Source organism: Pelodiscus sinensis, chromosome 19 (genome assembly GCF_049634645.1).
Source record: "Pelodiscus sinensis isolate JC-2024 chromosome 19, ASM4963464v1, whole genome shotgun sequence".
NCBI lineage: Eukaryota > Metazoa > Chordata > Testudines > Trionychidae > Pelodiscus > Pelodiscus sinensis.
Window position 1 is genome coordinate 1,499,331 of NC_134729.1, and position 57,488 is coordinate 1,556,818.

The 57,488-nt window shown below is 54.0% G+C and overlaps 3 protein-coding genes across 3 annotated transcripts in view; all 3 read left to right on the forward strand.

Moving 5' to 3' along the window:
* Positions 1 to 2,009: 2,009 nt before the first annotated feature.
* LOC106731992 (keratin, type II cytoskeletal 5-like) lies at positions 2,010 to 12,741 on the forward strand. The gene is made up of 9 exons (XM_075901667.1): positions 2,010 to 2,709; positions 3,306 to 3,520; positions 7,190 to 7,250; positions 7,941 to 8,036; positions 8,825 to 8,989; positions 9,390 to 9,515; positions 10,355 to 10,575; positions 11,158 to 11,192; positions 11,553 to 12,741. Exons 1-9 carry the CDS (start codon positions 2,116 to 2,118, stop codon positions 11,939 to 11,941), a joined length of 1,902 nt encoding a protein of 633 aa, XP_075757782.1. The 5' UTR covers positions 2,010 to 2,115; the 3' UTR covers positions 11,942 to 12,741.
* Positions 12,742 to 33,617: 20,876 nt separating this feature from the next.
* On the forward strand, positions 33,618 to 43,275 carry LOC102462751 (keratin, type II cytoskeletal 75-like). The gene is made up of 9 exons (XM_006122699.4): positions 33,618 to 34,256; positions 36,790 to 37,001; positions 38,613 to 38,673; positions 39,185 to 39,280; positions 39,411 to 39,575; positions 40,241 to 40,366; positions 40,993 to 41,213; positions 41,717 to 41,751; positions 41,862 to 43,275. The coding sequence occupies exons 1-9, from the start codon at positions 33,729 to 33,731 to the stop codon at positions 42,185 to 42,187; spliced, it is 1,770 nt and encodes a 589-aa protein (XP_006122761.2). The 5' UTR covers positions 33,618 to 33,728; the 3' UTR covers positions 42,188 to 43,275.
* A 6,170-nt stretch (positions 43,276 to 49,445) lies between these two features.
* The window catches only part of LOC102459866 (keratin, type II cytoskeletal cochleal), a 15,062-nt gene continuing 7,019 nt past the window's right edge, over positions 49,446 to 57,488 (forward strand). The window contains exons 1-7 of the mRNA XM_006122688.4: positions 49,446 to 50,508; positions 52,521 to 52,729; positions 53,700 to 53,760; positions 54,097 to 54,192; positions 54,454 to 54,618; positions 56,111 to 56,236; positions 56,991 to 57,211. Coding sequence (XP_006122750.2) covers positions 50,044 to 50,508; positions 52,521 to 52,729; positions 53,700 to 53,760; positions 54,097 to 54,192; positions 54,454 to 54,618; positions 56,111 to 56,236; positions 56,991 to 57,211 — 1,343 coding nt within the window. The 5' untranslated portion in view covers positions 49,446 to 50,043. The remainder of the gene's footprint in view (positions 50,509 to 52,520; positions 52,730 to 53,699; positions 53,761 to 54,096; positions 54,193 to 54,453; positions 54,619 to 56,110; positions 56,237 to 56,990; positions 57,212 to 57,488) is intronic.

Consider the following 57,488-nt stretch of genomic DNA (forward strand, 5'->3'; position numbering starts at 1 on the left):
TACTTCGACTTAGAGCACCACGAAGCACTGGGGAGTAGTTAGTTTGAATGACTCCGGGGAATAGCTCTTTTGAAACAGCAGCGGCAGAGCGTCCACACGACCGCTAGTTCGAAATAACTATAGCAGAATTCACGTTATTCCCTGTGGGTATGTCTGCACTGTGGCGCTATTTCAGGATACTTCGGGTATCCCGAAATAGCGATTCCGTGTCTTTGAAACAAGCCCGTTGTTTCGAAAGAGGCCAGGCTTGCTATTCCGACATCCCTGTGAACCTCATTCCACAAGGAGCAAGGGACGTTTCAGAATTGTGCTTTATTTTGAAATTTGACGCTGTGTCGAGTGCGCCGAATGACGCAATACGCTGTTTCGAAATGAACTCGAACTGAGCGACGCAATTTGCATCGCTCAAATCGCGTAGCTTATTTCGAGCTAAGGGGGCTGTGTAGACGCGCCCTGAGGAGAGCAGGAGTACAGACTTCGAACTAACCAGCCCGTTATTTCAAAATAGCAGGCTTGGTAGCAGGGATGCTCCGCGTGTTATTTCAAAATAACTCCCCGGTGTAGACCAGGGCAACAGTGCCGCAGAACCACGTGCTGTTTTCATCGTTGGACGCTGGTTCAACTTTCCTCTGCTGCTCCGTTTGCCCAAACCCAGATGCATTAAAAATAAATGTAAAAAAAGTGTTCGGCTGAGATTTTCAAAGTTGCCTAGAGGATTTGTGCACCTGGCTCCACGAACATGGTCAAGAGTGGGCCAGCAAAACTCCCAAGGAGACTTGGAAAATCTCCACACACAGACACAGACTGTTCACACCCACCCACACACCAATGCTGTTCACACACACACACACACACACACACACACACACACAGATACACACCAGTGCTGTTCACACACACACAGGCTACACACCAGTGTTGTTCACACACCCACCACTGCTGTTCACAAAAACACACACACCAGTGCTGTTCACACCCACACCCACCAGTGTTGTTCTCACACACACACACACACACACACACTGGTGTTCACACATACGTACACACACAGTGCTGTTCACACACACACACGTCCCAGTGCTGTTCACACACACACAGGATACACACCAGTGTTGTTCACACACCCACCACTGCTGTTCACAAAAACTCACATACCGGTGCTGTTCACACCCACACCCACCAGTGTTGTTCACACACACACACACACACACACACACACACACACACACAGTGCTGTTCTCTCTCTCTCTCTCTCTCACACACACACACACACACACACACACGCACACACGCACACACAGTGCTGTTCTCACACACACAGATACACACCAGTGTTGTTCACACACCTATCACTGCTGTTCACAAAAACACACATACCGGTGCTGTTCAGACCCACACCCACCAGTGTTGTACACACACACACACAACCAGTGCTGTTATGGCTCTAACGGGCGTTAGTGGTGTCTTTGAGAGGCCGATTTCTCGGCAGGCTGTGCGCAGCGTGCTTTGCACGACGGACTTGCTGCCTCTTTGCAACGTCCCAAACGGGCTCTCAGGCCTGCAAAGACTTGAGCGGGGGAATCTCTCCTAACGCCAGCTGCATTGCTCAGCCCCGCGGAGCAGCTGGTGTGGTCTCCTCCCGCGGCTCGCCCTGCGATAGGGCTGTCTCCAGCGACGAGCCCTGACAGACCCGAATCGCCGCCGCCTGCCAAATCTCATGAGTCAGGGGTTCAGAATCAGGCCCACCATCAGGCGTAATTAAAAAAAACAACAACCCAACACCCCTCCGTCAGGCTTAATTAAAAAAAAAAAAAAAGCCGCCCGGCTGCGAAAGGGCGAGTGAGCTCACCCCGTTACTTTCTTGCCTACAAACAATGCATTTTTTTCCCCCGCTCCGGGCGGCTGCCGAGGTGTGTTTGACGAGACAAGTCGCTGCAAGGTACGTCAAGCCCGGCACTGCGCCTGCATCCCGTGCCAAGGACGGCAGGCCCATAAAAGAGGAGGCGCCCAGATCTCCCCTCAGAGGGGTCTCATCTCCTTCGCTGCCTGCTCGTTCTCCCGCTCCGCCTGCCTTTTGCTCCCCCGTCTTCTCGGGCGCCGTCGAACGAGGCCGCCATGAGTCAACTCTCCATGAGGAAATCCACCTCCGGTGGCATCAGGAACTTTAGCTCCGGTTCCGCGGGGGTCGGAGGCTTCGGCGGCGGCGGCAGGAGCAGCTTCAGCTCCGTGTCGGTCTCTCGTGTCGGCGGAGGACGGGCCGGCGGTTATGGAGGTGGCGGCGGTGGCGGCGGCGGCGGCTTCGGCAGCAGGAGCCTCTATAGTCTAGGCGGGAGCAAAAGAGTTTCCTACGGCGTGGGCGGCGGAGGTTTCCGGAGCGGCTATGGTGGCGGCGGCGGCGGCGGCAGCGGCTACAGTTTCGGTGGCGGAGCGGGCAGCGGCTTTGGTCTCGGTGGAGGCGGGTACGGGATGGGTGCTGGTGGTGGTGGTGGTGGTGCTGGCTTTGGCTGGGGTGCCGGCCCCGGGTTCGGCGGACGGGGCGGTCCCGGCTTTCCCGTGTGTCCACCCGGCGGCATCCACGAAGTGACCATCAACCCGAGCCTCCTGGCGCCCCTCAACCTGGAGATCGACCCGGAGGTCCAGAAAGTGAAAGTGCACGAGAGGGAGCAGATCAAGACCCTCAACAACAAATTTGCCTCCTTCATCGACAAGGTGAGTTGCCACGACGGTCAAACCACGTGGACCGGGACCGTTCCGTAAGCACGTGTCGCGTGGGCGATTTCGGTATTCACCCAGATTTACCCCCAGGTGGCGGATTCCTTGTCTTAGGAGAAACCGCTAAGAACGAGGATTCCCCCCCTAAATTTCCACTTCTTAGAGACACGCCGGGGGATAATAAACGACTTTGTAAAGGCCTTCCCCCCCTTTCACTTGATAAGAAACCCTCCACCCGTGTCAGTCCGAGGGCTCCGTGGACTCGACAGGAGTCACGTGGAATTAAAGCCGTGGTGGATCTGAGGCCGGATTTTCAATGCTAAGGGGGCACCTAAAGTCAGGGAGTTGCAAGTCTCCAAAGAAGAGGGGTGCCTAACTTCCTTAGGTTCTTTGGCAAATTGCCACTGGGCATTCGGTGCTTAAATGCTACTGCAAATCTAGCCCCTGGTTTTCTAGTACCCACCACATCCTCCTTACTGGCATCTCTCTCTTTCTCTCTCTCTGTGCCAACTGATCGCTCTTCTTCTCACCAGTGCTTTTGTGTCTACTTGGAAGGAGTTTCACCATGTTTCTCTGGGTTGTTCCCTCCCCAGGTCCGATTCTTGGAGCAACAGAACAAAGTCTTGGAGACCAAGTGGTCTCTGCTTCAAGAGCAGGGCCAGATAACTGTCCAGAAGAAACTGGACCCTCTTTTTGAGGCCTACATTAACAACCTCAGGAAGCAGCTTGACGGCCTGCTGGGAGAGAAAGGACGGCTGGACTCCGAGCTGCGGAACATGCAGGACCTCGTGGAGGACTTCAAGAACAAGTAAGGAGCAAGGCTTCGAAATCCAGGCTCGTGCGAGGCGGGAAAAGCCCAGGCACAGACATGCGCAGAGCTAGGGTCAGGCCTCGGCGCATCTGGCGCTAACTCCCTTGAACGCTGCGGAATTACCCGCGCATAACCGAGCACGGCATCCGACCCGCCCAAGTGGCTTAGGCACATCAGGCCCACTTGCAAAATGCAACCTGGCACGCCGCGTTTCGTCGCGGTGACGTTTGATGTTGCAAACGAGACCCTGACGTAGGCGCCTAAATCCAATCGGCTTCCAGTGGGACTTAGGCACCTTGGAAGATTTCGGCCAATATCTAAATTGCCGTCGCTCTTATTTACAAGACGGCCCTCGCTCCTGCACCCTGCGGGGCAGGGGAGGGACCCAGACGTGCCGAGTGCAGAGCGGAGATAAATTACACTGGAGGATCTGAAATGTTAAGCTGGGTGTGTGGTTAGGGATCTGCACAGAACGTTGCAATGGGGGTATGGCATGAAGGGGCATCTGGTATGCCTTTGCGTTTCTTATATTTGTATATTTCAGTCACTTTTTAAGTGCCTTATAGAGTCATATACATTCCAAAACATGCACTGTATCATTCAACCCACTGTCCTTCTTGTTGGATAGAAATACTGGATAGGAAACAGATCTTGTCCTCTTTCTAATCTATCTATGGCTTCCTCCCATGTCATCCACTCCCAGCTTCTGACAAACAGAGGCCAGGAACACCATTCCTACCCATCCTGACTAACAGCCATTCATGGATCTATCTTCCATGAATGTATCTAGCTCTTTTTGGAACCCTGTGAAAGTCCTGGTTTTTGCAACATCCTGTGGTAAGGAGTTCCACAGGTTGTCTGTGCATTGCATGAAGAAATACTCCCTTTGGTTTGTTTTAAACCTGCATCCTATTCATTTCATTTGGTGACCCTTAGGGTATGTCTACACTAGCCACCCTAGTTCGGACTAGGATGGCTAATGTAGTCATTCGAACTTGCAAATGAAGCCCGGGATTTAAATATCCCGGGCTTCATTTGCATGTTCCCGGGCACCTGGATAACGCTTCCTTTCTCGCTCTCGCCATGACCCACTATGCCTATTGGATTTACCCCCCAACCATGAATTTTCATACAAGCCTTGTTGTAGCAGGCTGGGCTGCTTAAAAGAAACTCCAGCTAAAAGCTCTTGGAATAAACTGTGCAGTGGGTCCATCAGGCTACTTGATGATATAATCACTGCCTCTAGCGTAATTAGTGCTGCTTGATAACGGGCCCTGATCCTGCAAAGAACTTATCCACACGCTTAACTTGATAGCTCTATTGGACAAGGACCAATGCGCTTACATTGCAACAAAGTAGTGTGGAGAAAGTGCATAAGGAAAAGTTATTTACTTGTTCCCATAATATAAGAACTAGGGGACACCAAATGAAATGAATGGGCAGCAGGTTTAAAACAAAATAAGAACATAAGAACATAAGAACGGCCGTACTGGGTCAGACCAAAGGTCCATCTAGCCCAGTATCCTGTCTGCCCACAGTGGCCAGCACCAGGTGCCCCAGAGAGGGTGGACCGAAGACAATGATCAAGCGATTTGTCTCCTGCCATCCCTCTCCAGCCTCTGACAAACAGAGGCCAAGGACACCATTTCTATCCCCTGGCTAATAGCCTTTTATGGACCTAACCTCCATGAATTTATCCAGCTTCTCTTTAAACTCTGTTATAGTCCTAGCCTTCACAGCCTCCTCTGGCAAGGAGTTCCACAGGTTGACTACACGCTGTGTGAAGAACTTTCTTTTATTAGTTTTAAACCTGCTACCCATTAATTTCATTTGGGCTGTGTCCAGACTCCATGCCTCCGTCGACGGAGGCATGTAGATTAGCCAGCTCGGAAGAGGGAAATGAAGCCGCGATTAAAATAATCGCGGCTTCATTTAAATTTAAATGGCCGCCCCGATCTGCCGATCAGCTGTTTGTCGGCAGATCGGGAGAGTCTGGACGCGATGCCCCGACAAAGAAGCCTTTCTTCATCGACACAGGTAAACCTGGTTTCACGAGGCTTACCTGTGTCGATGAAGAAAGGCTTCTTTGTCGGGGCATCGCGTCCAGACTCTCCCGATCTGCCGACAAACAGCTGATCGGCAGATCGGGGCGGCCATTTAAATTTAAATGAAGCCGCGATTATTTTAATCGCGGCTTCATTTCCCTCTTCCGAGCTGGCTAATCTACATGCCTCCGTCGACGGAGGCATGGAGTCTGGACACAGCCTTGGTGTCCTCTAGTTGTTCTATTATGGGAACTAATAAATAACTTTTCTTTATCAGCCCTCTCCACACCACTCATGATTTTATAGACCTCTATCATATCCCCCCTTAAGGGAAGTTCTTCACACAGCGCATAGTCAACCTGTGGAACTCCTTGCCTGAGGAGGTTGTGAAGGCTAGGACTATAACAGGGTTTAAAAAAGAGCTAGATAGATTGATGGAGGTTAAGTCCATTAATGGCTATTAGCCAGGATGGGTAAGGAATGGTGTCCCTAGTCTGTTTGTCAGAGGGTGGAGATGGATGGCAGGAAGAGAGATGGCTTGATCGTTGCCTGTTCAATTCACTCCCTCTGGGGCACCTGGTGCTGGCCACTGTGGGCAGACAGGCTACTGGGCTGGATGGACCTTTGGTCTGACCCCGTGTGGCCGTTCTTATGTTCTAAAGGAGGTTGAGGTTGGACATTGGGAAAAACTTCTTCACTGGCAGGGTAATTAAATTGCCCAGGGAGGTTGTGGAATCTCCATCCCTGGAGATATCTAAGAGCAGGTCGGACAGACGCCTGCCAGGGATGGTGTAGATGGTGCTGGGTCCGGCCATGAGGATGGGGGACTGGACTCGGTGACCTTTCAAGGTCCCTTCCAGTTCTAGTGTGCTAGGATTCTAGGGTTCAGCTGGGGCTAGTAAGAGTGTCTAAGGCTAACCCGGTGTTGGGTGGGTAACCTGTTGTCCGTATAGCTGGGGCTAGCGTTTAAGGACGCGAGAGCTCCCAACTCTGCCCTGGTTCTCGCAGGCAGACCCCTTCTCTCCGCAAGGAAATCACTGGTACCGCGACAGCGCCGTGTCGAGCAGGCACAGTTGTGACGGTGTCTATAACACTCCTACGAAGTGGGGGATGGGGGGCAGTGTGCGAACCCCTTGGTAAAGACGGGGAACGGAGGTCACATTTTGCACCGCTCCCAAGGGGGCTAGGAGCGCACGCCACTTGGAAAGGTAGATCGTAGGCGATTCCATCCCAGTCCGGCAGGAAGTTTGCAGCCTCGCCAGGTGCCCCGATTCACGTAGGGCCTCCTGCGCGCCGGAGCGTTTGCCTCGTGGGCGGAGGGGGAACGCGCCGGTGAGTCACTCTGCTCGCTGGATTCTGCGACCACGAGACCCGTTAGCGGAGCTGGGAGATCGGTTGCCAGATTTTCAAAGGTGCAGGTTGGATCTAGGGGCTCTGACTTTTAGTGGCAGTCGGGATCTTTGGGTTTCACCCCCTCCCCACGGTCCCTGAAGTTTAGGAATACACGTGGCCTGTGTCACTGATTGAGGAGGGACCTCGAGAGGTCACCTCGCCCCCTCCTCTGCCCCCTCCCGCAGGGTTTCTGCCCGCCCCTCCAACCTGCCCCCCTCTCTCCCCACAGATATGAAGACGAAATCAACCGGCGCACGGCCGCGGAGAACGACTTTGTGGTGCTCAAGAAGGTGAGTGGCCCCGCTTCCGAGAGGCGCCCCGCAACCCGCCGGGCCCCACCAACGCTGCGGGGAGCCGTGGGCCCCCAACCCCGGGGCCTGCCGGGAATTACAGCTCCCGCCGGCATCGGCAGCTGGAGCAATCGCTCGTGGGCGAGAGGAAGTTGGCGCGGCGCCGCTCGCCTTTGACATGAAACCCCTGCGGGCGGAGGGAGACAGGGCGGAGGGGCGTGCTTGTGCTAGGGGAGTACAGCGGCGGGTGGAGGTGCCTCGTGGGGAATCCAGTAGCCCCGCCCTCGTGCGCCCTAAACGGAGCCCACCCTCTGAGATCCAGAAGGGGCAGAACCCGGGGTACAGAGAGGATTCGAAGCAAGGGAAATATCGGAGGGAGAGAGTTTCTTTCTGCCCCCACCCCGGACCTGGCTGCTTTCCTGACATGCGTGTTTTGGGGCAGAGACAAGTGGGGGGCTGTCTGCCAGGGAGCTGGGTGAATTCCCCAGCCTGGCCAAGTCTTGCTTTCCAGCCACTGCGGGCCCTGCTGGAGACCCTCTTGCCTGCCAGCCGCCAGGCACTTGGGTGGGGAGCATCGGGGCACAGGGCTGGCACCAGCTGCCCAGAACTACCCAGATGCCCCTCCCCATCCCTGCTGCCCCTCTGCCCCCTGCCTCACTGCCCCGCCTGGCTTTCCTGCCTCCCCTTTAGGACGTGGACGGCTCCTACATGAACAAGGTCGAGCTGCAGGCCAAAGCGGACGCTCTGATGGACGAAATCAATTTCCTGAAAATGATCTATAACGCGGTAAGCAGCCCCCCTTCCGCCCCCCCGCCCGTGTTCGAAGCTTAGAGAGGGGTCAAGGAAGGGGGCGGATTATGCTCCCCTTTCACAGGGTTCAAACTCTTCAGCGTCAGGATCCTCCACACCCCCCGGTGGGCAGAGAACTGCTAACCCCCCTGGTTTCGCAGCCAGGAAACTGGCAAACCGAGAAATGAAGCATTCGCCTCAGGGCACACAGAGCAGAGAATGAAACCCAGGTCGGGGTGGGGAGCAGGGAACAATTTTTATAATGGGGGATACAACCGTAAATCCTGCATAGAGTGGAAATCTCTTCAAGCCTGGGGGTGCCACGACACTCCCTGCACATCGAGTTCCAATGCCTCAGGTGTCCTAGGCTAGCGCTTTAACCACTGCACCATACTGCCTCTGAAGTACAGACTACTGTAGCAATCCCCTCAGCCAGCATTGGAGGCAGGGGTTGAAGTCTGGGCCTACCACACAGATTGCTACTCGTCACACTGCAGGCCTGCAGGAGCTGCAAGTCACAGACCAGAATCAACGTGGTGCTGGTGCTTATTTATTAGGTGTATTACGGTAGCACGACCCTGCTCCAAGCACAGACCAGCACACTACTGTGCATTTATTAGGTGTATTACGGTAGCACCCAGATGCCACAGTCATGCAAGGACCCCAGTGTGCCAGGTGCGGTACATTATGTATTAGGTGCATTACGGTAGCAGTCAGGACCGTAATACACCTAATAAAGCGGCTACTGTACAGTGCCGATGACTGAGGCTTTGCGATCCATGCAGGAACTGAACCAGATGCAGCAGCAGGTCTCCGATACCTCCGTCGTCCTGTCCATGGACAACAACCGAAGCCTGGACCTGGACAGCATCATCCGGGAGGTCAAGGCGCAGTACGAGGACATCGCCAACAGGAGCCGCACTGAGGCTGAGTCGTGGTACCAGAGCAAGGTGAGTCCCCAGGGTCGCAGCTGGGATGAGGGCCAGTGACCACCTGGGCTTTTTTCACTCCTTGGACCCACGGCAGGCAGCTACACAGCAAGATTTTCATCAGCAGCTCTCAAACTACTTCCCAGGGAGGGATAAATATCAGTCTTAATGTGGGGAAACTGAGGCACACAATATTAAGAAGATGTGAAAGCGCAGTTGGGGTCCAAACTGTGTGATGGCTAACGCTAGGCGGACCCCCACGGCCTGGTTGCACACACGTGCTGTGGGTGCGTGACGCCGCGGTGGCTTCTGCCGTAGAAGAGGTCGGACTCCGTCCCCGTCTCAACGGCTATTCCCCAATTCCCCACCGCGGCAGCGAGTAACGGGCGGCGCGTTCTCCCCCTTCTGTCCGAACATTTAGTACGAGGAGCTGCAGCTCACGGCCGGCCGGCACGGGGACGACCTGCGCAACACGAAGGTGGAAATTTCTGAGATCAACCGGATGATCCAGAGGCTGCGGAATGAAATCGACAACGTGAAGAAGCAGGTAGATGGGGAGCTTTTTTGGGGGGAATGAGGACACTTTTCCTCTGACTTCCCTTCCCTCGTCACATGAGGGGTGCAGGACTCGGAGTACAGAGCCCCGTTATGTTGATTCCGAAATAACGGGCTCACTGAGTAGACGGGCTCTTTATTCCGCGCTATCGCGGCTGTGTAGACATGGCCTTAGACACCAACAAATATGTCCTGAGCTCGCATGGGTGAAACCCACTTCATCAGCTGTCCTGCGGTGTGGTGCTGAGGCCCTCGCGGAGAGAGGAGGAGTTGGGTCTACTGCAGGGGTGGGCAAATCCGGCCTCCCATCCTTCCTCTCGGCTCCTCTGGCGCGGCTCTTGTTTAGGATTTGGCCAGATCTCTTCCCGCGGCCCAGGATGCAATGCACAACCGCGGCGATGCGTCAGCCACGCGGCGATTGAGTCAGGATCTGGGGGCCCCTCGTGCGACTCCCTCCAACGGAGCAGCGGCTGGTTGACACCACTGCCCGCGAAGGGAGTGTCACGCCCATTCTGAGTCCGGGTTTACACGACAGTAAGCACCAGGGGGAACGACTCCCATTCGCTTGGAGGAAGTTACTCCCCATTGCCCCTGGTGCATGCAAAAGAGGAGCATGCCCATTGACGTCCAGCGGGTGAGGCCTGATTTGCACCCGCGCAGGAGACAGGGACTCATCCCCGTTGCCTTTCAGTGAAGTGACTTCAGATTTGCCCTCAGTGATCTCACGATCACGCGGGATTTGCATGGTCTGGAGCTGGCAGCCGGGCCCAGTGTGAGTTTTTGCTGCTTGGGCCACCCGTTGAATAACACGATGATTTTTCTGTGTTGCAGTGCGCCAACCTGCAAACGGCCATCTCTGAGGCAGAGGAGCGGGGTGAAATGGCCCTGAAGGATGCCCGAGCGAAACTGGCCGATCTGGAAGACGCCCTGCAGAAGGCCAAGGCGGACTTGGCCCGCCAGCTGCGGGAGTACCAGGAGCTGATGAACGTCAAGCTGGCCCTGGATATCGAGATCGCCACCTACCGCAAGCTGCTGGAAGGAGAGGAGAGCAGGTGGGGGCAACCTTACATAGTATTATTCGGGTTACGTCCACACAGCAACGGTGCAATGCAATGTACACAGGAGTCAGACAGCTAGCCTGTATGCCGGGATTTTGCTGCTCGGTTTGGTGAGCTGGTTGATCGAAGCTGCCTTGGTTATGCCTACATGCACTGCAGAAGCACCTCCTGATTGCAGTGTAGACGTACACACAAAGAGGGGCAGAGTAAAGGGTACCTTCCAGCAGGCGCTCTCGAGAGCAAAGAAAAGTGGTTTCTTTCATGTTGGAAGAGTTTCTTGCATGGGGTGGGATTTCCCGGAAATTAGTAGACACTAAAAAGAAGCCACATAAACGATGAAAGGAGGGAGGAGACCCTATGGGTATGTCTACACTGACACCCTAGTTCGGACTAGGGTGGTAGTGTAGACATACCCTATGTGACGTAAGCCGCGGGGATGTAGATGTAGGGGATCCGACGCGATGAGCCCGCTGGTCCCTGCGGGGCATAATATACATTGGTATTGGTCATTGGTTGCCTGTGAGCTGAGCACGTCACTTACGTCCTTTCCCTCCCGGTCTCCCTCTTCCCTAACAGGCTGGCAGGCGAGGGCGTCGGACCCGTGAGCATCTGTAAGTGACCCAACGTTTTCATGGTTTTTTTTCCAAATGAAACTGCTGTCTGGGCCGTGGGGGCTGGCAGACCCCGCAGGCCCCAGGGCAAGGAGTAGGGGGAGTTGGTTCTATACCCGGAAGGGGCGGGGCCTCAGACAGAAGGGGCGGGGCCTAGGGTCGAAGAGGCGGGGCCTACGATGGAAGGGGAATCATCCCTTAGCACTGCCCAGACCACGGTTCCACCCCCCCTCCCAGCCCTCAGAGCTGCTTGGCGTGTCCAGCACAGCTCTCGATCTAGTAGCAGTGGGTGCTCTGGGACCCGGGCCGGGCCCGTGTTTGAGTTTTGGAAACAAAGTTGTGGTGTTGCTTGTCCTGCAGCTGTGGTCAGCTCCTCGACTTCCATGGGCGGCGGCAGCTACGGCATGGGAGGCGGCGGCGGCTACGGCATGGGAGGCGGCGGCGGCGGCTACGGCATGGGAGGCGGCGGCGGCGGCTACAGCATGGGAGGCGGCGGCGGCGGCTACAGCATGGGAGGCGGGTCCGGCCTCAGTTTGAGCGGCGGCGGCTACAGCATGGGAGGCGGGTCCGGCCTCAGCTTGGGCGGCGGCGGCGGCGGCGGCTACAGTTACCAAAGCGGGCTCAGCAGCGGCGGCGGGGGCGGCAGCTTCAGCGGCGGGAGCGGGAGAGGCGTGAGCTCCGGAGGAGGCAGCAGCTCCAGCATGAAGATCATCTCAAAGACCACGACAACCAAAAAGTCCGTGAAATAAAGAGGAGGCCCCCGGCCACGCCCCGCGCGAATGAAAACCCGTCTCCCCCCTTCTGAATGCAAGTGCCACCCTCGACACCCGTGGTGTAAATAGCTACGCAGCCCCTTTCTCTCTTGGCCGTTCCCTGTTTCCCCGGGGCCTGCGCACCGCCCAGGGCTCCCCGAGGGAACCGGGCATGTGGTTGGCCAAAGCGTTCCATTTCCTGAGCCTCCGTCACAATCCACGTCCCAGGTGAGGTTCGGAAAAGCACAGAGGCCAGGCCGAATTCCCGGCTCAGCCGCGCTTTAACTGTAATTCCCATTGGAATCGTTTACTTCAAGAGAACCTGGAGTGTTTTGCTGAATCGGGACTGGTCTGATCTCCGCCGCGAGTAAAAGCCATCACTTACAGCGGATGGGAAGGGGGGTTTCCATTTCCATGCCTGGGAAGACGGTGGTCTGAAATCCTTCCCCGAGTGAGCCCGTTCATTCGGCTCACCGGAAAGCGAAAACGACAGCCTCAGGAAATCACACATCAGTGTGTTCTCACTAGCGGAAGCAGTTGCCTGAATCTGTAATAAGATCAGGTCTGGCCCCTAAGGTGTGTCCTAAGATGCGGGCAACGAAAAATATCTTCAGCTCCATCTTTGTGTGTGGGTGTGTGTGTGTGTGTGGGTGAGTGATCCGGTGGAAAGGTGATTGCTTTTCTTGATGTATAAACTGCAACACTGGTTTCTTCTTCTTTGCTCGCGTGGCAACAGCCCCTTGACTGCCGGGTGTCTGCTACTGTATGTCCAATAAAAAGCATTTCTCATTTTTAAATCTGTTGTTTCACTCTGTTTTTCCTCCCAAAGGACGTGTTATCACAACACTAGGTGTACCTCAACTGCGAACAGGTCCTCTTTGCACTAGGAGTCTATAAACACCTAGGAAGAGACGGTCCTTGCCTTGACGAGCTCATGTCTAAGGCCTTGTCTATACTTACCCAGAGATCGACGCTCCAGAGATCGATCTTCCGGGGTTTGATTTAGTGGGTCTAGTAAGGACCTGCTCAATCAACCGCCTATGGTGCCCCCATCGATCCCAGTACTCCGCAGAGTCTCAAGGAGTAAGCGAAGTCAATGAGAGAGTTTCTCCCTTCTGCCTCCCCGGAGCTAGAGTGGCATATCTTAGGTTGACTTTCTCCCTCAGATAGACCTGGTCTAAGACACAGCTGGGAGGTATAATTCCCCGTTCAGCCAGTGCCCTAAAATAACCATCTGGCTTCAGCACAATGGAGAGCAGGGCGGGATAGCTGCCCACGTCCAATCCCAGCTGAGATCCGACGTACGTGCTTGGGTAGCTAGAACCAGAACCACTCTGGCACGACCGTCCAGACTTTTTTAGTGCATTCGCATACTGTGTCTACCCAAGCTGGGAATTAAACTTCCCAGCTGCAGCGTGGAGGTAGCCCCGGTGGAAAGAGATTAAAAGCAGGAGAAAAGAAGAATCATTACCGCCCTGTTTTCCAGAGCAGGCCCAGAGAGTCCACGACCTGCCCAAAGTCTCACATAAAAGCCTGCGGGAGAGCTACAAGGGAGCTCAGGTCTTCAGACTCCTGGCCAGGACATTAATAACAAACATTCCCCCGATGTGGCACTTGGTGGAAGAGGGGTGGGCGGGGTAGCGCCTCCCAAACGTTGAGCAAGATTTCCTGCAATCGCGTTTACTGGCAAATCTAACCCCTACAACGCCCCCCTCCAAAGCCAGTGGAAACGCTGGCGGAACGTGAGTCACGTTCAGTGCCGCCACAGTCAACACGGGTGGATTACAGCGGGAAGAGGTGACATTAGAGAACCCCAGGGTGGGCAGAGACCTCAGGAGTCACAAGTCCAACCCTCTACCCAAAGCAGGACCAACCCCAACTCAATCAACCGAGCCAGGGCTGGGTCAAGCCGGGACTTAAACACCTCTAGGGATGGAGACTCCACCCCCTCCCTAGGGAACCTGTCCCAGCGCTTCCCCACCTGCCTAGGGAAATAGTTTGTCCTAATCTCCAACCTAGACCTCTCCCACTGCAACTTGAGCCCATTGCTCCTCGTTCTGCCACCTGCCCCCACTGAGAACAGCCTCTCTCCAGCCTCTTTGGAACCCCCCTTCAGGGAGTTGCAGGCTGCTCTCAAATCCCCCCTCACTCTTCTCTTCTGCAGACTGAACAAACCCAAATCCCTCAGCCTCTCCTCGTCGGTCATGTGCTCCAGCCCCCGAATCATTTCCCGCTGGACCCTCTCCAATGCGTCCACATCCTTTCTGTAGTGGGGGGCCCAGAACTGGCCGCAACACTCCAGACGTGGCCTCCCCAGGGCCGAATAAAGAGGAATAATCACTTCTCTAGATTTGCTGGCAACACTCCTCCTAATGCCCCCCAATCTGACAATTGGAGAAGCAACCGAATTAGGACAGTCTCTTGGGAGCACAACACTGTCCATACGTGATGCAGCTGACTGTAGAAAGGATCCGTGGAGGATACTTCCAACCCATTGTGTGTGATCACACAGCACAGCCAACAACTTGGCTGTGGGGCAGAGCTAAGGGTAAATTCCAAATCCACCAGCTCCAATGAGAAGTTTACAGGGCGTTGCTTTAGTAGGGAATTTAGTAGCCAGATCTCTTGAGGGCCGCTGATGAATTAACGCAGGGGCCTGCCAGGGATGTTGGATGCTTAATCGCCCGGACGTATCTCTGGAAATCTCCACTCACGCATCGTGTGAGGCCCACGCAACTTCTTGTTCCCCCAACCCGCCACTCAGTAGCAGGGGCAGCAGAATGGGGGAGGGGGAGGGATGGAAATACAATGGAGGCTCCCCCTCTCCCCCACAGACACACGTGTGCCCCGGGACAAGTGGCAGGGGGTCCCAGAGGATCTGGCGTGGCCGGCACAGGACCCAATGGTGCTGGGATGGGACCTGGGACAGGTAGGAACCCACAGGACCCGGCTGGAACTGGCTGCCAGAGGACCCACTGAGTCTCTCCCTCTAGAGCCTCAGCAGAGCCGTCCCAAGGGAGGGCACAGGGCTACCTCCCACAGTGCCCCAGGCCTGGGGCAACCCCCCTGCCACAGGCCTTGACTCCACCCTTTCCCTAAACCCCGACCCTCCCTCCTTGCCCCCTCCCTCCAAGCAATGTTTCCCAAGGGACTACCGGGGGGAAGGGGCTGGTGTGGCGACAACTGGGGGTCTCTCCCCACTTGGGCGGTGGGACCAGTGCGGCCCAGCAGCCTGTACCACCCCACTGCCTGTGTAGGGAGTGTGTGGGGGGAACCCTGCTACCACTGGGCCGGGCTCCTATAATCCCCGGGTCCCTCCCGTCCATAGGGCGGTTGGGGTGGCCCCCGTGGGACCCACAGAAGCACAGAACCTGGGGCAGCCGCCCGGATTCGTCCTATGGACGGGGCGGCTCGGACCGCCCATCCCAGGCAGACCCGCCGTACGCTGGAGCCTCCGCGGAGACGCTCTAGAGCCCGCCTGTGGGACGCTGGCCGAGAGTCGCTCCGGTCTGGAGAACAGGGCTGCGTGATCCCCTCCGGGAGTGGAGGCCCTGGGGGGCAGAGGGAGGGGACTCCCTGAGGGGGCCCATGGTGAGAGGCAGCCGTGCGGGAGGCCCAGAGAGGGGCTGTCTCATTGAAGGCGGCCCACCGTAGGCCACGCTCTTTGAGTGCCTGACCCCTTCTCTCCCTCGTGTCCGCAGGAAATGCAAGAAGGGGAAAGACGCGTCTCCCTGCTGCAGCCCAGCTCCCACCCCATCTGTGCGGCCCGGGCCCCATGGCGCCCCCATCTCAAGGCTGGAGTCAGGGAGAGGTTGTAAGTAGGGTTGCCAGGTGTCCGGTATTGACCCGAACAGTCCAGTATTTTCGCCTCCTGTCCGGAAAAAAATCCAGAAAATACTGGACACCTAAAATGTCTGGTATTTTCTGTGGTTTTTTCCCTACTAGGAGGCGAAAATACTGGACACCTGGCAACCCTACGACACACTCAGCAACTGGGCCCAGCCCCTGGCCCACTCCCCCCCAGGCTCCCACCCCCGGCTCCCCTGCTTACCTGGTTCTGCAGGGAAGCTGCCTTCTGGCTGGGTCAAGAAAACAAGATGGTCGCCAACAAAAAGCCTAAAGACCAAGGGGAAGCAATGCCTTCCCTGGGTCTTAGTGCTCAACCTCTCCCCTGTTCCTATCCCTATTCTGACTCTGCACACACTTAAAGGGGCCATGCTGTTTTAATCATGGGGTTTTTTTGTTGTTGTGGGGGCAGGTGTTCGGTATTTTTGGTTAAACCATCTGGCAACCCTAGTTGAAGGGTGAAAAGATCTGCCCTCCCTTTCCGGCAGGAGGGTTGTGATCCCTGCTGGGGTGGACTGATCCTAGGCTGGTGTGTGGGCGTGACCTGCCCTGGAGCCAGGTTGGAGTCTCACTGAAGCGGCTAAGGCGAGACTGACACATTCTCCTCCGTAAAGAGTTGAGCTGTTGACCCAGCTCTGCGGTCGCGATGGAGTTCCTGGATCAGGCGGGGTGTGGCCTCTGACAGCGATCTGCCTTCCCCCGAGGGTCCTGGCTTTGATCTTCTCTTGCATGGCTAATAACAGTCGCTTCATTTCAGATTCTTTTTTTCCCAAGAGCTGGTGGGGCAATGCCGGTGTTATCGACATTTTGTGAGAGGTCATGAAAAAAGAATGATTTCCCGGCCAGATCTGGGGGGGAAACGGGTGAAAATGAAGCAAAACGTCTGAGGAAGGGTGCCACTGTCTTTGGAAACCCCCAAACTGTTCAGCGGTGGGTGAAAATTTTCTAGGAAAACTGAAATTCAAGATAGAATGAGAGAAATTCTTGAAAGTTAAGTCCATCCAGGATGGGCAGCAATGGTGTCCCAGGCCTCAGTTTGTCAGGGGCTGGAAATGGGTGACAGAGGAGGGAATCACACAATGATTTCCTGTTCTGGCATTGGCCACTGTGGGAAGACAGGACACTGAGCTAGAGGGACCTTTGGTCTTACATTCTAATGCTCTAGTCTGGGTGGACATTCTCATTGCATCAAGTATTTTCAAGCCAGAAATATTTAAATGGGAAAATTTGAACCAGGCCTAATTTTTTCCTCTGAGTTTACTTTGGGAATAAGTATTAGATTGCTCTGTTTTCAAAGGCCATATTGTCCATCCCCAAAGGCACAGGCTCCAGCCAATGAGAAGCCACGAACGACGGCTTATACGATGGGAATATGGAGGGTTAAAGGTTATCAGTCAAAGGGGTTGGGAATTTTTTGAAAAATTCTGAGTTAGTGGAACTCAACTTTTGCCCAGAAAAGCAGGGGTTTCGATTAACGAAAGATGGTGCACGATACGTTTATGAATGAGGTTCACCACTAGATTTTCTAGGATGGTCAGGAACTAGGGTCAGCGACCCAGGAAATCCTTTTCTATCCTGTGTGCGACATTGCAATGAATTTTCTCGATCAATATTTTTTTGAGCACACATTTCTAAATCTTCACAACGTCAGAGAGCTTGTCCGTCTGTCTGTCTGCTTGTCCAAGAGTTCCTCCTAACCGGTAGAGCTAGGACCACCAAACTCAGTGTGCTGTTTCCGTTTCTCCTACGTTAACGCAACATCAGGGTTGGGTTGTGCCAGGAAAACGGGATGTGCCTGGAATGGGACCACTCGTAAAACCATGCAGAAAAGAGACCGAATCACCAAAGCAAGTACAGTCCTCAACACTGACATAATCAGTGAGCAAAGGGGGGAAAAAGACGGAACCAAGATGCGCCGGAAAAATAGGATGAACCTGGAATAGGATTGCTTCTCCAGGAACCTTCCAGAAAACCGATAACATGGAGAAATTTCCAGCTCTGAGAGGCTTAAGGAATCCAAAGAATTTTGAAAAGTTTCATGAAAATAAACCCTCTGTTACCGATTTGCAGTGTTGTCTTCAAGTCGTCATTGTCGAGACTCAAGTCCCTAAAGTCACTTTTGAGTCAAGTCCCAAGTCGAGTCTCAAGTCTTAATTTAAAAAATGTCCAGTCACTTTTGTACAAGCCATCAATATCGGCGTTTTTGGACAATTGTCTCACCAAGTCGATTTAACAAAATGAACAAGTCTCAAGTCGAGTCTCAAGTCGCAAACAATGAAGCCGAGTCGAGTCTCACGTCGAGTCACCTCGGCGACGTAAGTTGGACTCGAGTTCGAGTCGTGGGACTCGAGTCAACACCTCTGCTGATCTGTTCCCCTAAGCGTAGCCTCGTCAAATGGTGCGGAAACCGACTATGAATGCAAAGCCAGAAATTGATCTGACAACATTGCTCTTTGGCAAGCACAGAATTCATGCCAGGCTCCGCTCACAGAAGAGCCGCTGGCGTACTGCTTGGGAGACCCAAAACCTTCCCAAGAAAGGTGTGTGGGTCCCTTCCAACCGAGGACTTTAAGTGATTTAGGAACCGAAGCCACACTGAAAGTGACTAAGTTTTGGGCTGCTGCAGGCTTTAGGGACAATTACCCTCAAACCCTATAGCACGTCATTAGAAACGGGGCCTCTAATGCCTTTCGTGGTCTTTGAACAATCTTGGCCAAGTAGCCGACATCTCATCCTTGACCATGGGAGGGCATCTCCCTACATCTTTTCTTCCAACTCCATGATTCTAAGGGAGAGCCCGATTGTAAGAAGACAGAAACTACTCAGCTTGGATGTTACTGAATGAGTCATTCCTGGCCCTGTAGAAACAAGAATGCTTCGCTGCCGGACCTACTTGGGCTAATTCACTCTTCCCACGGAGCCTGGTTCGAAACGAGTATTTGGCCTACTCAGCATCCCCTCTGCTGGTGTAAATCCGACATCGTTCCATTATGAGAAGTGGAGTTACTCTGGGTAAGAGAGCCCCGTTGACTTCAGTGTAGCCTCTGCGGGGTGACGTGAACCTCTTTGGTCTGGGACGCTGGGGTCCGGCAATGTCTGTGGTCCAGCGGCCCACGGATGGTGCTAGACCAGAGAGCCCTGGTGGCTGGAAGTGGGGGCTGACTGGGAGTCTGGCAGAAGTGGGGCTGGAGCCTGGGAAGCCATCTGGGGCAGGGCCGATGGCTGAGAGCGCAGAGGGCTGGGAGCAGAGGTGGGGGGGCCAGTGGGCTGGTGGCAGAGGGGCGGGTGGCAGGAAGGGAGCCTGGAAAGAGAGGCCGCCCTCATTAACCGCTCCTGGTCTGGCAAACTCCCTCGTTCGGGTGCCGGACTGGGGAGGTCCAGCTGTTACCCTCGGGTGTTCTCAGTCCGCAGGCCGGCTGCGAGACACGGCTCTCTTGTTCCACAGGGGCCCGCCCCGACGCCTTTGCCAGTTGCCGAGGCCCTGGGGGAAGGACGCCCCTCCAGGGTTTAGCTGGTGTCTCAGGGCGTGAACCAGGAACGACGGGCGCTTTGCACGGAAGCTGCTGCACCCTGAGCAGAAGAGCCAGACTCACCACCAGGCCGCAGAGAGCCGCTGGGCCTGCGACAGCAAGGTGACCCCACAAAGCAGGGGCCCCCAACCTTTGTAAGCATGAGATCAAGTGCAATCCAGGATCTACCTCAGACCCAAATGCCCTGGCCCCGCCTCCTTCCCGCCCCTTCCCCGACGCCCCGCCCCCTTCCCGCCCCTTCTCCGAGGCCCCACCCCCTTCCCGCCCCTTCTCCGACACCCCGCCCCCTTCCCGCCCCTTCTCCGAGGCCCCTCCCCTGCTCACGCCGTCCTCCCTCTTCCCCCATTCAACCTCCCTTTCACCAGGCAGGGACAGAGGGCTGGGGGGCCGGCTCTGGTCTTGGGCTCAGGGATTTGGGGTGCGAGGGGCTCTGAGCGGAGCCTGGGGCAAGGAGTTGGGGTGCAGGAGATTCAGGGTACAGGCTCTGGAAGGGAGTTTGGGTCCAGGGGGCCCAGGCCTGGGGCAGCGGCTTGGGGTGCAGGGGGGGGTTCATGACGGGGGTAGGGGTTCAGAGATGGCTCCAGCTGGGCCCTGCTGACCTCAGGTGGCTCCTGGGTGGGGGGGGGGAGTGGGGCTAAGGCAGGCTCACCCCCGCCCTTGCCTTGCACCACTCCCCAAAGCAGGCAGCAAACTCCCTCCCAAGTCCTGCCCCCCCCACATCCGTTCTGCGGGGACAGGATACAGGGTGGGAGGGGGGCACCTTGACATGACAACCCCTCCCCTCTCTCCCCGCCCTGCGCAGCAATTGGGCAGCTCGCAGGGGGAGGGGGCAGCTCTGAGGCAAAGGGCAGGAGATGCCCAGCAGTGGGGGCAGGGCCGGGTGACGTGCCGGCACTTGAGAGCCTCCCAGCCAAACCAGTCGGGATCCCCTGCCAGAGGCGCCGAGATCTCCCGGGAGATCCCGATCGACTGGCGGGTGACCCTGCCATAAACAGCCCTCGACCGCTGGGTGTCTGTGCCCCTTGATACCCCCGTGTATTCGTGACCGGGAAGGGGCTGCTGGCTTTCCCCTCGGCCCGGAGGGCAGCCCCCAGCTCTGACGCTGGTCCTGAGGCTCAGCGATCTCCCGCTTGCCGCTGCAGACGCTCCCGCTCCTGCTGGTGCACAATGGCCCTGCGCACCACGCTGCCACACGCCGGCCGTGTTCCCTCTCAGCGGAGCGCCTGGGCGGCCGGCCAGGAGAGATTCAAATGCCACCTGGGTGATTAGCCACCAGCCCACAGCCACCAGCATGTGAGAGTGACTCCTGGTGGTGCACATCCGCACCTGCCTCGGTGCATAGAACAACTTTATTCCACACATGCATGGGGAAAATTAGAGGGAACACTGCTTGCAGGATTGGGGTAGAGCTCTGGTTTCCCACTTCCACTAGGGCTGGGCAGGAGGGGTGAAGAAAACGGCACGGCCAGAGCTGTTCCAATTCAGGCTTCCCCCGTGTAGGAGAACATTTGAGGGGGTGGGATTGGGCCTGTTTCTGTTCCCGTCTCATGGTTGGCTTGGGACTAAGGTTACGTCTACACAAAGGGGTGCGCACAGGCATCATAGACTCCTAGAACAGGAAGGGATCGCGAGAGGGCATCAAGTCCCGTCCCCTGATCTCACGGCAGGACCAAGCAGCAGCTAGACCAGTGTTTCTCAACCTTTTTTTTTTTTTTTTTTATAAAGTACCCCTTAAAAAAAAAAAAAGATAAGTACCGCCAGTACCTACAGCTTTCAGACACACACAATTTTTTTCTACCCTTGCAACACATTTGTTTAAACAACTTAATTGCAGCCGGGCAGGTGATGACATTTTTATGTGTAAGAAGTACGAAAATAATAAAACGCTGTAAAACTTAAAACAAAAATTCAGTTTTCTCCAAATTTCAGTTGTGTTGACGTACGCCCCAGACGTCTCTCGAGTACCCTAAGGGTATTTGTACCACTGGTTGAGAAACACACTGGTCTAGACCATCCCTGACAGGTGTCTGTCCAACCTGCTTTTCATAGGCAATTTATTCCAGGGCTTCACCACCCCTGACATTTCTCCTAATGTCCAACCTGAACCTCCTTTGCTGCAATTTAAGCCCATTGCTTCTTGTCCAAGGAGAACAATTTTTCTCCCTCCTCCTTGTGACTCCCTTTTAGGGACTTGAAAGCTGCTCTCACGTCCCCTCTCCGTCTTCTCTTTTCCAAACGAAACAAGCCCAGTTCTTTCCGTCCTCCCGCATTGATCATGTCTCTAGAACTTCCATCGTTCTCATGGCTCTTCTCTGGACCCTCTCCAGTTTCTCCACATCTCTCTTGCAATGTGCTAGAACTGGACTCGGCACTCCAACCGAGGCCTAATCAGAGCGGCGCGGGAGAACGACTCCTCGGGTGCGCCTAGACTACAGGGGTTTTTCGAAAAAAGTGGCCTTTTGGTGAAAAAACTCCCCCTGCGTCTAGACTGCTGCCGCGTTCTTTTGAAAGTAAATCGAAAGCCCGCGGCTGTTTTTTCGACCGCGGAACACCTCGTTTTACGAGGAGGAACGCCTTTTTCCGAAAGGGCTCTGTAATGCAAACTGTGCTTTTTCGAAAGAGCGCATCCAGACTGCCTGGGGGCTCTCTTTCGAAAAAGCGGCTCGCCTTTTCAAAAGTACTGGTTGTCGTCGCGACGCTCTTTTTCGAAAGAGGCTTGCTGTCTAGACGTAGCCCCCGTGTCTTGCTGCTCATGCCTCCTAGAGTCTATCCCCTCTAGCGCTCTCTGAGCAACCATGTTCTAAACAGCGCACCGGGTACCCCAGGCGCATATCCGAGGGGGGCCAGCTGGGTTTGCTCCCCCCCACTGCAGGCATGCTGCTTGCTTCAGGATGCTAGTGAAGGGAATCAGACCCCCTAGCTCCAAGTGTCGACCACACGGACTCCATGCCACACCAGGCCTCTGCCTGCGTTCATACGGCGTGCCTAATGCATTCCACAAACACCGCATTTCGACAGCCGGCTAGGGTGGGGGCCGTCTTGTCATCATCAGTCACTGCAGACCTGTAGCTGCAGCTCCTTGCACATTGAACTCTGCCTTTTGTCTCTGGCTTTCCCTTGGAATTCCTTTCTGATGAATGACAGCCGCGCCGTCCCCGCCCGGCCGTAAGTGCTGAATGGAAAGTTTTGCGGAGCTCCTTTCAAGTGGGCCGGGAGAGTGTTCTGTTTGCAACGGTCTCCACCCCAGCTGGAATGTTCTTTGGCTCACAAGGTCTGTTGCAAAATTCAGAGGGGTAACCAGGGAGGGCCACAGGGCAGCTTAGGACCCAGGCCTGGGAGTTTTCAGAACCTCAGAAATTTCAGTAGGGGTGTGTCTAGACAACAGGTTTGGGGGTTTTTTTTCGAAAAAAGCAGCCTTTTTTTTCTGAAAAAACGCCACCTGCGTCTAGGCTGCATCCGTGTTCTTTCGAAAGTAAACCGAAAGAACGCAGCAGCTTTTTCGATCGCGGTCAACCTCATTTTACGTGGATGAACGCCTTTTTTCGAAAGTACTCTTTCGAAAAAAGGCGCTATTGAATGCAAACGGTGCTTTTTCGAAAAATCTGCTTGCAGTCTAGACCCTCTCTTCCGAAAGCAGCTTGTAGTCTAGACGTCGCCTAGGTGATTAGCATAATCATAGGGATGTGGGGGTGGAGATTGGATGCTAAACTACATGGCTACATCTACACTACAAGTTTTCTCGGCCAAAAAAACACTAATGAGGGACTCATTTGCATGAGTCGCGATCTCATTTGCATATTTTCTGGCGCTTCGTTTGGTGCTGGGGTAAACCTCCTTTTTCGGCGGCATAAGGATCTTGCGGGAAAAGGGGGTTTCTGCGCAAAAAGAAAACGTCCACGTGGCTTGTTTTTGCGCAAAAACCCCAGCGCCAAAACGGATCGGCAGAAAATATGCAAATGAGATCACGACTCATGCAAATGAGTCTCATTAGCATTTTTTTCGCTGAGAAAACTCATAGTGTAGACATAACCCATCTGGCTTCTTGCGTTTCACCCATCAGGAAACCATGTAAACGTGAGGGCTTGATTCTCCGTCGTTGCTTGTGAGGTCGTTTGCAGCTGCGCCAAGCGAACACGACGCGGGCCCGTGAGGCGGCTGGCAGCACGCGGGAAGGGAGAAGTGATCCGGGATCCTTCTCGAGCCGCCACGGCATGGCTGCTGTCTTGCCCTGCGCACTGGGAACCGACAGCGCTGAAAAGGCCGAGCTGCTACAATTTGAGCAAAAGCAACCGCTGGGAAAATCGACTGGTATTCTGGGCGGCTCAGGCAGAGAGAGGGTTCAGTAGCAGGCTCCCTAGTGGGGTACATCTGCCCAGGTGCAAAAGATGACCCAACCTGTAAGTCAGATGAAAATCAGGCCAGAGTGTTGTCAGCAATTCAGTTCTTCTTTGAGCTTGATCCGGCAGTTTCTTACATAGGGGACTATCCCTTATTCATGCAGAAAATCCGGTTTCTGGGACTATGAATAAGTCTACTTGGATGAGTAAAACCTGTGAACTTGGCACTCAAACACCACTTCAGGAGCGCTTCCAGTGCCACCCAGCTGATTAGCAGAGCCCCCCAATGCTAGGCTTTTGTTTCTAGGGGTGGTGCACATCCGCACCGGCCTGGGTACACCGTGACCAATTTATTCCGCACATAGGTGGGAAAAAAGATTAGAGGGAACCGTCGTCTCGCCATCTGCGTGGCTATCCGAGCGGACTCGGCTGAGATGTCAGTGCAAAGGCAAATCGATGCGATGACCAGCTAATCGGGGGTCTTATCTCCAGTGCACAGCAATTTGGGGGGGTCCATCTACAGCAGGCTAGCGTGTCACACGCTGCCTGGCCACCGGGTTCCCGCTGCCGTGCACTCACAGTTCTGCAGGGAGCTTCAACCCGATGTTCTTTCCGGGATCTGGGCTTGCATGGAAAAACGAGAAAAGAGGAAAACTCCCTAGCGCCGGTCGGGGATGACTTTTCACTCCAGCTCTGACTTCTCCAGCCTCACCCTTAAAGGAACCCCCCCCCCCCCCCCCCGGCGTCTTCCAGAAACAACTCTGGGAGCTAAACTTCCTAAAGCTGCTAAGCGCCCCACCGCATGCGTTTGCTAAGAGACGCTGGTTTGAAGTCTCGCTGATTCAATCTGGGACACACCGAGGCTTGATGCTTTCGTGGGTTGGGGGTGTGAAAAACCACCCCCCCCCCAGCTGATCAAAGGGCGACACTCTTGCCCACGTAGCTACGGAGCCTGTGTGACGTAGTGGGGGTACCTGGCTGGTTTCTATGCTGCTGGCTCTGGGGTAACCCCCACTGGCTGCTGTGGGTACCACGACCCAGCAAAACAGGATGAGTCACTATGCAAACCAGTGGCCAGACACCCCCCATGGAGAGGAACAAAGGAAGGTGGAATGCTGCCTTGGCTGGGGGGCAGGGCTGGAAGTGAGGGAGTTGGTTGCTGGCTGTCGGAGGGCATGGAGGAGAGCCTAGGGAGAGGAGCTGGAGTTTAGGGGCCCAGTCTCCCCCATCTCAAGGGGGCCTGAGGCATCCTAGCCCAGTTCCTGTGACCAGATTACATCTGTGCTGCGCTGTGCTGGAGGAGCAGTAAACCACCCTCAATTCCACTGGCTGGTGCAGTCTGTTTGCGCCATTTCGGGGTGCAGGAGACGGGGGACCCCAACGCGCCGTCACACTGGTGTCAGGAGCGGGATGCACTGCACCCCGTGGATGGAGCTCCCAGCGGTGAGCGACAAGGCGCTGTAGAAGCAAGAGCCCTGGAGCCAGGCGTGCTGGAGACAGAGCGAAGCGGTTCCTGGGAATCGTGGGGCGCTGCAGCACTAGACTGGTGAGTCTGCACCGAGGGGCCCAGCGGGCAGATGGCCTACGCCCGACTCTTGAAGGCAGAGCTGGTGGGGCTGTGCAGAGAGAGGGGCTTGCCGGTGCGGAAAGCAACCAAGGCCCAGCTGATTACCCAGCTGGAAGAGAATGACCAGCCACAGGGCCAGGATCTTGTCCCCAGGGGAAGCAGCCAGACCCCCCCTGAGAGTGTGTCAGGCTCAGAGAGGGGGAGGAGCGCTGGAACCCAACGGAGAGATGAGACAGCGTCTCCCGGGAGGCCTGCAAGCCGTAGCCCATCTAGGGCAGGGGCCAGCCCAGCGGAGCTGCGGCGCCTGGAGATCCAGCTGCGGATCAGGGAATTGGAAGTAGAGGACCGAGAGAGGGACCACCAGGACCGAGAGAAGGAGCGCCAAGATCGAGAGAAGGAGCGCCAAGATCGAGAGAGGCAGCGACAGCATGAGCTGGCCATGGCAGAGCGGAGAACCGGCGGGGCACCGGCTGCGCCAAGTGCGGATGGGCCCCAAGGTCCCAGGGCTGCCAGCCACTTGGAGAGGCTCGTGGTGGCCCAATTGAAGGACATGGGTGACATAGACGGGTTCCTCAGCTCCTTTGAGAGGGCCTGTGGGCTGCAACGGGTTCCCCCAGCTGACTGGCTGCAGGAGCTCATCCCCGCACTGAGCCAGGAGGCGGCCGGAGTGCTCAGTCAGCTGGAGGACCTACAGCCAGGGGATTACAACCGAGTCAAGGAGGCCCTGCTGCACAAGTTCGGGCTGACCCCCGAGATATACAGGAAGAAGTTCCGGGGGGTACAGAAAGGGCCACGGGAGACCTATGTGGACCTGGCCTCCCGCCTGGCGCAATACTGCCGCAAGTGGGTGTCTGGAGTTGGAGCCCAGACCGCAGAGGAGCTGCTCAAGCTGGTCATGATGGAGCAGTTCTATGAAGCGTGCCCACCCAAACTGAGGCTGTGGCTCAAGGACCGGAGACCAGAGAACCCCCAGGAGGCCGGGAGACTGGCGGATGAGTTCACGGAGAGCCGGTCCGGGTGCGAACGGGAGTCCCGGAGAGAGAGGGAACCGCGCAGAGACCGGATCTCGGCTGAGCGACGGAGGGAGTCAACTACGGGGCGAGACCAAGGAACAGGTCGTCTGCGCCCCAGAGAACCAGCCAGGGCCTGGACAGAGACAGCCCAAAGCCTAACTTGCCATCGCTGTGGGCAAAAAGGCCACAAGGGGGCTCAGTGCACCAGGTCCCAGGACCGGGGACTGTCCAGGGTTAACTGGCTGGGGCGGGAGGAAGGGCAGGCTGCCCCAGAGGCAGGGGCTGGCAGGCAAACCTCAGCTCAGAGAGAGGGGAAGGATGCTCAGTGCACCTCCCCTGGGAGGTCTGATTCTCAGGAGGCGGATTTCTCCGTGTACCGGGTGGGGGCAGGACGGCCCCTGCGGAGCGAGTGCCTCATACCCCTGGAGGTGGATGGTAGGAAGGTGACGGGCTTCTGGGACACGGGGGCGGAGGTGACTCTGGCCCGATCTGACATAGTGGCCCAGGAGCGGATACTACCCCACGCGCAGCTGACCCTGAAGGGCATAGACGGGTCCCCGTTTAAGGTGCCTGTAGCCAGGGTGCATCTGAAATGGGGGGCGAAGGAAGGCCTCAAGGAAGTGGGGGTGCACCCGCACTTGCCCACCGAGGTGCTGATGGGGAACGACCTAGAGGAGTGGCCCCATGAATCCCAGCGGGCTCTAGTCACTACCCGGAGCCAGAGCCAGCGGGGGGCTGACAACGTGGGTCCAGGGAAGGACTCCTGGCAGCGTCCTCAGGGTCCCATCCCAGTGGACACGGGGTCCAGCCAGGCTGGGACTCCGGACCTAGGCAGAGGTGGGGGACAGGTCCCGATCCCTGCCTCAGCAGCTGAATTCCAGGCTGAGGTGCAGGCAGACCCCTCCTTGCAGAGGCTGAGGGACCAGGCTGGCCTCCGTGCAGCTCAGCCCCGGGGGAGAGGTGGCCAGGAGAGATTCCTGCGGGAGCGTGGGCTCCTGTTCCGTGAGTGGCTCCCCCCCAGGAAGGCGAGGGCATGGAGGGTAGAGCGGCAGCTGGTCGTCCCCCGAAAGTATCGCCTCAAGCTGCTGTATTTGGCCCACGATGTCCCCGTTGGGGGCCACCGGGGGATCCGGAGCACCCGGCTGAAGCTGCTCCAGCACTTCTATTGGCCGGGAATCTTTACAGCCGTGCAGCGGTACTGCCGGTCCTGTGACTCCTGCCAGAGGGGCGGGAAGGCCCAAGACAGGAGGAACGCGGCTTGGGGGTCTCTACCCCAGATAGACCCTCTGGGCTTGCTGAGAGAGTTATGGGAGGGGAAGTCCTCCCTGGATGGAGCATCGGGGGTGGAAGCCGCCCTGGCTGTCCAGAGAAGGCTCGCTGGGCTCATGGCCCTGGCCCGAGAGACCCCGGCCAGAGATCAAGGCCAGCGGAAGGGTGGGTGTGACCCCCGAGGACAGGCCTGGGCCAGTCACCCTGGAGCGGGGCGGCGAGTGGACAGAGGGAAGCCAATTCATGTGGGGCCTCGCCACGGCCGGCCCGAGTCAAGGGGAGCACCCATGTCCTCAGGGCGGGTTCCCACGCAGAGGACCCGAACTTCCCTAGGTCACGAGCGGAGTGACCCTGCTCAGTTCGCTCTCGGAGGGGGGAGAACTGTGACGTAGTGGGGGTACCTGGCTGGTTTCTATGCTGCTGGCTCTGGGGGAACCCCCACTGGCTGCTGTGGGTACCACGACCCAGCAAAACAGGATGAGTCACTATGCAAACCAGTGGCCAGACACCCCCCATGGAGAGGAACAAAGGAAGGTGGAATGCTGCCTTGGCTGGGGGGCAGGGCTGGAAGTGAGGGAGTTGGTTGCTGGCTGTCGGAGGGCATGGAGGAGAGCCTAGGGAGAGGAGCTGGAGTTTAGGGGCCCAGTCTCCCCCATCTCAAGGGGGCCTGAGGCATCCTAGCCCAGTTCCTGTGACCAGATTACATCTGTGCTGCGCTGTGCTGGAGGAGCAGTAAACCACCCTCAATTCCACTGGCTGGTGCAGTCTGTTTGCGCCATTTCGGGGTGCAGGAGACGGGGGACCCCAACGCGCCGTCACAGCCTGCTCCCCCTTGTCTTGAGCCGTGACACTCCGAGAGGGGCAGGGGGTTGGGAAGGCTGGACCCTGGCTGGCCTGCCCTCCCCATAGAGCCTCGACCCCCCCAGTGTGGGCTCTTCCCCGCCCCGGAGCTCCCGGGGTGCAGGCAGTCAAGGGTCTGGCTCCAGCCACCCGGAGGCTCTGGGGGTAGGGTGGCCCCCAAGGTGCTGGAGTGCTCCCAAAAGTGGGGGGTCAGGATCCCCCACCGAGGTGGAGGCAGGCAGCCCATGTCCCAGCCCCCCGGCCCAGGGCAGGTGGAGGAGCATGGCCTCTCTCCCCCCCCGGCTCCGGCTGAGAGGAAATGAGCATCCGAGCTGCAGCCCGAAGAGCCCCAGGGACCCTCCACCAGCCCAGGGTGTGGGGGGCTGAGGGCAGCCCCCAGCCATGTCGCCGTCCCCTGGCCGGGCTGCATCCCCGAGCCAGGTCGGGGGGAGCCTGTGGGAGCCGGTGCAGAGTCCCGGCCCCTCCTCCTGCCCCCGGAGAGCCTGGGGAGCAGGGCTACGAGCCCGGGGTTGCTCTCAGCTCCCTGCACCCCACTCGGGGGAGGGTCTGCCGCAGCTCCCCACAGCGGCCTGGGCTCCCTGGCTAAGGCCTTGTGCCCCTTCCTCCCCCCTCCCCGATTTTGGCACCTCAGACTCAAGGCCCCTCCAGAAAGCAGAAGGGGCCTAGAGCTGGAGTGAGGGCGGCTTACATTTTGGTCCCTTTACCCCTCCCTGCCTCAGAACCCTCCCTCCCCCCCCAGCTCTCTGATTTCCCGACAACCTCCGTGTCACTCAAACACTGGCCTCCCCCACCCACAGAAGTCGGCCCAAAAACAGACTCCCCCCCCCCCCCCCACTGCGTCGCTCGCTCACGCCACCGGCCCGTCACCGTGCCTTCCAGTTTTCTAATAGAATGCCACGCCCTGGGGTCGGAGAGACCCGAACGCGGGCCCACCCGGGACCCCACGACCTTTCTGGGACCCTCCCGGCCTCATAGACTCATAGACTTTAAGGTCAGAAGGGACCATTATGATCATCTAGTCTGACCCCCTGCACAGTGCAGGCCACAGAATCTCACCCACCCCTCACGCGACTGCGAGGGGACGGGAAGTCAGGGTGTTTTCGCAGCCCTTCGGGGCTCGTCCCCAGTCATTGCTCCATCCCATTCTGACAGCCTGCAGGTCCTTCGATGTGCTCATCGTCAGGCTGGAGCGTTCCCAGGGGTAGGTGGCTGTGAGCTCACTCTGCCTGTGTCAACAGATTTGGCATGAATCATGTAGTCTTCAATTCGCCGGAATGCACCCACTGTCTCAGAGCGTCCCTGTGTGAACCTGATTGAAACGGGACCATCCCTTGGATTGTACTTCCACCTGCCAGCTGGATCCCTGGTGACGCCAGACACAAAGCCGGTGGCTTGCGGGAAGACAAGCCTTGAGAAAAAGCCAAGAAAGACGGTTGAGATGGCTAGCCCGCCTTCCCAGTAAGAGCCTAGATGAAAAGAGCCAAAGAGAAGGTAGGAAAATGGAGCACACGCAAGTACAAAAAATCCGGTGGTCGCAATCTAGCACCTTGCTACAAACAGTGTTGCAACCCACTTTCGGTTCTAACCCCCAAGCATTCAGAACCACCGGAAAGTAGCCTGCTTTGGCTGTCTGCAGCACAGTGACTCTCCCCCGCCTCCCAGAAAGTGTGAATGAAAAGAGATCTTGGAGGAGAGGTCTCTGAAAACATCCATGCCATGGTCTGCGGCCGGCAAACACGCCAACAGAATGTTGGGGATCATTAAGAAAGGGATAGAGAATGAGAAAATATCGTATTGCCTCTCTATAAATCCAAGGGACACCCACTTCTTGAATCCTGCATGCAGATGTGGTCGTCTCATCTCCAAAAAGATCTATCGGCATTGGAAAAGGTTCCGAAAAGGGCAACAAAAAGGATCAGGGGCTTGGAAGGAAGAGCGATTAAAGAGACGGGGACTTTTCAGCTTAGAAAAGAGGAGACAAAGGGGGGAAGTGATAGAGGTCTATAAAATCATGACTGGTGTGGAGAAAGCGAGTAAGGGAAAGTTATTTACTTGTTCTCAACATGAGAACTAAGGGTCATCCAATGAAATGAAGAGGTAGCAGGTTTAAAACAAACAAAAGGAAGTATTTCTTCATGCAACACACAGTCAACCTGTGGAACTCCTTGCCAGAGGATGTGGTGAAGACCAGGACTTTACAGGATTCAAAGAAGAGCTAGATAGATTCATGGAGGTGAAGTCCATTAATCCACGATGGGTAGGAATGGTGTCCCTAGCCTGTTTGTCAGAGGGTGGAGATGGATGGCAGGAGAAAGATCGCTTGATCACTACCTGTTCTGTTCTCTCCCTCTGGGGCACCTGGCTTTGGCCAATGTGGGCAGACAGGACTGTGGCTACATGGACCTTTGGTCTGACCCAGTCTGGCCGTGCTTATGTTCTTATTTATTTTGAGATGAAAACTATTTTAACCAGGCTGTTTAGTGAGCGCGACAGGAAAACTGGCCACAGCTTGCATGGCGAAATTGAGACAGGCCATTGTCACAATTAAGGCCGAGTGTCACTGGTTGATTGGGTAATCATTTTAATTTCACAAGGAAATGACGATTTGACAAGGGCCTGTTAAACACACTTAGGAGATTTCCTTCACTCTACTGGCGAGGCGAGGCAAATACCAGCGCACCGAACACATGGGCAGAGTTAGTTGTGGCCTAAACCTGAACGCTCTTGCGCGTACCCAAGTCAATGGGAGAGGAAGGGGTTTAGTGAATACCAGGCATGGTCAAGCAACTCTGTGTAGCGCACCTGATTTTAAGAGTTTCAAAGGTCTGGAAAATCCACCAGGGTTTGTAAGCCGTGTCTGAGCAGGGCAGCGGAGACGGGAGTTTGTCGAGTTTCATAGAGCCAGCACAGGGCTTAAGCAGCATCAGTTTCCGGGTGAATTTCGTCTCCTTTGTTTCTTCCAGTAAAACGAAGACTGAGCAGTTTCACAGCAAGTGAGGGGACGGTCGCGCCCACAGGGTAAGGGCAGCTGTGAACATCTCAGGCATAGTTCGTGATAAGGAGCACGCCTGTGCAGCCGCGCACAAAAAATCTTCCCCAGCCCATCTGGCTGCTCCGGCAGGCGGGGCCGGCTGAGACAGCGTCGTGGGGGAGCTGCTGGGGTGGGGGGCGGGACCTGCCGTGGCAGGGAGGGTGGGGTCCACTCCGGCGGCTGGACGCGGGACATGCTGCATGGTAGGGAAGGGGAGGGGGTTTCTGCTCTGGCAGCCGGGAACGTGTGTCCAAACCAGCACCCGTGGCCTCATATTGGCGCACAAGCCAAAACTCCCTCTGCACAGTTGGAAAATTGTAGGGGGACCCCTGATCTCTGTGTAAATCCATACAAACCCCCCTGAATGGGTGAGATCAGCCCCGAAGAATGGGGGGTCGTGGTGGCCAGGGGGGTCCCCGGGTATCAGGGAGAGAAGGGGGGTGAGCCGACTTATTACCTCACTCAACGCTCAGGGATTTCCAGGCTGTCTCTGTGACATTATCTCGGCTTTTCTCTACTTATGTGTCCAGATGGGCAGCTGACGCAAATCCAGAGTCTCATTGATTTTAGTGGAGTTATTGCGGAATCCCAGAACAGTAGAACGGGAAGGGGCCTCCAGATGTCATCGAGTCCAGCCCCCTGCCCTCACGGCGGGACCAGGCACCGTCTAGATCATCCCTGACAGGTGTGTGTCCAGCCTGCTCTTAGATATCTCGTGATGGAGATTCCACAACCTCCCTAGGCAATTTATTCCAGTGTTTAACCACCTGGACAATGAGGAAGTTTTTCCTAATGTCCAACCTCAACCTCTCTTGCTATTTCAATGTATCCCCAGTTCCAGCCATGTCAGCGCTGCCGATCCTGTCTACTTTTCTACAACATCTCTGGTTTAGGTTTCTTATCCACCAACACCTTCTCAAACGCATTTTGGGTCCTGAGCCTTTTTGAGTCTCTGACACTCATTTAAGGCCCTCACGAGAGCTGAACACTTTGGGAAATCCAGTCCAGCGGTGCGAAGCACCATGGTGATTCATGAGTCTCGTGTAGCATGAAAAGAAAAGTCTCAGAGGGGTCGCCGGGTGAGTCTGTAACTTTAAAAACAACGAGGGGTCCTGTGGTACTTTAGGGTATGTCTACACTGCGCACGGGGGTGGAAATAACAGAAACCGAGAGATCGATAGATAGATATAGAAATGTGTGTGCTTGTGTCCCACTCATAGCTTTTGATGTGAAAACGTGGATGTTAAAGGCAGGGGAAATTGGCTTTGTAGTGCGCCAACCAGTTACTGTCTTCATTCAAGCCCAGGATAACAGTGTCAAATTTGTAGATGAATTCCAGTTCTGCAGGCCTGCTCTGTAACTGGCTAGTGAGGTTCCTTTGTGGAACAATGGCTACTTTTAAATCCATGCTTGAATGGCCAGGCAGGTTAACACGTTCCCCTACAGGTTTGTGTGTGTTACCATTCCCAATGCACCTGGCAGAGGCGCACTGCTGGCGCTCGATGGCACAGATCACATTGGTGGACGTGCAGTTGTAGGAGCCCCTGATGTGGAGGCTGACGTGGTTACATCCTGTTGATGGTGTCGCTTGTATAGATGTGTGGACAGAGCTGGCAAGGGGGGTTGTGGCAGGGGTTCCTGGGTGACTGTCAGAGGTGTGTTGTGGGTCTCGCCAGGTTTGTGCGCTTGAGGGATCCTGTAAAACGAAAGTGCCAAAAAAGCTGACAACAGAACGTTTGATTCTCTCTCTCTTCTGCTGCCGCAGGGAGTGGAGGGAAGCAGTTTTGCACGGGAGCAGGACCGATCGATCGGATGGCCTGCTCGCTTTGGCACAGAGCGACCCAGGCGACCTTGCTCTGAAGGGAGAGCCGGGACTGCCAGGACGAGACTCGGCCCTGACGAAGTGTAAGGCTGGAGCGAACCGGGTGACCGCAGCGCGTTCCCGCGGTTGGGTCCTTCGGGCCCCGAATGACGTGCACCGGCCGTGCCCTCGTTCACACTGCTTCTCGTCTTGCCCAGGCAGAGGCCTAGAGGCGACAGTTATTTCCAAACAGTCGCCGTGTTGCTCAGAGATGCAGCAATCGCTTTGCACTGGGGTGTGGCGAAGGGATGACCTCACTGTTCGCACCGCTGCAGGGCATGCCTTGCCCAATTCATCAGGCAGATAATCCGCCTCGTCAAGCCAATCCCAATTGTTCAAGCAAATAAAAGAGGCACCCTCAGCCTCGGAGAACAGAGGTGCATCCTTCTCTTCATTGCTCTGTACTCTCCAGAAACCTCTCTCCTTCCTTCCTTCCTCCCGTGACTTCGGTTTACCCAGACCCACGACAATGTCCCACCAAGCCAGCATCAGACTCCAGGGCGGCAAACGCGGCTTCAGCGCCTGCTCTGCCGTCGTCCCAAACAGCTGCCGTACCAGCTACAGCTCGTATTCGGTGTCCCGGGCCAGAGGCTGCGGCGCTGGCGCCGGCAGGGCTGTGGGCGCCGGCTCTGGCTTCGGCAGCCGGAGCCTCTACAATCTAGGTGGATCTAACCGCATCTCCATGGCCGGAGGCAGCGGTGGCTTTCTGTGTGGCGCTCCTGGACCGGCTGGCTTTGCGGGAGGTGCCGGCTACGGGTTCGGTTGTGGGGCCGGAGCTGCTGGCGGCTATGGGTTCTCTGGAGCCGGGTTTGGTGGTGGACGAGGTGGCCCTGGGTTCCCAGTGTGCCCCCCTGGCGGGATCCAAGAAGTAACCATCAACCAGAGCCTCCTGAAACCTCTCAACGTGGAGCTCGACCCCAGCATCCAGAGAGTGAAGCAAGAGGAGAAGGAGCAGATCAAAACCCTCAACAATAAATTCGCCTCCTTCATTGACAAGGTGAGAGAGACGACTTCGCAGCTCTTTTGCCTGGCTGGTGCCGCGGGGAGGGACACACCTGCATTTCCTTAGCAGGAGGGCCCTGCCGGATTCACAGCCTTGCAAAACGCATCTTGGGGTGTGAAATCCGGTGTCCTCTCGGGGAATTTGCCTCTTTGTGTGCTGCTGGACACTACAGATTTCCTGGGGGAGCCGCATGGCTCAAGTGGGGGTCCTGACCCAAAGGGGAGTTGCAGAAGGTTCTTGTAGGAGGGCCGTGGGATTGCCCCTTTACTTCAGTGCTGGGTAACTGGAGAGCGAGGCTTGTAATGTGGGCCGGGTACCCAGCTCTGAAGGCAGCGCTCCGCCAGCAGCAGTGCCGAAGTCAGGATGGCAATCCCATACCCATTCGCTCTGACTTCTGTCCTGCTGCCTTCAGAGCTGGGGGCCCAGACAGCCGAGGGTGCTGAGTGGGCCCAACTCTGCTGGCAGCAGCACAGAAGTAAGGGGGGGGAGGGTCAGCAACATCTCAGGCTGTCCTTCCTTCTGCACTGCTGCTGGTGGTAGCCCTGCCTTCAGAGCTGGGTTCCCGGCCAGCAGCCGCTGCTCCCCAGCTGCCCAGCTTGGAAGGCAACGCTGCTACCAGCAGCTGGGCAGAAGGTAAGGGCAGCTGTGTGCAACCCCCCCCCCCCCACAGTAATCTCACACCCCATGGCTCCTTTTTGGGTCAGGAGCCCTCCAATGATGCCCCCATGTGATTTCAGATGTAACTATCTGAAGTCATGAAATATGCCATTTAAAAACTCCCGTGACCACGACAGTGACCCAAATGGACTGTGAATTTGGTAGGGCTCTGTGGCTTTATCCACTCGCAAATAGAGCCGGGCGGGGAGAATCTATCAGCCCCTTTTAGCTGACATTTGCATCTGGCCTGGAGAGGCTCTTACTGAATATCTATTAGCTAGAAAATGGCCAGGGAATGGAGCTGTATCCATGTAAGCTAACAGGGAACCAGACTAGTGTTCCCTGTAAGTTGAGTGCTTGGGCGGCTGCCCAAGACACATTCAAATGCCGCTCAGCTGATTAGCAGAGCGCCCCCCGCTGGCAGCCCGTGTGTCTAAGGGTGGTGCACATCTGCCCATATATTGGTGCACAGAACAAAATTTATTCTGCACCCAGATGGAAAAATGAGAAGGCACACAGAACCAGACCTCCAGACTTGATAATACTGACACGTGAGTGGGTCTTTTAGAGTCAAGGTATTGGGAGGACTTAACCAAATCATCTCTTTGCGGATTGCAGTTAGATTTGCCAGAACAAACAGAATCAGGGCAGAACAAAACCCACTTCTCATTCTTGTTGAGCAATCCGCCTGCATTTGTGCTCAGAGCCAATGTGACATTGTCATTCTCTACACTCGGCTCCTTTAAGGAGGATCATAAATACCTGAGATTTATTTTCCACTTAGACGTTAATTGTCCCCTGGCCTTGTCCCATGTCCCGCATACAGCCTGTCCGTCTCCATCTCATTTTACAGCCACTTGGAGCAGGCGTCAATAATTTCAGAGGGCACAGATATCTTGCCCTGGCTGCTCAGTGGAGAGTCCACAGGATGGTTCGGGGCGGCTGCCCCAGGCCCTGCACTTTGGGGGGCCCCCACGGTGGCAGCCTCCACCATCCTGTGGACAGGCCTTGTGCTGGGCAGCAGCAGAGGTCACCCCAACCCGCACTCTCCCTGGAAGTGGGAGTCACAGTGGCCCCAGCACAAGGCAGAGAAGTGGGGTGCAGTGGGCCAGGAGAGGGGGCAGTGGGGCAGGCTGCCGGGTCACTCCGGCTCCCATCGCCATAGAGAGGACAGGGGAGGTGGCCCTCACTGCCACCTAGCCCCCCAGTAATCCCCTGGCTCATGTGGTGCAGCACAGGGGGCAAGGGGAAGGGCAGAAGCAGGAAGGGGCGGGGCAGGGGCGGAGCTTGGGAAAAAGGAAGGGGTGGGGCAGGGGCGGAGCTTGGGAGAAAGAAAGGGGCGGGGCAGGGGTGGAGCTTGGGAGAAAGAAAGGGGCGGGGCAGGGGTGGAGCTAGGGAGAAAGAAAAGGGTGGGGTAGGGGTGGAGCTTGGGAGAAAGAAAGGGGCGGGGCAGGGCAGGGGTTGGAGCTGAGGTAGGCGGGGGCTGCGGGAGGGGGTGCACTTGGGCCCACGCCTGGGGCACGGGGGGGCGATGGCCCAGGTCCCGTGCCCCCCCAGGGATGGCCGTGGGGGAGGTATATTCTCTAAGGAACAGGGGGAAATGGCTTCTAATTACATTGTAACTTGGGCAGGATCCTTGAAGTCAAATTTGCTACACTCACTTCCCAGCTGAGGAGCTGGCCTAGGCTATTTTCTTGCCAGCGCCAGCTTGCTCGCTACCTCCTAGGAGCTCGGCGGGAGCTGAGAGCACTCAGCATCCTCCACCTGCATGGCCGTTCCCCCGAAACGAGCCGTATTATTGTCATGCTTTTCTGGATTTTTATGCCCCCTTCTCCCTCTTAAGCATCTTCTGCATCCTCGTGCATTTCAGGTCCGATTCCTGGAGCAGCAAAACAGGGTGCTGGAAACCAAATGGAGCCTGCTGCAGGAGCAGGGACAAAAAACGGTGATGAACATCGATCCCCTCTTCGAAAATTACATCAGCAATCTCCGGAGGCAGCTGAACACCCTGACGAACGACAGAGGAAGACTGGAAGGGGAGCTGAGCAACATGCAAAACGTGGTGGAGGATTTCAAGAACAAGTAAGACCTTCCCTTTCACCTGTTTCCTATTTCCACAGGTGCTGGGGTGCTTATATAAAAAAATATACAGGGCCTCCGTGTAGTAATATCCAGCCGAAAAGGGAGGGGCAAGGCTAACAAATTTCCAAGTTTGCATCTTATATTGTTTGGACGTTTGCCACTTCCCCATAGTTAAATTAGAAGAACATAAGAGCAGCCAGACGGGGTCAGAGCAAAGGTCCATCCAGCTCAGTGTCCTGTCTGCCCACAGCGGCCAATGCCAGGTGCCCCGGAGGGAGTGAACCGAACAGGGAATTCTCACATGATCCCTTCTCTGTCATCCATTTCCAGACAAGCAGAGGTTAGGGATCATTCCTACCCATCCTGGCTAAGAGCCATTGATGGACCTAACCTCCCTGGATTTGTTTAGCTCTTTTTTGAACCCTGCTAAAGTCCTGGTCTACACAACATCCTCCGGCAAGGAGTTCCACAGGTTGACTGGGTGCAGCATGAAGAAAAACTTCTTTTTGTTTGTTTTAAACCTGCTACCTCTTCATTTCATTGGGTGACCCCTAGTTCTTGTGTTATGGGAACAAGGAAATAACTTTTCCTTATTCGCTTTCTCCACACCGCTCGTGATTTTATAGACCTCTGTCCTTGCCCCCCTTCGTCTTCTTTTTTCTAAGATGAAAAGTCCCCGTCTTTTTAATCTCTCTTCATAGGGCAACTGCTCCAAAGCCCTCCTCATTTTGGTTGCCCTTTTCTGAACTTTTTCCAACATTAATTAGGACCATTAAACATCTCTCTGTTGAGTGAAGGGACACAAGAGGTCGGGAGGTAGCAGTATTTTGTGGATGACAAGTTCCATCTAGAATCTGCGAGGATTTAGGGAGGCAATTACTGGTGTGAGTAAAAACATCCATGCGCTTTAGACTTTGGGAGGCTGCCTCCTTAAACTCTTAGGCTGTGTCTAGACTGCAGGGTTTTTTCCGAAAAAAGTAGCCTTTTTTCGAAAAAACTTCACCTGCATCTAGACGACAGCCGCAGTCTTTCAAAATTAAATCAAAAGAACGCGGCTTTTCTTTCGACAGCGGTACTCCTCATTTCACGAGGAAGAACGCCTTTTTTTCGAAAGTGCTCTTTCAAAAAAAGGCGCTCTGTAATGCAAACTGTGCTTTTTCGAAAGAGAGCATCCAGACTGTCCGGGTGCTCACTTTCGAAAAAGCAGCTTGCTTTTCCGAAAGTACCGATTGTAGTCTAGATGCTCGTTTTCGAAAGAAGCTTTTTCGAAAGTATCTTTCGAAAAAGCCTCTTTCGAAAGAGGCTTGCAGTCTAGACGTAGCCTTAGGGAAGAAACAGTGAGAACGAGGGACAGCCAGGAAGCGAGAAACTCTTCAGACAGTTGTCTGGGCAGTAGTTGTCCAGAGACACGGCTTTGCATGTTTTTCTCTGGTTTTGCCTCGCCGCACGGCACACCGCCTGCGCCTCCTGCACACGGAAATTCAGATCCCGGGGACAGCAGAGAGCGGCATGCTCGCCACCTGCTCTTTGGGGCGTTTATTCTGACAGGCTGCGATTGTCTCTGTCGATGACTTGCCTAACAGCGACCCTCCCTCTGCCCCATTCTCTCAGGTACGAAGATGAAATCAACAGGCGCACGGTGGCGGAGAATGACTTTGTGACACTCAAGAAGGCAAGTGACGGTCGTGCGGTCCCAAGCCTTGAGATTGTCTTTCAGCAACACCTGGGGCCGAGGGACCTGGGGAAAGGGGGAGGGAGGCTCCGGGCCCCTCCTAAAAGGGGCGGGGCTTTGGGCAAGAGGCTAGTCTCCCCCCATAGGCCATTCTGCACTGCCCGGACCACGTGGCCACTATTGAAAAGGGCCCAGACCTCCGGCTACCACTGCGGCTGCAGTAGCAGTGATGCTGGCCATGACTCCCAGACCAGGCCTGGGGGCAGCTGCCCTGTTTCCTCCCCACATTGACAACCCTGCCTAGAGATCCGGGCACCACGGTGCTAGGCGGTCTCCGGACACAGAGCAAGAGGCGGGCCTTGCCCCAAAGAGCTTGCACTAGAGAAGACGGACAAAGGGAGGATTCTTAGTCCTATGGTATAGACGGGGGACTGCAGCACAGGCAGGTCCCAGGGAATCCGGAGCATTGCTGGTGAAAGAACTTTGCTCATGACCCCCGCTTCCCTTTCAGGATGTGGATGCTGCCTACATGAACAAGGTGGAGCTAGGTGCCAAGGTGGACTCCCTGACGGACGAGATCAACTTCCTGAGAGCCCTGTACGAGACGGTAAGTCCCGGTCTCCTGCCGTCTCTGCCAGCGGCTGAGTGGTCCCAGCAATGGTCCAAATTCTGAAGCTTGTTTGCGACGAGTCTTTCCCGATCTTGATTGTTGTTTGTGGGGCGGGCACGCCTTGCAGGAGCTGAACCAGATGCAGCAGCATGTCGGCGACACCTCTGTCGTCCTGTCCATGGACAACAACCGAAGCCTGGACCTGGACAGCATCATCCGGGAGGTCAAGGCGCAGTACGAGGATATCGCCAACAGGAGCCGAGCTGAGGCCGAATCTTGGTACCAAACAAAGGTGAGTCACCATTGTGGTATACGACTGTACCCATAGCCGTGTGCAACCGTGGATAGTAACCATAGCGATGTACAACCGTGTACGGTAACCATAGCCGTGTGCAACCATGGATAGTAACCATAGCGGTGTAAAACCGTGTATGGTAACCATAGCAGTGTGCAACCATGGATAGTAATCATAGCGGTGTAAAACCGTGTATGGTAACCATAGCAATGTGCAACCATGGATAGTAATCATAGCGGTGTACAACCGTGTATGGTAACCATAGCAGTGTGCAACCATGGATAGTAATCATAGCGGTGTACAACCATGTGTAGTAACCATAGTTGTGTACAGTGATAGTGATTATAGAGGTGTACAATCAGATATTGTAACCATTGCGATGTACAACCATGTATAGTAACCCTAGAGGTGTACAACCGAATGTGCTGTTTGGAACTCAGCCCTCTGAGGGGTGAGGGTTGGGTTCCAATCAGAGGCACCTTCGGTTGTAGGCCGCTATTATTAGTGCTTACTTGTTTGTGTGGCTGCGCGTTCAGAAGTACCGACCGGGGTTGCCGAGGCGACCGATTGTACTGGACGCCACACACACGTAATGCCATGCATTGCCTGCCCCAAAGAATGTGGACTTTAATGAGATATGTGTGTCCTTCTGTGCATGGCAGTATGAAGAGCTGCAGCTGACCGCGGGCAGGCACGGGGATGACCTCCGCAACACCAAGCACGAGATCTCAGAGCTGAACCGGAGCATCCAGAGGCTGCGGGCTGAAATCGATGGTGTGAAAAGACAGGTAGGCGCGGCGGAAACCACAGGGGGGTGTTTTCTGTGCGGGCGTTTCATTGTCTCAGGTCCAAGACTTGGGACCATCCTACCCCTTAAGAGAGGGTCAAATGCACCCTCGCCGATATCGGCTGTGGTCCCTCGGTCCCCTTGGATCGCAGAGTAAAGATGCCATCAAGAAGTTCACCTGATATTTCTGCCTCTAAAGAAAGCGAATAAACGACTGTCAAGCAGAACCGACTGCCGTGTAAATGAGCGTCACTCCCCTGAACTCAATACATCCAGTGGCATGATACACCGTCTGGCGAGCCGGACCCCAAATGGTTAAGCTACACGAACCTATCCCGAATGTTCCTTCCCTTGCAGCCCCTTAGCCAGAACCGGTGAATTGTTGTCAAGGTGCTAGATTAAACCACAGAGAGAGAAATTCTCAGTGGGATAAATCACTGACACGAGCACTGGAGTGAGGATGAGTGACACCAGCTGCTGATCAGTCCTAAAGTTGATGGGTGGGGATGAAATCCCCAGAGAGGAATCCCCTTTCTCTGCAGCCATGCCGGTTCAATTTCATCCGAGGAGGGCCAAAGGGTCTGATGTTTCTGTGGAAGTGTAGCTAGCTTGTCTTCTGTCCCACAGTGCGCCAACCTGCAAGCGGCCATCACCGAGGCAGAAGAGCGTGGAGAACTGGCCCTCAAGGATGCCCGAGAAAAACTGGCTGATCTGGAAGATGCCCTGCAGAAGGCCAAGCAGGACATGGCCCGCCAGCTGCGGGAGTACCAGGAGCTGATGAACGTCAAGCTGGCCCTGGATATCGAGATCGCCACCTACCGCAAGCTGCTGGAAGGAGAGGAGAGCAGGTAGGTGAAACGCAAACCCTTTGTGTCCAGATTGTAATAAGTGCCGAACGGCCAATTGCCCACCTGAAGCCAGTGGGAACGGCAGGTGCCCCACAGTCCTGAAAACTCCTTCCCGAGACACGTCATTTCCTGCTGGAATCAATTTAAATCTGAACAGAAACCTGTTTTGAAATGTGGCTGAAAAGTATCTGCGATTTGAGTCATTCGCAAAGGTGATCGTTCCCTTTGTCAAGCGGTGTGCAGGGAAGTTGCAATGTTTTGAAGCATCAAAACACAACTAGAAAAAACCCTTGAAGACTAGTCTAAATTTCAGGCCCAACTTTTTTTGTTTTAGTTGGAAAATTGAGGTTTTGGTGCACTGAAGGGGCCTGTTTTCTGCATGCCAATTTCAACTCCTTAAGGAAAAACATTAATTGATGTTTTATTTTTGCTTTATCTTCCACCATCTCTTGCCAACGAATGTGACTTGAATTCTTACGGTGCTCTCTTCTGTCCTCGAACAGGCTGTGTGGAGATGGTGTTGGAGCCGTGAATATCTGTAAGTCATTTCAAGGTGTACATTTTACCACTGCTTTGCTTTCGTCACTCTCCGCCTCTCGGTGGCCACCGCACCATGAGATCTAAATGAACGGCGCTTTCTTTTTGCAGCTGTGGTCTCCTCAACTGTTGGAGGCGGATATGGAGGCAGAAGCGGTGTCTGCTATGGTGGCGGAAGCGGTCTCGGCATGGGAGGAGGAAGTGGTGTCTGCTACGGAGGCGGAAGTGGTCTCGGCATGGGAGGAGGAAGCGGTGTCTGCGTTGGAGGCGGAAGCGGTCTCGGCCTTGGAGGCGGAAGCGGTGTCTGCGTTGGAGGTGGGAGCTTCAGCTCTGGAAGTGGAAGAGGCGTCGGTGGGTTGAGTCTTGGAGGCGGAAGTGGCTCTAGCGTGAAGTTCGTCTCAAAGACCTCTTCCACCCGGAGAAGCTACAAAAGCTAAAGCTCAGATTGCAACGCCCTCGCTCCCCGAAAGAAATAGCGCTCTGATTTCCTGATGCCGATACGTTCCTCACCCATAATGGGGCCACCGCCACGAATCAAGGCGACTTTTTCTAACCTTCACTTTACAAACCAAGCTTAAAAAATGTTTGAACTTTCCAAACATTGTCTTGAACCTGTTCTTTTTTCAGTCTTTATTGTCTCTCACGTAGCCACCTAGAAGCCCTGTCCAACAAGAAGGGAAGTATACATTTCTCCAACAGAATGCTGACAAAATGAATGTTTTTGACAAAGCCAAATATTTCTGTTAATTTTCACCCCCAAACGTGCAGCCACACACACCAGCATCTCCTCCCTGAATGCTGAAAAGTGTCTCCAAATTTGGTTTACGTCAAAAATATTCAGTGGAAGGGCTACCTTTTTTTCTAGTGAAATAGTGAATTTTTGTATGGAAAAAAAAAGAGGTCTCCAATTTCTGAATACCTCTGGTGATTACACTGTTTCTCCCATTTCTAGTGCAACCAGCAAAGCCACCCTTCTTTCCACATATATTTTCCTTTTTCTCCAGACCAAGTGGCGCGTGTAATTCCATATTTTTTTAGGCAAAGATCAATTGTGTAAGTTGTAGAATGGCAAGTGAACCATTAGGTTAAGCACTGATTTTTTGATTCTGAGCATTCATTTCTTATCCAAACATAGTGCACATTTCAAAAAGAGGTCTCTGTGTCCATTATAGGACACGATGCACATGGCTCTCTCTTCATAGTGATTTGTGTCATCCTGATGGTTCAGTATTCGGTGAAACCGGTGGCCGCTTGTCTAGAAATTTACAACCCAGACTAGCGTAGCTCATCCAGATTCCACTGAGTTCTGTTTCTGCAACTTGTTCTGCATTTGCCGCCTTTGTTGCTCCTCCTGCATGTATTTCCCCGTTTTATTTCCAATCAACTTGGAACTTTAGTGGTCTGGCCTTATGTTGTATATAAAATTTGTTGTGCTATTGTTTGTTCTTTGGGTGCAGGAGCTCATGTTGTTGGAAACTTCATGTTGCTTTCCAGTGTTTGTCTAATAAAATGCATATGTCATTTATTCTGCTGTCCCCGTCCTTTTCATTAACGATGATTCAGGGAAATAATCTGGACTTATTTAGTTTGCAGAAGAGACGGGTGAGGGGGGATTTCAGAGCAGCCTTCAAGTTCCTGAAGGGAGGTTCCAAAGAGGCTGGAGAGAGGATGGTCTCAGTGGGGGCAGGGGGCAGAACAAGGAGCAATGGGCTCAAGTTGCAGTGGGGGAGGTCTAGGTTGGAGATTAGGAGAAACTCTTTCCCTAGGAGGGTGGGGAAGCGCTGGGCTGGGTTCCCTAGGGAGGGGGTGGAATCTTCATCCCTAGGGGTGTTTAAGTCCTGGCGTGACACAGCCCTGGCTGGGTTAGAATCATAGAATCATAGAATAATAGGACTGGAAGGGACCTCGAGAGGTCATCGAGTCCAGCCCCCCGCCCTCAAGGCAGGACCAAGCTCCGTCTACACCATCCCTGACAGATGTCTATCTAACCTGTTCTTAAATATCTCCAGAGAGGGAGATTCCACCACCTCCCTTGGCAATTTATTCCAATATTTGACCACCCTGACAGTTAGGAATTTTTTCCTAATGTCCAATCTAAACCTCCCCTGCTGCACTTTAAGCCCATTACTCCTTGTCCTGTCCTCAGAAACCAAGAGGAACAAATTTTCTCCTTCCTCCTTGTGACACCCTTTTAGATATTTGAAAACCGCTATCATGTCCCCCCTTAATCTTCTTTTTTCCAAACTAAAAAATATTGAGTTGGGTGGGTCCTGCTTTGGGCAGGGGGCTGGACTCGATGACTCCTGAGGTCTCTTCCAGCCCTGGGAGTCTCTGATTCTATGAAATGAATATGCTTTTGGTAAGGCAGTAGTCCAAGTTGAGGGGGCAAATTTTGCTCTCCGCTTCCAGTCCATGAAACTCCACGGATGCCCGCTGTAATGCACAGTAACAGAGCAGTATGCCTTCCAGTGTTTTAAAATAGTCCTAAAAAAGGAGGTTTTTTCGAAAAGGGTTTTTTCCCCAACAAAACGCATCCAGACTACTTTCATTTTCTAAAGATCCTCTTTTGCAAATGCGACCGGAAGAAAATATGCAAATTCCCATGTCCATGGGAATTGGCATATCCTCTTTCAAAAAATCTTTGTAGTTTAGACATTCCCCTAGAGACTAACAAAAAAATATATAGTATCATGTGGGCAAAACCCACTCCATCAAATGAGTTGGAGTGGAAATAACAGAATTCAAGAGATATATAACAGCACAAGAAGTATCTATCAACTGTAGGACCCGTGTTAATGAAGCTAATGAAGTGGGCTGGATGTGTCCCATTCATAGCTTTAGATGTGAAAATGCAGATGTTAAAGGCAAGGGAAATTGGCTTTGTAATGCACCAACCAGTTACTTTATTTAATGCCAAAGCGAGATACTGCAAGATTTCAAAAGGCGAGTGAAACACTGTGTTAAGTTTAGTTGGAATAAGGTGAGAACTTGCGTTCTGTTCCTTCATTACTGACCCAATCCCGTGCAGAGCTCTGTCCATTAACAGGTGTATTGTGAGCAAGACATGAGAAGTCATTCTCCTGCTCTACTCTGTGCTGATTAGGCCTCAGTTGGAGTATTGTGTCCAGTTCTGGGCACCGCATTTCAAGAAAGATTTGGAGAAACTGGAGAAGGACCAGGGAAGCGCAACAAGAATGATTAAAGGTCTAGAGAACATGACCTATGAAGGAAGACTAAAATAATTGGGCTTGTTTAGTTTAGAAAAGAGAAGATTGAGGGGGGACATGAGAGCCGTTTTCAGGTATCTAAAAGGGTGTCACAAGGAGGAGGGAGAAAAATTGTTCTTCCTGGCCTCTGAGGATGGAACAAGAAGCAATGGGCTTAAACTGCAGCAAGGGAGGTTGAGGTTGGACATTAGGAAAAACTTCCTGTCCGGGTGGTGACACACTGGAATAAATTGCCTAGGGAGGTTGTGGAATCTCCATCTCTGGAGATATTTAAGAGTCGGTTAGATAAATGTCTATCAGGGATGATCTAGACAGTATTGGGTCCTGCCATGGGGGCAGGGGACTGGACTCGATGACCTCTCGAGGTCCCTTCCAGTTCTAGTATTCTATGATTCTATGATTATAGGACACAAGGCACCTGGCTCTGTAGCATGGACAACATATTAGGTTGCCGGGAGTATTTCATTATTTGGTTAAGAAAGTGGCTTCTTCCGCTCTGCGAAATTCCATCGACACCAGCTATCGTGGACAGCTCCAGAGTAGCAGCCTTTTAATTTACGTTGGGTGCCCTCTAGTGGCGTTCGCTGTGCTCTGTGGTTTTCTAGCCACCTGAAACAGACTCACGAAGGAAACACCCTCAGAGAATGGAGCGGAGAGCGAATCGGGTGTGGAGAAACATCTAAGGATTTGAAAGGAAAAAGACGTTTGAAGTCCTTCCGGGCAACAGCGAGTTCCCTGCCCTGGCGGGTTTTGTGTGGCTGTGTTTTGATACAAATCTTTTTCATCGCTGGCTGTCTCGTCAGTGATCTCCAAAGCCTTCCAGATATTGGGTAAAATCGTGACCTCAGAGGAAAACAAATCGCTGGGGAATGAAAATAACCAGCTCTCTTCCAGGGGAGTTTCAACTCGGCGTGTCCACGCTCCTGCCCCGTTTAACATTTGGGGTTTTTTTTTTTAGTGATTCAGATTCAAAACTATTTTGTTGTCTCCAGGTGTTTTGCAACATGGGGTAAGGAATTGGAGCAGTATGGGACAGGAAATAGCAAGATGGGCTAATGGTTAGCACACTTGCCTGGGACCTTGGACACATTGAATCAATTCTCTGCTCTGGGACTGGGGTCAATTCACTTCATACCTCGTCCTTCTTAACCCCAGCTGTAAAATGGGGATAATTTCACCTGCCTTTCTGACAGGATCACTGTGATGTTAAAGACATCAAAGCGTGTTGCCATGTGCTCTGAAGCTGCAGTAAAAGGGGCATATCAGCACCTAAGGCCTTGTCTACACTAAATGGAAGATTATTGCTGCCGTGATTGAGCTTTTGGAGTTCAATTTAGTGGGTCTAGTTAAGACCTGCTAAATGGAACTCAGAGGGCACCCCCACTGGTGGCCTGTACTTCTGCTTTTGTGAGGAGTAAAGGAACCCAATGGGAGTGTTTGCTCCTGTCGGCCTCCCACTGAGGGGATACCACCAAGCTCAGCTTCCATTACACCTTGTAGAAGCAGGAGTATTGGCTGCCAATGGGGGTGCCCTCCGAGTTTGAGTTAGTGGGTCTTAACTAGGCCTGCTAAATCGAACTCCAGAAGATCGATTGCAGCAGAATTGATCTTCATCTGAGTGAAGACGTGGCCTTCAGGACAGAGGTTTCCCTGTCTTAGGAGATGCCACCAGAATTCCCTGTAAGCTAACGCTTGGGTGGCCACCCAGGAGAGATTCAAACGCTGCCCAGCAGATTCACCAAGTGTCCACAACCGGCAGCCCATGTTTCTATTGGTGGTGCACATCTGCAGATGCTTGAGTGCACCGGACAAAATTTATTCTGCACACGGCTGGAAAATAGAGAGAACATTGGCAGCTGCTTTTGCGGAAACACTTGCCAGTCTAGATGCAGCCACCGTGTAGAAATAGCCTCAGCCATGTAAACGTATGTAATTGACTTACTGATCCTGGGGGCGATTTTACGGGAGAGGGGGGGAGTTGCCTGGGTTCCGTTCCCATTTAAACTAGTGGGAATTGTTCACCAAAGCCCCTTTGGATGGTTAAAAATATCAGCTGCTTCTATTCCAATCAGCTGTAGAAAATACCTGTCTCGTGTTTTGCAGTGTGGCTTGGTCCTGCCGTGAGGGCAGGGGACTGGACTGTGATGCCCACTTCAGATCACTGCCCGTTCTAGGGTTCTGTGATTCTATGAGATTTAAGCATCTGCTTTAAAGGTAAGCACGTGAAAAGATATGCAGAATCGTGGCCTAGGGGAAGATAGCTTTTAAAGAGGTAAATCTAATCCTCCAAAGTTAAATGCTGGACTGAATGAAAGAGCAAGGACTGAAATAATATTCCTGGTCTCTCCCCCCTGTATTTCTTCTTTCTTGGCAACAAAGGGCCAAGTTCTGTGGCCAAGTCCAGGCTCCACCCCCAAGACGCAGGATTCAATCCTGAACGAAAACCCAAGAACTCAGATCTAGGTTCTGTTTTCCAGCTCTGCTGAGAGATCATGGGCTGTTGCCTCTGTCCTTCACTCAGCCCCTCTGAAAAAAAGGCACAAAATCAATGCCCATGCCCCCTTTGAAATATATCGATGCAAAATGACATGGAAGTTCCATCAGCGCCCCCAAACGGCTGGCCATTAAGCAGAATATACGACAAGTCCTTCCTGGCGTATCCACAGTCATTACTATCTAGCGTTATTAAGCTTTATGGGTACCTAAGCGAGCTAAATTAGTTCCCTGGGAGACTTCCAGAACTCCAGATGTTCCAATTAAATGCAGCGTGGTTAAGAGGAGGCTGTGGTATGACTTAATCAAAGTGCGTGGGGAGTCTCGGTTTCGGTAACGGTTTCAATTGCCTGTTCAACTCGCTGCTATGGGACATGTGCCAAGATGGCATTGCAAACGGAGGCCGCGACAGCTGTGCTCTAAGGGTACGTCTAGATGACAGGGTTTTGTCGACAGAAGTTTTGTCGACAGATACTGTTGACAGAGCTTCTGTCGACAAAGAGCGTCTAGACGACATCCAGTTCTGTCGACAAAGCAAGTCGCTTTGTCGACATAACAGTGTGGACGCAAAGGAGAGTGTAGATGCAATAATGCCGTCTATCGACAGAACTCTGTCGACAAAAGGCGTTATTCCTCGTAGAATGAGGTTTACAGCCGTCGACAAAACTCAGCAGTTATATCGACAGAACTCAAAGGCAGTGTGGACGCAGGTATAGTTTTATCGACAAAAGTCCACTTTTGTCGACAAAACCCTGTAGTCTAGACACACCCTAAGGGTGGTTGGGGAAGGCTTCTGTGATATCAAACCAAGAGAGGCCCTGAGCACAATGCGTGAGTGACACATCCTATGACCTGCGTTACGTGGGACCTCAGACTGGATTATCGCGGGGGCTCTGAAAATCTCCGGACCTACAAGCTGTTGCATCTGTTGGAGCTAGCTTCAGATTTACACCCAGATGGAACTGGGCATAGAATCTGTTTCCTTATGAATGACTCCTCTTTCCAAACGTAAGAATCAGAGAATCATAGAACACGAGAACGGGAAGGGACCTCGAGAGGTCATTAAGTCCCGCCCCCTTCCCTCACGTCAGGGCCACGTACTGTCTAGACCACGGCTACTCAACACAAGCGGCCCACGGCCTGTTTGAGGCTTGCGGTGCGGTTTGGGTTGACACGGGGCTCAACACCTGGCCCGCGGGTGGGATGCTTTGAACACGGCCTCTGCCGGGAATACGCTCCACGATGGCGAGGCGTCTCCCAGGCGGGGTGAGCACTGAAAGATGCAAGCATATGGGCTGGCTGGAACAGGCGGGTACAGGGTGTCGGCATTTCTAGCCCCCAGGGAGGAGGTGCCGGGAGCACCGGGGCATTGTGGGAAGTGCTCTGTATTATGCTCATCAGTGTGAAAGAAGCTATTTGCATATATTTGCATATATATTTACATGTCTATGCAACCACACTTGAGTGGCAGCCCTCGGCATGTGCTGGGAGTATCATCGTGGCCGCCGGGGCTTCCAAAGTTGAGTAGCCTTGGTGTAGATCATCCCTGATAGATGTCTATCCAACCAGCTCTTAGATATCTCCAGAGATGGAGATTCCACAACCTCCCTAGGCAATTTATTCCAGTGTTTAACCACCCTGACAGGCAGGAAGTTTTTCCTAATGTCCAACCTGAACCTCCCTTGCTGCAATTTAAGCCCATTGCTTTTTGTTGTATTATCAGAGGCCAAGGAGAACAATTTTTCTCCCTCCTCCTTGGAACTCCCTTTTAGGTACTTGAAAGCTGTCAGCATGTTCCCTCACCATCTTCTCTTTTCTAAATTAAACAAGCCCAGTTCTTTCAGTTTTCCTTCATGGGTCATGCCTTCTAAGCGGTTCATCATTCTTGTTGCTCTCCCTAGATCTTCTCCAATTTCTCCACGTCTTTCTTGGCACGGGGTGCCCAAAACTGGACACAACACTCCCGTTGAGGCCGAATCTGCGCAGAGCCCAGCGGAGGAATGACTTCTCGTGTCCTGCTCACGACAAGAGAAGGCTGTTCAACTGAGGCATGAGACGCCTTCTTGGGGACAGCTGAATCCAAGCTCTGAGCCAGCTCTGTGATGCCCGGAGGCGGAAGGGTGGCAAAGCGGGTCCGTGCTGAAGCAAAAAATGCCAACGGTCTCCTCTCCGCACCCTACTTAATTCCCCTGAGCTGGGAAGATGAAAGGCTATTTGTGCTGAGTTAAAAGCAAACCCCGAGGGAGCCTGGGATTTTTTTATTTTGGTAATCATCTCTGCTCTGAGAAAGGAAAATTCGAGTTAGCTTTACGAGTTTCTAGCTTGCCAGGATGTTCTGTGAAGGGATGTTCCAGGACAGCCGGTGATTAGCGGGTTGGGGAAGATGGGCCGCTGCCAGGCATACCAAACGGATTAATTCAGCCCAGGGATCAGAGCTGTCCCATGACCAAGCCCAGCTCCTCAAGCAGATAAAAAGAGCGACCCGCCGGACCCGAGCTCAGAAGGACCTCGCTCTTCCTTTGCATTTCGACCGTTCTACTCTACCCGCTCCTCAGACCTTGCGATCGGAAGCCATGGCTCAGAAAACCATCAACCTTCGGTCGGGCGGATTCACTAGGAATTTTAGCGCCTCCTCCACCGGCATCCCAGGGAGCCGAACCAGCTTCAGCTCCATGTCCGTTTCCCGGGGAGGTGGCGGAGGCCTGGGACGGATCAGCGGCGGCGGTTTCAGCAGCAGGAGCTTCCATGGTCTAGGCGGAAGCAAAAGAATTTCCGTTGGCGGAGGCTATCACTCCGCACGATCGGGGTACGCTTACGGGTTAGGTTACGGCGGGATGGGAGGTAGGATCAGCGAAGCTGGATATGGGTTCGGTGGTGGATTCGCATCCGGAGCTGGCGGGATCCATCAGGTCACCGTCAACCAGAACCTCCTGATGCCCCTCAACCTGGAGATCGACCCCAGCGTCCAGAAGGTGAAGAAAGAGGAGAAAGAGCAGATCAAGACCCTCAACAATAAATTCGCCTCCTTCATTGACAAGGTAAGGCAGGGTCAGCCTCCGCCGCGGCACCTGTCTTTGCATGCACGCCATTGGCTACTCGAGATCCGTTAAACGTTCTGTGATTCGTTATTGTTCTCCGTTATGAGGGACAAAATCGTCATAGCCCTTTCATCACATAATTATCCCTCTGCTTGCCCCCATGCCACATTCTGGGCATGAAAGAAGGATTTTGATCCTTCATTCTCCCATCCCTCTAAGTTCTGTAGCTTTGGCACGTGAAGTGCGAGATTCTGAAAATGTTCGACTTGCCCCCTGAGCTGGGGGACGTCTTCTGAGTTCTTTAATTCAAAGATTTAAATATTTTAATTATTTAAAATAGCATCGGCATCTGGGTGAAAGCAGACCCGGCGATTTTGTGCCGGGCTTGGTCAATTTCTCTTCTAAGTTTTCAAGGCTGAATGTTTCTCCATGCCTGTTCTCTTGCAAACGAGGAAAACAAAAGACACGCACTAACAATTTGCATCCAATTGTTGCTTGACCGTGACGTTTCAAACAAGCGGTACTGCCTCATTTTTAAATCGCACCTGAAACAGTGCCTGTTTATTATGGCTTCAGCACCCCCCAAATGGGAATAAACATAAAGGAAAGATATGGTCATGGATCTAAGAGCTTTGAAACGCAAATGTTTCCTGCACTAGGGTGTGATTGTAGCTTTGTTGGCCCCAGGGTTTTGAGAGAGAGGATAGGCGAGGAAATATATTGTATTCTGGTGACAGGAAGAGCTCTGTATAGCTCAAAAGTTTATCTCCTTCACCTGCCAAAACTGTTCCAGTAATATTCCCTCGCTCACATTGTCTCTCTATTGCAGGGGTCGACAATCCAAGAATGTAAGTGTTCAAGGGCCACATTCTTCCATGATATTCATGGAGGGGATGTGGGGTCTGAGATGGAGGTTGGGTGCAGAAGGGAGCTGGTGGTAAGGGATTGGGGTGTATGGGATTTGGGTGAAGGAGGGGTTGTGATCTGGGGCCAGAGACTGGGGTCCAGAAGACGGGAAAGGGTACGGGTGCAGGAGAGGGTTCTGGGATGGAGGTTGGGTGCAGAAGGGACCTGGGGGTAAGGAATTGGGGTGCAGGGTCTGGGAGGGAATTTGGGTGAAGGAGGGATTGTGATCTGGGGCCAGAGACTGGGGTACAGAAGACTGGAAGGGGTACGGGTGCAGGAGAGGGTTCTGGGATGGAGGTTGGGTGCAGAAGGGACCTGGGGGTAAGGAATTGGGGTGCAGGGTCTGGGAGGGAATTTGGGTGAAGGAGGGGTTGTGATCTGGGGCACAGAAGACTGGAAGGGGTACGGGTGCAGGAGAGGGTTCTGAGATGGAGGTTGGGTGCAGAAGGGACCTGGGGGTAAGGAATTGGGGTGCAGGGTCTGGGAGGGAATTTGGGTGAAGGAAGGGTTGTGAGCTGGAATTCTGTCCTGGAGGAGGGGATGCAGGGGTCTGGGATGGGCTGGAGTTGTGACCTGGAGAAGGGGTGCAGGTGTAACCCCCACCAGGCAGATTTGAACCCGGGACCTCTGGAGCTTAGTGAAGGAGCTGCTACAGCTTGCGCGATAAAGCCAGCTGGCTCCCCGTGGCGGCTGTAGAGCTCCCTTGTTGTTCTCTCTCTCTATAAGGGTCTAAGTGCCGCTCCATGGGGGAGTTGTGTGGGTTACACAGGATTTAGCTGGACAGGCAGAGCCTCTGGGTGGCTGCGGGCTGGATCCAGTCCTTGGCCAGCCCGATCTAGTCTGCGGGCCGTATTTTGCCCGCCCCTGCTTTGATGGCACTCCGCGTATTTTACTGAGATGGATAGAAACAAATGACTCTTAGCCCCGGCTTTTCTAACATGTATTAAATGCACATGCTCCTTTAAAGCCATCCTGCACAGTCCTTGCCCGGAAGACCTTCCAATCGAGGTCTTAAGAAGTCCGCTGGGGGGTGGAGATGATCTTTTACTTTTTTAACTCGATGAGGCTACTTCTAAGGTTTCGGTGTTTTGTCTGGTGGGGCTCAGGTCCGATTCCTGGAGCAGCAGAACAAGGTGCTGGAGACCAAATGGTGCCTGCTGCAGGAGCACAAAACCGTGAAAAGTAACATTGAGCCCTTGTTCGAGGCGTACATCAACAACCTGCGCCGGCAGCTAGACGCTATCAGCGGCGAGAGGCCTCGGCTGGAGGCAGAGGTGCGGAACATGCAGGACACGGTGGAAGATTTCAAGATCAGGTAAGCGAAACTTTCTAGCCTGGTCTGCTACGCTCTGCTAATCTGTGGTACTCCCATGATTATGCCACACCCATAGGTGTTGTACCGAAAAACACAGGCCGGGGCTATACTACAAATGTATCGGCGCGACTCCCCCTCCCTAAACCTAGGTCTACACTAGACCAGGTAGGTTGGTTTAAGGTACACCATCCTCCTTACGCATAGCTGGATTCGGTTTGCCCTCCACCAAGCCGCCTATTCCAAACTATCTGTACTCCTCATGGACAGGGCAGCAGTCTGTGTGTAGTGTTCTGTGTGTTGTGTTAGCCATCATCCTCCCCACAATTGCTGAGGGGCATTGCTAGGTATCACCAAGCAGGAGAGCTGGAGTCAGACGCTGGATTCATCACGTAGCAGAGACACGCACCAGGTTGGAGTCTGCCCATAGACCCTCTGCTTTTGCAGCTCCACCAAAGTCACCCGGATGGCAGGCATCCATGCCGAATCCAGCCTCGACTGACTAACCCAGGCGTGGCACGCATGAGCTCAACCAGAGCCCCACCCAACCCTTCCAGCCTGAGAACAGTTACAGGGATTACGAGCCTGCTTTCAAGCAGGGTGGAAAATGGGAGGTGGCTGGAACATGCCTTTAATGAAGGCTTGCTTGTTCTGGGAATGGCGCCCTTCCATTGCGTGGCCCCAGGGTGCAGTATCTTCAAGTAGGCTTCTCGCATACTCCAGGCAGGCGACGCCCCATCAGCCACTTCTTCCTGCTGCTCCTTCTGGCCTCTCAGGGGATCAGCTAGTAAGTGGCCTTTCTAAACGGGCTCTGACCATGTCCTTGAGAGCCAAGGTCAAGACGTTGGCCAAGCCCAGGCTAGTCAAGGAGGACCACATAGCCAGGGCTTGCAGCGTGCGGTCCATGGCGACTATGTGGTGATACTTCCCCACGTCGTGACAAGTTGCTTGTCTCCCCTTCTTCCCACCCCAGGTACGAGGACGAGATCAACAAGCGCACAGCGGCGGAGAATGAGTTTGTGATGCTCAAGAAGGCAAGTGATCTTGATAAAAAAGGACCGGGGAGGGGGGTTGTTTTTTTTTTAAAGGACTTCTTTATATCTGTTTGACCTTTTCTTCCCCCATCTCCGGGAGAACAATGAGGGCAGAGCTCTGCCCATCCTCACCGAAACCCTTCTTTTAGGTAAGCTGGTGGTCCAACTTGTCTCTCTTTCTACCCCCAGCCAGGGTGATGTATCTCCAGATCATAGACTCGTAGAGTTGGAAGAGACCTCAGGAGGTCACCAAAATCAGATATCCCATAAATCGCGGTTGTCCCCTGGCATTTTGTGCCCTGTCTGGCTAGACCTTCTCCGTCCTTGTGTTTTCAGGATGTGGACACTGCCTACATGAACAAGGTGGAGCTGGAGGCCAAAGCAGATGCCCTGACGGATGAGATCAACTTCCTGAGAGCTCTCTACGAAGCAGTAAGGCCCTTCCAGCTTTCCCAAGTCTCCTGGGGCTACCATAGTGCCATTTTTCATTCTACCCATTCCAGAAGCCAGCCTTACCTCAGAGAGAATCAAACCACTGGAGATACACGTGCCTAGTCATGTGTATTTATAGCGCTGTCATTCCCTTTAGGCTGGTGTTTTAGCATGCAACATTTCAATGAAGAGGACGCAAACCAGAGGAGGCACGAAGAGAGAGCCTGATCCCGAATGTCATTTTTCTTTGATTTTTTTCAGGAATTAGCTCAGATGCAGTCACACATCTCGGACACTTCTGTCGTACTTTCCATGGACAACAGCCGAAAGCTGGACCTCGACAGCATCATCACGGAGGTCAAAGCTCAGTACGAAGATATTGCCAACAGGAGCCGAGCTGAGGCGGAGTCTTGGTACCAAACCAAGGTGAGTGGCGCTAGAGTTCGGAGGGTTTGCACTACGATATTCGTCGGTAGGCTCGGTGGAGAGATTGAATCCGTTTTTTCCAGAAAAGTGTCGTTGCCACAAAAGTGAAAATGTTTGCAAAACTGTTATCAACTGGGATATTATTTTTAAAGAATTGGAGAAAAAATGTCCAGTATTTTCAGAAAAAGTGTCAGGTGTTTTTATTTTGAAAAGATGTTATATTTCAACTCTGTTATGTCTTAAAAATAGTTTAAAAGGGTCAAAACTGAAATGAAACATTTAATCCATCCTCCCAAAGCACAATGCGGAGGTGTGGGAGGTGGAGGGCATGTGTCCACTTTGTGAACATTTTTGATAGTTTGATTTTTTACCCTAATTTGGGACAATTTTGTTGCTCTTGTTTTCAATCTCAGAAGTGTTTGCAGGATGGAAAAGTTTGCCCCAAGTACATGCCTAGGGCTTTAGATGGGTTGGACTCAGAGTGGCTATCCCATCGTACCTTTCATGCCAGCACCATGATACTGGTATTTTTAGGATGCTAACTTGAGCAGGGCTAGAATGGGCATGTCTACTTTGGCTGGAAATTACACCTTCCGTGGAAACACACCCTTAGAAACCCATTTCACCTCCTTGCCATATGGACCTTGAATTTCTTATTGGGACCAGGAATGGTGAAATGCATTACCGTTTCTAAGCAAGAGCTGAATTTTAGAACATACTAGCAGACTTACCCGGTGTGATCTGGTCCTTGAGGGCAGGGGGCTGGTGATGTGGGGGGTGCAGGGGGTTCAGGGCAGGGTCTTGGGAATGTGGGGGGTGGGGCAGTGCAGGAGGCTGGGAATGGCAGTGTGTGAGAGTGAGGTTTGGGGGTTGAGGAACCCTACCTGCCCCGAGGGGCATTTTCTCTTCTCCCCCCCCCCCTTGCTCTGGCATTGCTACTGAGGACAGAGGGGGAGAGAAAGAGTATGGGGCAGGGAGCTACTTACCCCATGTGCTGGCAGGCAAGATGGCGGAGCCCATCCCTGCTGGCCACTCCTTAGCTGGTGCGGCTGCCCCCAGTGGCCACTCTGAGTATCACGTCCCTCCAAATAACCCCTCTCTTCCCATGTTGTGGAAACCAGTCCCATTCCCAGGGCTTCCGGTTGCCCTGGCACAACCAAATCCCCACCTTGCTTTAAGTTAGGAGAGTAAGAAGCTGCCTGCCATATTTGGCGGCCCTCGCTCTGTCTGTTTAGGAGGAGTTCTTGGAACAAATGGACTCACAGATGGAAACACTCTAAATATATACGTGGGACAGGGTGTGTGATCCCCAGCTTATGGAGACCTCCTACCCCACCAGGGCATTAATGTAGCTCCATGCAAAGGAAGAGGGGAAAGAAATCGCTTCCTTTCAGTTGTTTACATGGCTCACCACAATCCCCTCTGATGCCCCTTTCCAGCCTCCTCCCCATGTCTGACTGTGCGTCCTCTGGTTTCCTCCCACCCCTCACAGTATGAAGAGCTGCAGCTGACTGCTGGAAGACACGGGGACGACCTGCGCACCACCCGGATCGAGATCTCCGACATGAACCGCATGGTCCAGAGGCTTCACTCGGAAATCGACAATGTGAAGAAACAGGCACGTCCATGGGGTGGTTCCTGTGGTGGTTAGAAGGGACGGTGGTGGGGTCGGGACAGGTGTCTGGGAGGTGGGCGAAGGAGGCATGAGGAGATATCCTGGAATTTCAGGACCAGAAGAGACCCAGCAGAGGGAAATCCCTCCCAGGAATTCCCAGCTGCCTTAGCGGCAGTCCCATGCTCCCAGGGACCGGAGAGGCAAATGGCTGGAGCATCCTGTGCTCTGGCATTAACTGCCAATGTGGCATTGGTCTGAGACTCAGGAGTGAGAGACTCAAATCCTGGCTCAGCCTGACCTGCTGGTGACCTGCCACAAGTTGCCTCAGTTTTCCCTTCTATGAAATGGGTATAACAACACTGCCCTCCTTTGTATACATCTTTGGGAACTACTGCTAAAAGATACTAGGGATTATTGCGATGATGATGCTAAGGGACCTGTTGCAAAACACAGTAAGTTGCACAGTCCTGAGGTTTTCCTAGGAAAGCAGTAATATTAGGTTAGTCCCTGGCAGGCCTACAGATCTCGGGGGTGCGGAGATCAGGGATCGATCTGGCGATCTGGGCCAGTCTCTGAAACCCTGAGTTCCTTGCTGAGGCGAGAGGTTCCGTGATCGACAGGTGACAATTGTGCCACTTTTCTGCAAGCACTGATGCTAGCCCCAGTCAGGCCCTGTGCAGTGAGGGGGCTGGTAGGCTGCCCTTTCCCCAGGCTCCAAAGGGGATTCATTCACCGTGCGCGGTCCCTGCCTTCGCAGTGCGCTAACCTGCAGACGGCCATCGCCGACGCCGAGCAGCGGGGCGAACTGGCCCTTCGAGATGCCCAGGCCAAACTGGCTGATCTGGAAGATGCCCTGCAGAAGGCCAAGCAGGACATGGCCCGCCAGCTGCGGGAGTACCAGGAGCTGATGAACGTCAAGCTGGCCCTGGATATCGAGATCGCCACCTACCGCAAGCTGCTGGAAGGAGAGGAGAGCAGGTGGGGGGAATACACCGCACAACGTTTTTGGGGAAGAAAATAGCTCCTCGATTTGCATTTTTGCAAAAAAAAAAAACCCAAAAAATCAGTTTTGGTTGAAAAAACCGAAACCCCAAAGGGAATCTTTTCACATTCCCATGGCAAAAAAATTCAACGGGGAGCGGGAGGCTGAAGGGAGGACGAAGGATTTGGGGGGTGAAAGTTTTCCAAAGACATTTGGGGACGACGTGGGGAAAGGGCGTGTGCGTGCTGAATGTTCGAATCCTGTCTCGGCACC

What these genes read in the sequence shown, in the direction of transcription:
- LOC102462751 (XM_006122699.4), top strand. Translation starts at nt 33,729, where the DNA reads ATGTCCCACCAAGCCAGCATCAGACTCCAGGGCGGCAAACGCGGCTTC. An exon ending in GTGGAGGATTTCAAGAACAA is followed by an intron (nt 37,002 to 38,612) that starts GTAAGACCTTCC and finishes CCATTCTCTCAG; the next exon opens with GTACGAAGATGAAATCAACA. An exon ending in ACTTTGTGACACTCAAGAAG is followed by an intron (nt 38,674 to 39,184) that starts GCAAGTGACGGT and finishes CTTCCCTTTCAG; the next exon opens with GATGTGGATGCTGCCTACAT.
- LOC106731992 (XM_075901667.1), top strand. Translation starts at nt 2,116, where the DNA reads ATGAGTCAACTCTCCATGAGGAAATCCACCTCCGGTGGCATCAGGAAC. An exon ending in ACTTTGTGGTGCTCAAGAAG is followed by an intron (nt 7,251 to 7,940) that starts GTGAGTGGCCCC and finishes CCTCCCCTTTAG; the next exon opens with GACGTGGACGGCTCCTACAT. An exon ending in AGTCGTGGTACCAGAGCAAG is followed by an intron (nt 8,990 to 9,389) that starts GTGAGTCCCCAG and finishes CCGAACATTTAG; the next exon opens with TACGAGGAGCTGCAGCTCAC.